At 43.8% G+C, this 71,804-nt stretch overlaps 6 protein-coding genes across 6 annotated transcripts; 2 read left to right on the top strand and 4 right to left on the bottom strand.

Moving 5' to 3' along the window:
- The first annotated feature begins 15,259 nt into the window (after positions 1–15,259).
- Positions 15,260–16,216, top strand: LOC132243777 (olfactory receptor 14A16-like). Its single transcript, XM_059714166.1, has one exon. The coding sequence runs from the start codon at positions 15,260–15,262 to the stop codon at positions 16,214–16,216; it is 957 nt and encodes a 318-aa protein (XP_059570149.1).
- An 11,439-nt stretch (positions 16,217–27,655) lies between these two features.
- Positions 27,656–28,588, bottom strand: LOC132243778 (olfactory receptor 13H1-like). Its single transcript, XM_059714168.1, has one exon. It carries the CDS (start codon positions 28,586–28,588, stop codon positions 27,656–27,658), a length of 933 nt encoding a protein of 310 aa, XP_059570151.1.
- Positions 28,589–37,526: 8,938 nt separating this feature from the next.
- LOC132243779 (olfactory receptor 13C9-like) lies at positions 37,527–38,459 on the top strand. The gene has a single exon (XM_059714169.1). The coding sequence runs from the start codon at positions 37,527–37,529 to the stop codon at positions 38,457–38,459; it is 933 nt and encodes a 310-aa protein (XP_059570152.1).
- A 6,517-nt stretch (positions 38,460–44,976) lies between these two features.
- LOC132243780 (olfactory receptor 13H1-like) lies at positions 44,977–45,927 on the bottom strand. The gene has a single exon (XM_059714170.1). The coding sequence runs from the start codon at positions 45,910–45,912 to the stop codon at positions 44,977–44,979; it is 936 nt and encodes a 311-aa protein (XP_059570153.1). The 5' UTR covers positions 45,913–45,927.
- A 17,041-nt stretch (positions 45,928–62,968) lies between these two features.
- On the bottom strand, positions 62,969–63,904 carry LOC132243919 (olfactory receptor 13H1-like). The gene has a single exon (XM_059714410.1). It carries the CDS (start codon positions 63,902–63,904, stop codon positions 62,969–62,971), a length of 936 nt encoding a protein of 311 aa, XP_059570393.1.
- A 1,695-nt stretch (positions 63,905–65,599) lies between these two features.
- Positions 65,600–66,529, bottom strand: LOC132243781 (olfactory receptor 6F1-like). Its single transcript, XM_059714171.1, has one exon. The coding sequence runs from the start codon at positions 66,527–66,529 to the stop codon at positions 65,600–65,602; it is 930 nt and encodes a 309-aa protein (XP_059570154.1).
- Between the last annotated feature and the right edge of the window lie 5,275 nt (positions 66,530–71,804).

Below are 71,804 nucleotides of genomic sequence, written 5' to 3' on the forward strand. Positions count from 1 at the left end.
TGAGACTTGCTTCGGGAGCTGTCATCAGGACGAGGAAGAGCCTGTATAGCACCATCTGGAGCTAGTCTCCTCACCAGGCATGAAGCTGTGCAGCTTCTGGACACAGGTGTCCCCAGGAGAAGAGGGAAAGGGAATGGGCAGCCTCAGCTGGTAGGCTGTTTGGGAGCTGCCAGGTCAGAACCCTGCAGGCATGGGTGACTGGTGCCACCTTAGTCAGGGGGGGCACATCCCCCCCCCCCCAGTGACTGCATGGGGTGGGGGTCCCCTTGCAGCCAATGTTGCTGACTGGGTGGGGGGTCCTCCCACAGTCGATGGCATTGATTGGGAAGCAGCTACAGCACTCCTGGAAGTGGCCATAGTGCTCCCAGAAGTAGCCACGGCACTTCATCCAGTGCCCCCACTCCCTGGCTGGCACTCGCAGGGTGGGCACTGGCGCTCCTGCCTGCCCATCATCTAAGTGGGGAGCACGCCCTGTCAGGGAGGTGACCCCCTGCGCATCACCACTGTCTGCAGGAGGGAGGCTGGTCTGAGCCTGGAGGGCTCGGGGCTGCATGAACAAAGGACCTGCCAGGGGAAGGGAACTTTTTTTAAGGTGCCAGGACCCTGGGGAAGGTGGGGGATCGAGCCTGTTTAATTCTGAGATTCGGCCAATTTTGCAGTGGTAAATTGTCTGAATCAGATTTGGCAGAACCAATTTGGGACGCTGATTCTAATCACTGAATAGAATCACTGCCCTCCGAATCGGCCGAATTCAAAGTGAATACTAGCGACTTCGCACAGGCCTAGTGCTGATGATACATATCCTGGGCCAGAAGTAGGAAACAATAGATAAAAGGTGATCAAAATAAAGAATCAAAACAAAACTTTTCTGATTTGAAATACAGAATCAGAAACAAGCCTTCCTGTATTCATGTGCTTCAGAGGTAAGCTGCGCTCTAGGGAACAAGTCCCAGAAGCTCTAACAAGAGAGATGTGGATAAATCAGCTTCCCCCACCATCAGTCCTTCCAAACCAGTGAAGTTCACTGCCATCTGCAGAGAGAAACTGGTTTGGATCTACTTCTGTCACTTCAGTCTTGGAGCGGAGAGAAAGCTCCTACTAAGATATTTTGATTTCTGAAAATTTGGTAGTGGCAGGAAAAGAGAAATTGGATAGATCAGAAGAGGGAAAATAAGCAAAGAATCTGTAGGATCTATCATAAGCTGAGTAAAAAGTCACAAAAAATGCTGCAGTAAGTTTTTAATTGCAATTAAATATGGTTGGTAGGCAAGAAGGGCGGTGTGCGGGGTATTTAAAAACCTGAAAATGACATTCAGCTGGAAAGCTCTCAGCAGTTTATTAGCAAGGTATTCACAGTTCTTTAGCTGGTCAAAGGAAAAAACAAAAGAACGAAAAGAAAACAGCTGTGTTTAGAAATCTGAACTTGCTACCAAGAACCCACACAATTCACTGTTTCGGCAACTTGAAATTTTTCAATCAAAAGCTTCTGGAGTCTTCCTATTTTAAACCAAATTATCCCTCCACCCCACTATTGATGGTTATTCTTCATAAACTGATGGTTTTGAAGAAAATCCATATATTATGAAAAAGTATATCTTTAGCAAAAGACATTTTTATAGGAAACATGTTTCTAGGCTTAAATTCTAAGCCCCACGGCTGAGATTCAGTCTTGCCCAGCAACACCAGGATTACAATCCCACCTCACTCATTGCATCCAGATTTTCTTGTTTTCCAGAAAAATGCCTGGAGGAGGGAGAACTCAGTAAGCCCCGCAGTTGATCCCCCTGAAAATGTTTTTTACTTATCCGAGTGCCTCTCAAATTAGGGTCAGGCGACCCAACGAAGTGTGATGAGCAAATACATAGTGAGAAGAGTCCCTTGCTTAAAAGAGCATAAAGTTCTTGTACCCAAATGACAAAGATCAATGACACAACGTGGAGGTGACAGAAGGATGGCATTGGCCTATCATGGCATAGAGATGAGCATCCAGCTGGGGATGGGGACCATATCAATCTGCTAATAACCATGTGGCAGGGAGAACTCAGTATAGATTCATTTCAGACCAGGTGACACTTAGGATGCTGTCTATGTCAATGCTGTATGTATGTACCAGGGAAGAGGAAAGGGGGGTGCTGGCATTTTATTGACCGGCATCTTATTTTAGTCACAAGTGCTGTGTCCAGTGTGCCTCATCTTGCTGTGGCCTTGATGTTTGCTGAGGTTCTTGCTTTTCTTGCTTGTTGTTGCTATTAAAAATCACATAAAAATACCACAATCTGGTCTGACAGCTTAATGAAGGGAGATGGTTTCATGGTGAGATCTGAAATGAGGAGAATGAGAGCATGAAGCAAATAAAAGGTAAAACCTCTGAGATTTTGCACAACCTAGATTCAGAGTTATAAACATTGTTTTGTTCTGAAATAGTGTCTCTTGGGTGGTTTTATTATATATATATATATATATATATATATATATATATATATATTTATGCACACAAATAAGTACTTTTGTGGAGTTTCTGTATACTTAAAAAAAGAATAATCCCAGCAATAATATTCCCAGCAATAATACCTTCCACGGACAATTTTACAGCATTTAAAGACAGACAGTACTGGCAGTTAGTTCACGAGCTGTTTCTGATATGAGATTCCCTCCTGTTATAGTTGTAACTCTGATCCTGGACACTTTCTTGTCCTTCCTTCACAGGCCTTGCACAACGCCCTGAAGAGGGAAATGTCCAACCAAACCATTGTGACCGAGCTCTTCCTCCTGGGCTTTTCTGATATTCGGGAGCTTCAGATCTTACACTTTGTTGTCTTTCTAGCAGCGTACTTGGCAGCCCTCGTGGGGAATCTCCTCCTCATCACAGTTGTAACTCTAAACTATGAACTTCATTCTCCCATGTTCTTTTTCTCGATTGATTTGTCCAACGTGGACCTTGGCTCCATCTCAGTGATGGTGCCCAAATCCATGTCTAATTCCCTATTGAACACCAGGTCCATTTCCTACTCTGGATGTGTTGTCCAAGTCTTTGGTCTGTTCTGTTTCTTGGCAGCAAATGTATCCCTTCTCACGGTTATGGCATATGACCGGTACATTGCCATCTGCAAGCCTCTGCATTATGGGATAATAATGAACAGGAGAGCTTGTGTCCAGATGGCTGCAGGTGCTTGGGCTGCTGGTGTTATCTACGCTGCAATGCACACTGGGAACACTTTTAGTCTCCCCTTCTGCCACTTCAATATCATCAACCAGTTCTTCTGTGAAGTGCCCCAGCTGCTGAAGCTCTATTGCTCCCAACCCTCCCCTCCCCATAGACTTGCATGCTGGCCAGGGGTGGGGCGGGGGATCTTCTATTCTTCAAGTCCAAAAGTGATCTCTGACCTAAAAAGGTTGGAGGCCAAAGCTGTACATAACTGGATTGATTAGTGGATCCAGAACAGAATAGAGAATGGCTTCTATGAGGTCAAGAGCTGATGGGGAGCTGGAGATACATTTCATATAGGGACAGCTACTCATGCTAGTAAGCAAGGAGACCAGAATGAGGTATGGAAGAAAGGTGAGAAGTCTTTGTCCTGTCCTTGCTCAGATGAGCACAGTGTTGAAGATCTGAATGTATGATACAATTAGGAAAACAAAACGGGTCTAAAGTTATGCAAACACCAACAATTATTTCAAGTTGTGTAAGGAAAAAGTCAGAGCAAGTGTGCTTGATTAGCTGAGGGATTTCACTGAAGAACTGGTTGATGATATTAGCTTCCTGGAAAGATACACTAAAGCTGTTACTAGTTTGAAAGGTAGCATATAGAAAACCACAGATCCATGCACTGGCTGCCATTTATCTCCAAGCTCTCCTGTTCATGATTGTCTTGTAGTGCAGTGTTGTGCAGATGACAGTGTACCAATCATATGCCATGATGGTGAGGAAAGGGAAGTCAGCTTCAAAGAAGAACAAAAACAAAAGGACTTGGACGACACATCCAGCATAGACCATGGATCTGGTGTTCAGCAGAGAATTGGCTAAGGATATTGAGATGGTGACAGAGATAATTCTGAGGTCTGGGATAGACAATTTATCAAGAAGAAGTGCATGGGGCTGTGAGGGTGGTGGTCAAGAATTATAATTGTGATATCAAGGAGATTCCCAATCAGGGATGCCATCAGAAAGTGATGGCTTCCACATTGGGAAGACAAAGTCATTTTTTTTCTTGAAGGTTGCAAGAAGGGCTCATGGGATATCAGTGTAACTCTACGTAATGAGCAAATCAATATGATAAGGCAGGAGATCACCAACTTTTTCCACTTTTAAGCCAGAATGGCCCAGTTGATGTGAAAACTAGGCTGATACCAAAACCAGGTGACTACTACCACTTTTCGTCAGTGCTGCTTCTTTTTGCTGCCCAGCTGCAGTACAGCACCGCACAGTCAGAGAAGGCCTCTGTTACCAAAAGACCTTCCTGTACAGGGTGGATTCAATGGCTTCATGGCCCTAGATTGTCAACTGATGTGATGAACTCCATACAAAACTGATAAGGTCAAAATGAAATATTTTGGGACTGTTTGGTTCATGAAAAAAATAAAAAAAAATCCCAATTTGGGGAAAGGGAAAGGTTGATATTTTTAAATTTCTCCCATGATGGGATCATTGTTTTTGGCCATGGGAACATCCATGAAGACAGCAAATTCCTAACACCATAAATCTTCTAGCTGCTGGACTCCAACCAACCACTTTCCCAAGTGGGAGCTCCCAGTACACTAAGTTAGCATGGAGGTTGAAGGAACGAGACACATGTTGTCATATCAGGCTCTGGCATCTGTCAGGTTCAGATCAAGAGAAATCAGGTCCATGAACGAGTCTCTGATCCCTTGATGCTCCTTGTGGAGCCTGCCTGGCATGGGTTGTACATGGCATGAGGCTGCACGGGGATGTATGCTTCATGTGGCACCTGTGCCAGGCGAGCCCTGTGTACTAGACTGGGGGTTTGCCTGGATTGGGCTCATTGACCCACCCTGCGTGTAGAATGCAGTGTGCGCAGTCAGTTACACGTCCGCCCCACTGAGCAGTTTTTACTGTGAAGTCATTTAGTACTTGCTTTAACAAGAACTAAATGAATGCGCAGTACCCACCAGGACTGTGCAGTGCCGAAGGTGCATGGGACAATTCAAACCCTACTGCGCAGTAGCAACGAAGTAATGCTCAGGAGGTCATTGCTACTGTACAGTAGTGGTGGCATCATGGTTAGTGCCCACCAATGCTACGTTGCCACAGGGATGAACGACATAGCCGTAGCTCATCGCTACAGCAACCTAGCATCTTGTATAGACACACCTAGCCTGGTGCAAATGTCACATGCCATGAATGTCACATGCCCCCTGGAAGCTGGGGGGGAACAGCAACTGCCTGCAGGTGGTGGTGGTGGCAGCGAATGGGGAGCTCCTGCAGGTAGCTGTGGTAGTGTCAGCGGTGGGGGCGGGAGGAGTGGCAAGTGGTGACTGGTGGCCGTCGACCACCCGCAGACAACACCAGCCACGTTGGCAGTGGCCAGAGGCAATCAGACACTGTCCACAGATACTGTCAACAGTATTGGCAGTCAGGGTGGTGGGGAAGGGGGCACTGGGAAGTGGCAACTGCCCATAGGCACCGACAGTGCTTCTTTCAGGGGGGGGCACCACCAATCTCAGGGGGTGCACATGCTCCCATGTACACCCCCTATGCATTGCCAATGCCACACGCAATACGCACCCCCAGTGACCTCTTGTGGGTAGCATGTGTTGTCAATGTGATGCCTTGCAATGGAGCTTGTTTGTCTGAGTTATGGAATATATTCATTATATTGAGAAAAAAAAATTTGCACCTTACAAATCTGACTTTTATTCTCATGTTATGTTCTCATGCAACACTACGTAGGAACTAACCGAATTGCAACTTGGTGCCTCCCTGCATCTTAAGGTGCCCAGTCTAGCTAACTGGGACAGCACAGCCAGATAGGGAAGCTCAGGGCCTTCTCGGAGATCCCATGACTTGTGTTGTGAGGGAGATTAAACCAGAGCACAGCTGTGCTGTTCTGCTAACATCTGTACAGCTCGGACTGTTTACATCTGGGCTTTTCCTTCTGAGCTGTGCAGGACTCCAGGGAACGAGTCCCAGGAGCCTTTGGAAGAAAACAACTGCAAAATTGCCGTCTTGCTTCACCCTTTTTCTACAAGGCAGGGTTGAGGTCAGATGCACACTCAGAAACCTGGTTGGACTCACTTCAGTCGTTCAGTGACAGAGGGAACAGAGAAAGACCTCTGAGTTAGCTGTGCTTCTGGGGACCTAGACTAGTGGTTGGTGCAGAGGAGAGCTGAGAGATCAACTGGACAAGAGCAAAGGATCTCGTCAGGGGAAGCCTGAATGTGACAGAAGATCAGGACATTTCCACAAAAACAATTCCAGTAAGTTTTCTGCATCAGTGAAGTTCCTGTCTTAGTAAGATGCAGAGGACAATTAAAAACATTAAAGTTGGAAAACCTGGCTACACAAATCATACTGCATTTTATGTATAATAGATTCAAAGCTACAAGAGTGAATGAAGACATCTTCAATGTTTTTGCTGTTAATTCAGATAAAGTTATACAGCTTATTGGGAGTGGGGTGGAAGGTGGGGTGGGAATAGGACCTCAAAGGAAGTCAAATGTTATAAATCTTTTATTTCGTATGTATTTGTTTCCAGCATACATTTTCTAGGTGAGATGAATAAATTATAGACTTTGGGATTTAAATAAATAAAAATAAAATAATTAAAATCCGGAGTTGTGGCAGGGATAACATTTTCTTCACTTTCTAAATGGAATATCAATATACTTTATTTTATGTAGGGTATTTATTGCCAGGGAAAAATAATTTATTAAAATCAAATTTTCCATGAGGCAAAAAATGGAATATTTTCATTCTTAGTATGAAATTTAGACACATTATTGATGGGAATATCAAAGCCACTAAGTTTATTACTCTCCTCCTTACCACTGCCCTTCTTCTATTATAGCCAGGACTTGCACGGTGCCCTGGGAGGAAAGATGCCCAGCTGGACCACTGTAACCCAGTTCCTCCTCCTGGGCTTCTCAGACACTCGGGAGCTGCAGATCTTGCACTTTGTCATCTTTCTGGCAGCGTACCTGGCAGCTCTGGTGGCGAACCTCCTTGTCATCACTGTTGTAACTACGGACCACCACCTCCACAGCCCCATGTACTACTTTTTGGCAAATTTGTCCATCCTTGATCTTGGATCCATCTCTGTCATTGTCCCCAAGTCCATGGCCAATTCTCTCTTAAACACCAGGACAATTTCCTATGCTGGATGTGTGTGCCAGGTCTTTCTTTTCTTGCTGTTTAGTACAGCTGATTTTTCATTCCTCACCATCATGGCATATGACCAGTATGTTTCCATCTGCAAGCCACTGCATTATGGGGTAGTAATGAACAGGAGAGCTTGCATCCAGATGTCTGCTGGTGCTTGGGCTGCTGGTGCCATCAACTCTGCACTGCACACTGGGAACACCTTTAGTCTCCCCTTCTGCCACTCAAATATCATCAACCAGTTCTTCTGTGAAATACCCCAGCTGCTTAAGCTCTCCAGCTCTGACACATACCGCAGGGAGCTGGCAGCTCTTGCCTTCACTGTGTTTCTAGCTTTAGGCTGTTTTGTTTTCATCGTTGTGTCGTATGTTCAGATCTTCACCGCGGTGTGGAGCATCCCCTCTGAGCAGGGCCGGCAAAAAGCCTTCTCCACCTGCATTCCTCACCTTTTCGTGGTCTCCCTGTTTTTTTCCAGTGCCGTCATTGCCTACACGAAGCCCATCTCTGACTCCCCGTCCCCTCTGGATCTCCTGGCGGCTGTTCTGTATTGTGTGGTGCCTCCATTGATGAATCTGGTTATCTACAGCATGAGGAACAAGGAGATCCAAGCTGCCCTGAGGAAACTGCTCCACAGGCTGATCCACTCCAACAACAATATCTCCATCTTTCTTTCATGACTTTCCTTCTCTCATATTTTTGTTTTCTAATTTACACATGACATGAGTTTTTTCATAGGATTGTGTGAATCCTCCATATTAAAAATGAAGGTGGTGGGTTAATTCTGTAACTTTGTAATGTCAAAGACTTGGCTTTTATGATTTTGTGTTGACACTGTTGAAGTGGGAAAGTAATGTTTCATGCATCAATTTTAGTGTCTTTGAACCATCTAAAATATATCCCATCAATTGCAAGGTAATGAAGAATTAAAGAGTTTTATTTACTAATTGGTGTAATCAATTTTTTGGATGAAAGAATATACAGGCAAATCTCCAGATGATGTGAAACTGGAATGAATTGCAAGTACTTTAGGGGATAGGAATACAGTTCAGATGGATGCGGATAGATTGGGGAGCTGGGCTTGAAAAAATAAGATGAAAGTCAAGGAAATGAATGCAACTTGCTGCACATAGGGGAGAAGAATCAAAAGCACAAATACAGCTTGTGTTATAAATGCCTGGGTGGTATCATGGTTGTAAAGGTGAGTCACAGTCTCATTATGAACCAGCAATTTGATGCAACTACAGAAACATTAATGCAATTTTGGGCTGCAACAACAGGAGTATTAGATGTAAAATGATCATATAGGTTGTAGCTGTGTTGGTCTAAGGACATAGGCAGACAAGGTACTTTGCATGAATCTGATACCTTTTATTAGACCAACTTAAATAGTTGGAACAATTTTCATAGCAAGCCTTTGGGTTTAAAAACCAGGAAGAGCACACACCAACTGCAGATGCTTCCCCAGCCTGATGAAGGGTTTTTAAACCCAAAAGCTTGCTAAGAAACATGTAAACAAGGGAGGTGATAGTACCACTTGACATGGTGCTAGTTAGGCTTCACCTAAACTACTGTGTGACTTTCTGGGCTTCACATTTTAAGAAGGAATATGAAGCAGTTAGAAAAGTTCAGAAATAGGTGACAAAAATGATAAATGGTTGGATGGCAAGCCATGTTAAGGAAAGATTGAGAGAACTAGGCATATTTAGCTTGCAGAAAAGGTAATTAAGAGGCAGCTCATTGCAGTCTTGAAATATCTGAAAAACTGCCATAAAGAAGAGGGTGAACCACAACTTTTCTCCCTTGTTGAATAGGGAAGGACATCAATCTTTAGATTACAGCAAAGTAGATTTAGATTTGATTTCATGGGAAAAGCACCCTTGTTTCTAGAGCAGTGGGGACGTGGAATACACTGCCCAGGGACGTTGTGGAGTTTCCTTCATTTCAGGTTTTCAGAAAGAGGATAGTCACTGGTCACAGCTGATTTAGGAGTAACAGTCTTGCATTTGTGCAGTGGGGTGGACCGCATGATCCTTGAGGCCCCTTCTAACTTTATGAGTTTATATTCGTGATGCTATTACAATGATGATAATAATGGAGCGGATAAAAACAGTCAACGGCAAGTGAATGGATACTGAGACAGGAGGATTACTGTATGTCTTATTATACAATCACTTTTTTTGCTTTTTCCTTTTGGACGGCAGCCAGACAGATGGGTACTAGTCCTCCTAATAGTTCATGCATGTGTGAACTGCTGGAACTCGAGTTGACATGACTAAGTTTTTGTGAAATTGTCCGGTTATACTAACACACCACTTTCCAAAAAAAAAAAAAGGGGGTTTTAAGGGATATTTCCTGATCAGATTAAACATTAAACTTTCTGGAAATAGCCCATGTCTTAACTACCATAAATAAGTTTTGAATACAGCAATATCCTATCTAAACCTCCGTATGGCAAAGTGCTCCCTCTTTCCATCTGAGAACATGCTTCCTTGCCCACATCTGCCCAAGTGCTCCTTCATCGGTTTTTTTCCCTGCAGGCTCTGAGTGCAAGGTTTCAGGGCAAGGATGAGAACTACAGACATTAGGAAGCTCAGTCAGTTTGGGCCCACAGTAAACCATGAAACCAGCCTCTTTTTCACCACAAGGAAGAGGATACACAAGGAGAACATTCATGTAGATTTGGTTATCATGGCATTTTTTATGTCTGATGCAGACAGAGGGGTTATTTTTCCAAATGGCAAAAGGAATGAATCAAGGCTGAGGAAGGCATACCACTGAAGAACAGATTCTCATTGATCTGCATGTTAGAGCACATCGTTTTCCATCAAAGCCTTGAGGTCCAATGTTCAGAGGGCTAGGACATTCAAAAGTGCTTAGGCATTGTTGGGTGCCTAACCACATTTGGCTGGTTTGGAAACAGCTGTCTCATTATCTCCAAGGCTTCATACTGTGTTTTGATTATAAGAAGGGAGAGTTACTCCATCACCGGGGGAAAAAAATCAGGGCCATAGATATCTGTTCACCACTGCTTAAACAAGTTGTTGTTTTTTTTAAGAAAACCCCCTAAAAAAAAGTTGAGTGCTTACTTTAAATGAGATTTAAGGTCTCAAACTCACTTGCTTGTTTCAAAATATTCATAGGATCTTAGGACTGGAAGGGAGAGTATCACTGCCTTCAATGATATATTTGGTCCTAATACAACAACGCTGTTCCCCGGGGCATCTGTTCATCAAATTAGCACAGCTGAATGAACCCCAGCACAGTTCTTGCAGGAGTTTATTGTTCCTGGGTGCAGAATTAGAGTAGATGGCATTAGATTAGCAATTTGCTCCCAGTCATCCTAGGCAGTGGGGGCCACAGAGGACAGGGGGTGGGTGGGGGGACCTGTCCATGGCTCCTGTGTGGAGACCAGGATCTCAGTCCAGCTGGATGGTGCTGGCTTGGGGTGATGCCTTGTGCCCAAGTGTGGGGGTGTGGGGGAGGGACAGTAAGCACTGCCAGGACCAGGGAGAGGGGAGACATGAGGGGAAGCAACAACAGGACTTTCCTGTAGGCTTTGTTGAAGATGCCATCAGCATGCCTAGGTGGGAATCAAAGATCACACGTATTGAAGAAATCAAAGGCCAGACCCGTGGAGGGATCACAGCCTCGTCCTCTTGAATGAGATCCCAAACCTGGCTGGTGGGTCTGAGCCTGGTTCCTCCTCTCCTCACAGCAGTGCTGGTCAATTCAAAGGGCTATAAGTACACGGTGTGCAGCCCCCAGCCATTCCCAGCCTGATTCAAGGGAAGGCTGATTTTCGTATCCCCTTGCAGCAGGGACGTGTGTACTTCTGGTGCTTTCAGATCTGCTCAGAAGAAAAGGCCTTGGCCTCAGCTCAGAGTCCTCTGGGAGCTGCCCCCCACTTCAGGACACTTTCCCCCCTCTCTCTGAAACCCAGGCTTGGCCCCTGTGCCCCCTGCCAGCCCAGGGCTGGCACTGGGGAAGCCTGGAGCTCCCCCTGGCTGCTGCAGGGAGGCAAAGCAGGGCAGGTGGGCAGGAACAGCCCTGCACTCAGCTGCTCCCACTGGGACCAGATTTGCTCCTGATGCAGGTGCACGGGAGCACACGTGAACAAGTGCAGTTTAGTGGGCTGATAGTTTTTACCATGCAACACTATTTTGCCATATTGTGTGGGATTACTACAAAACAGAAGTGTAAAAGCTGCACAGGAGGATCCTAGGACTGGAGAGGAGGATCAAATTCCAGCTTTGAGAGAGATGGGGGCAGAGGTGCTGACCTCCACTCTGCCACTGGAACGGGAACGGAGACTTGCTCCGGGAGCCAGCATCAGGACAAGGAAGAGCCTGTATAGCACATCAGAAAATAATCTGCTCACCAGGTGTGGAGCTGTGCAGCTTCCAGACACAGGTGTCCCCAGGAGAAGAGGGAAAGGGAATGGCCAGCCTGAGTTGGTAGGCTGTTTGGGAGCTGCCAGGTCAGAACCCTGCAGGCATGGGTGACTGTTGCCACCTTAGTCAGGGGGGGCATGTGCCCCGCCTGCGACTGGTCAGCGACTGTGTGTAGGGGGGTGTACTTTGCAGCCAACCTTGTCGACTGGGGGTGGCGTTCCCCCATGGCTGATTGCATCAACTGGGAACCAGCCACGGTGGCCCTGGAACTGGCCACAGCACTCCCAGAAGTGGCTGCAGCACTGATGAAGGGGTTCACAGCCTCAAGAATGACAGAAGCTGTGTCCACACCATCTAGTCGTGGATCCTAGAAATTCATGTGTTGCTATTTATTACAATGAGAGGGGAGGTTTAATTCTAAAAGGAATCTGGTGTGTTTTTTTTTTAATCAAAAGGATACGACCAGGCAAATGTAATTAGTGCCGGAGTCTGGTGTAAAGCAACAACCCCCTGTGTGAGAATTATTCACTTATAGTTACATTGCTAGATTGTATTCAAATGATTGGTTGTATTCTTCTCTATTGATAATATATATATGTGTATATGCCTTCTTTTTTATTACTTTCTTTCTCTTCCTATATATATATATATATATATATGTATGTATATATATATATATATATATATATATATATATGTATATATATATAAAATAAAGAAACCCATCTGTTCATTGGGCTTGGAGCAAATGCTTGGACAGTGAGGGTGAGGGCCACACCTCTCCCAGGGACACCCCAGTCAGCAGACCTACCTGAGGGAGATCCCAGGGCTACCGGCACCTTGAGGATCTGAAATCTGGCATATCACCCGGGCTAGTGCGCTGGCGCAGGTTACAGTAGTATTAAGCTACTTCAGAGTAGTGTCACATAAAAGGGGTTTGCTGGTGCTACTGTGTAGTAACTCTGGTTACTGCACATTTATTTAATACTTAACTTATACAAGTAATAAATAAATATGCAGTAACCACTGGGCAGTAGTGTCTTGTGTAGATGCACCCACTGGGCCATTTCTTAAGGCACAGTAACCCTGAGGTTAACTGATACTTAAACAAAAATAAAGGCCCTGCACTCATCGGCTGCTGCAACAGCTGTCGCAGCCTCTCAGGGCTCATGGCAGAGTACCCCAACACATGGCAGAGTATTGGGTGGCAGTGGGGATTACCCCCCTGACTGGCAGGAGCCATTGAGTGTGGGGCATTTTTTCTTTTTTATTGTATTTTATTTTATTTTTTTTAGGTGCAGGGATGCTGGGGCCAGGTGGGGCAGCCATTGATGGGGCTTGGAGATTGGGAGGGGGGATCCGACCTGTTCAATTTGAAGATTCGGCCAATTTGGTAGCAGCTGAATCTCCAACTCAGATTTGACTGAATTGATTCGGGACAGTGATTTGAATCACTGAATTGAATCACTATCGGCTGAATCCAAAGTGAATACTAGCCACTTTGTACACGCCTACCGCAGATGATACACAGCCTGCCCCAGAATTGGGAAACAATAGATAAAAATGATTAAACTAAAGAATCAAAACAAAACAGTTTGGCTTTAAAAAGGTATGAATCCAGGAAGGCTTGTCCATGGTTGTGTGCTTCAGAGGTAAGCTGGGTTCTAGGGAATAAGTCCCAGAAGCCCTAACAAGAGAGATGGGAATAAATCACCTTCCTGCAGCATCAGTTCTTCCAAACCAGTGAAGTTCACTATCGTCTGCAGAAAGAAACTGGTTTGGATCTACTTCTGCCAGGTCAGTCTTGGAGTGGAGAGAAAGCTCCTACTAAGATATTCTGACTTGTGAAGAGTTGGTAGTGGCAGGGAAAAGGGAAATCAGACAGATCGGTAGAAGGAAAATAAGCAAAGACTCCTGGCACTGGAGGATCAGATCACAAGCTGAGAAAAATTTCATATTGCTGTAAGATTATTACTCAAATTAACTGTGGGTATTTGGTAAGAAGAGGGACGTGTGTGGAAATTAGATAGATCAATAGAGGGAAAATAAGCAAGGAATCTGTAGGATCTATCATAAGCTGAGAAAAAAACTTCCCAATGTATGTTGCTTTAGGTTTTTAATTGCAATTAAATATGGTTGGCTGGCAAGAAGGGCGGTGTGTGGGGTATTGAAGAACCTGAAAATGACATTCAATTGGAAAGCTCTCAGCATTTTAATAGCAAGGTGCTCAAAAGTCTTTAGCTGGTTTAAGAAAAACAAGAAAAGAAAGAAAAGAAAACAGCTCCCTTTAGAAATCTGAACTTGCTACCAAGAACCTACATATTTCAGTGTTTTGGCAACTTGAGACTTTTCAATCAAAAGCTCCTGGAGGCTGCATATTTTAAACCAAATTATCCCTCCATCCCTGTATTGATAGTTCTTCATAAATTAATGTTTTTGAAGAAAATACATACATTATGAAAAAGTATGTGTTTAACAGAAGCCATATTTATAAGAAGCATTTTTCTAGGCTTAAATTCTAAGCCCCATGGCAGAGATTCAGTCTTGCCCAGCAACACCATTGTTACAATCCCACCTCAGTCATTGCATCCAGATGTTGTTGTTTTCCAGAAAAAAACCTGGAGGAGGGAGAAATCAGTAAGCCCCGCAGGTGACCCACCTGAAAATGTATTTTACATAGCCAAGTGCCTCTCAAATTAAGGTCAGGGGACCCAACAAAGTGTGATGAGCAAATGCACAGTGAGCGGCATCCCTTGCCCAAAAGAGCTTCTAATTCTTGTACCCAAATGACAGAGATCACTGACCCAATGTGGAGATAACAGAAGGAAGGTACTGGCCTATCATGGCATACAGATGACCGTCCAGGTCAGGATGGGGACCATATAAATTAGCTTATAACCATCGTATAGATTCATTTCAGACCAGATGACACTTAGGATGCTGTCTATGCGTATGCTGTATATACCAGGGAAGGGGAAAGTGGGGTGAGCTAGCAGTTTATTGACCAGCTTCTTATCGTAGTCACAAGTGCTGTGTTCAGTGTGCCTCATCTTGATGTTTGCTCAGCTTCTTGCTTTTCCTCTTGTTGCTATTAAAAATCAAATACAAAATGCCACACTCTGGTCTGCCAACTTGATGAAGGGAGATGGGTTCATAGTGAGATCTGAAATGAAGTGAATGAGAGCATGAAGCAATGAAAAGGCAAACCCTCTGAGATATTGCTCAACCTAGATTCATCATTATAAACACTGTTTTGTTCTGAAATAGTCTCTTTTAGGTTGTTTGGTTTTATATATACACACATGCTCACAGATAAGGACTTTTGTGGAATTTCTTTATACTCAAAAAAATGTATTCCCAGCAATAACACTTTCCACTGGCAATTTTACAGCTCTTAAAGACAGACAGTACTGGCAGTTAGTTCATGAGCTGTTTCTGACATGAGATTCCCTCCTGTTATATTTGTAACTCTGATCCTGGCCACTTTCTTGTCCTTCCTTCACAGGCCTTGCACAACGCCCTGAAGAGGGAAATGTCCAACCAAACCATTGTGACCGAGTTCCTTCTCCTGGGCTTTTCTGATATTCGGGAGCTCCAGATCTTACACTTCGTTATCTTTCTAGCAGCGTACTTGGCAGCCCTGATGGGGAATCTCCTCATCATCACAGTTGTAACTCTTAACTATGAACTTCATTCTCCCATGTTCTTTTTCTTGATTAATTTGTCCATCGTGGACCTTGGCTCCATCTCAGTGACCGTGCCCAAATCCATGTCTAATTCCCTTTTGAACACCAGGTCCATTTCCTACTCTGGATGTGTTGTCCAAGTGTTTTGTCTCTTTTGCTTCTTGGGAGCAAATTTATCACTTCTCACGGTTATGGCATATGATCGATATGTTGCCATCTGCAAGCCTCTGCATTATGGGATCATAATGAACAGGAGAGCTTGCATCCAGATGGCTGCCGGTGCTTGGGCTGCTGGTGCCATCAACTCAGCAATGCACACTGGGAACACCTTTAGTCTCCCCTTCTGCCACTCAAATACCATCAACCAGTTCTTCTGTGAAATACCCCAGCTGCTCAAGCTCTCCTGCTCTGGCAGATACCGCAGCGAGCTGGCAGCTCTTGCCTTCAGTGTGTTTTTATGTTTAGGCTGTTTTGTTTTCATCGTTGTGTCGTATGTTCAGATCTTCACCACAGTGTGGAGAATCCCCTCGGAGCAGGGTCATCAGAAAGCCTTCTCCACCTGCATTCCTCACCTTACTGTGGTCTCCCTGTTTCTTTCCACTGGCGGCATTGCCTACACGAAGCCCATCTCTGACTCCCCGTCCCCCTTGGATCTCCTGGCAGCTGTTCTGTATTGTATGGTGCCTCCATTGATGAATCCGATCATCTACAGCATGAGGAACAAGGAGATCCAAGCTGCCCTGAGGAAACTGCCGCAAAGGCAGATCCTCTCCAAGAACAACATGTCTATCTTTCTTTCATGACTTTGCTTTACTTATAATTTATGCATGAAATAAAAGAAAAAAAATGAGGTCTTTTTCGTAGTATTGTATGAACCCTACATATTAAAAACAGTGGTGGAGACTGGCCTGGCACACAACGCAGACAAGAAAGCCAGGCAGTGAAAATGGAAATAGAGGTGTCCGTGGGGGAGGGATAGGCTGGGGTGGAGGGTAGGGGGGGAAAGGGGATGTAGCAGCTCAGGTAACAGTGCAGAGGTACCTGGGGAGTCAGATATCTGGCAGGTTGCAATGTGCCCAAATTCGACTGTGTATATTGAATCCATGCGTTTCTGTACCTAGGGGACTGATGAAGCGTAGTTCATAGACCCAGCTCTGAGAAGTAGTTTGCACATTCAAACAGGCACCTAACCTCATCACCAGCACTGAAGCCAACTTCCTACAGCTCCAAACACAACATCTGCCAACTATCTCCAGTTTCCACGAACTGCACACCAGCATCTAGCCAAGACAACAATATCCAGCTACCTGCGGGGGTGCATTCCTCACCAAAAAAAAACACTCTGCCTCCAGTCTCTCAGGCCTGATCCTGAGAGGGAACAAATTACAAACCACTTTTCACACCCGGGCCTATAAACTGCACTTCATCAGTCTCCCAGGTACAGAAACTCATGGACTCAATGTAGATCAGACAGTGGGGTTTTGACACACTGCAAACTGCCAGACATCTGACTGCCCAGGTACCTCTGCACTGTACCTGTGCAGCTACTTCCCCTACCCCCCACACCCTCCACCCCAGCCTGTCCCTCACCCCCTGACACCTCCATTTCCATTTTCACTGACTGGCTTTCTTGCCTGCATTGCATGCCATGCTGGCCTCTGGCTTTTTTTTACTATTCCCTCCATCCAGGACCAGGAGACACATCAATTGCAGGTATTTCCTCAGCCTGACAAAGGGTTTTTCAACTTGAAAGCTGGCATCCTGGGCAGCTAAGCAGAGCACGCTGGGAGCCTCACAACTGCACTGCCACTAGCAAGCATCAGGCCTGTCAAAGATGTGAAAGGTCTGGCCGTTCCCCAGCGAGGACTGTGTATTTGCAGGGTTAGCTGGAGGTTATGGCATCTCCTACCTGTCTTTGACCAGGGGATCATTGGGCATGGCATTTACGGGGCTGCCATCCCACCAGGAGTCCCACCAGGTCTCCCTACCCTGGTAGGGGCCAGTTTTAGTGGTCATGCCCAGGACATGGGGCCTCCTCTTTCCCCATAGCCCCATCCCATACCTCCAAGTTCACCCTCTCACTGGGAACATTGGTCGGTGGACAGGACAGTTGTTCCCAGGCAACTGTGGGAGATCCAGCACCACCTGACTGCAGCTTGCCCAGTAGGCCAGGGGGTCACACAGCAATGGCTTCACATCCTTGGCAAGATATGCCACCACCAAGGAGTGAGCACCACCTGCCTGATGCTGGGGTCTAGTGGCTCTGGACCCCACCATAGAAGCCAGGCCCTTAGCCCATATTGGCAGCACCTGTGGTGGAGGACAAGACTGGTTCACGGATGGGGTGCTAGCATGAGATAGTGGATCCCCCTGTTCCATGTCCCCTGTCCCCACCATTCTGCCTCCCTGACTTTCTTTACCAGCACCTCTGTCCACTGATTCAGTGCTTGGCTGCCACATACGGTGCCCTTCACCCTTGGGTCATACATGGCGGCCAGCGCATGGACTGTACTGGACCGCAAGGGATCAAGCCACTTCCTGATGCCTTCCTTCAGCTGCCTCACCAGTGCCTGCATGTCTGGTGACAGTGGCCTGCCCCAGCCAGGAACATGGATCTGGAAGCTCTGCATTTGGCTCTCAAATTCCCTCACTATGGTGATCACCCAACTGAAGAGGGCAACAGCAATGCTGAGGCTCTTGGTGACCTTGGGGAAGGGCTTTAGGACCACCAAGATCTGGGAAATGGCCTTGATCAGGGATATTGGGGTCAGTGGCCCCTGAACAGAGCTGAGTGGAAAACCATCTCATGGATGCCCTTCTGTTGCTGCACCAGCCTCTCAAACCTCAGGTATGTGGCGTTCCACTGAGTCTCCACATCCTGCATGATTTTGTGCTGTGGGATGTTCAGCTCTTTATGTTTATCCCGCAGCATCTTGCGTGCCTTGATCCCCCAGGGCATGTAGCCTGCCACCTTCCTGCATTTTGAAATGAGCTTGCTGGTAGTGGCAGTGCCATGGCCGGCAGCCCTCTCCCCCTCCAAGGCATCCCTGACAACAAGGTGCAACTTGTCTGCCACACAGCGGATTCCAACAAAGTTGGCATCATGGACCCCCTTGACCAGATTGGCCCCATTGTCAGTGACCATGAACCCGTGGATGAGCTCGCCCTTCCCAGCAAGCCATGCCTGCAGGAAGTGGTTCATGGCCCCCATGATCTCTGTTGCCATGTGGGACTCATCCACTACCTTGGCTTGAAGGAGAACCCACCGACAGCCTGACTGGTCACACCAGTGCCCCGTGAAGGAGAGGTAGGCATGATCTCCACCCCGGCTGCTCCAGATGTCTGAGGTGAAGTGTAAGGTCACCTACGGACATGCCTCGCACAGGTCCTCCCTCAAGTACTCTGTGCATGCCTCACACAGGGATGGCAACACCATCCTACTGAAGGTGGTACACACGGGCACTTGGTATGATGGGACCACAAGCACCATGAGCCGCCTGAACCCTGGCCGCTCAACTAGGGAGAATAGCTGGCCATTGACAGCAAGCATCTCCCCAATGCTCTCAGTGAGCTCGCTTGCCTTTGGACTGTGCCCCCCTCTGTCTGTTTTTCCTCCACTGTCCCAGGGTGGCATGCCTCTGCTTTGGGGGGACGGGGGCTTTGGAGCGAGCGGTAGACTTCCCTTTTGGTTTCACTCCTGGTGGTGCCAGGGGGTGGTATCTGCAGAGATGCATGAGCATCCCTGTGATGCTCATATATTTTGTTCCCTTGCCCTAGCTGGTTTTGGGTTGGCAGTGCAGGCAGATAGTGTACGTGGGATCATGTGCCAGCTCAACATGATCCCAGACCACAGTACCTGCTCACTTCTGGGGTGTGGGTGCATCTGTGGATGCTGCTACACTTTCCCGCTCCTCAGCAGGCAGTCACTCAGCTGAGCCACTTGCCTCCACCTGTACATCAACCTCCACTCAGGAGATTCCCAGTGATTCCCCCTCCTTCTGCAGAATTACCCTTGCTAGGACACTGAGATCCAGCTCCAGCACCAGCTCTTCTTCTGGCACTGGAAGGCTCATCATGGGAAGTGAAATAGGGGTGGAGTGGAACTGGAACCTGGAACTGGCCACAGCACTCCCAGAAGTGGCTGCAGCACTGATGAAGGGGTTCAGAGCCTCAAGAATGACAGAAGCTGTGTCCACACCATCTAGTGGTGGATCCTAGAAATTAATGTGTTGCTATTTATTACAATGGGAGGGGAGATTTAATTTTAAAAGGAATCTGATGTTTTGCTTTTTTTTTTTCAATCAAAAGGATACGACCAGGCGAATGTAATTAGTGCCAGAGTCTGGTGTAAGGGAAAAACCCCCTGTGTGAGAATTATTCACTTATAGTTACATTGCTAGATTGTATTCAAATGATTGGTTGTATTATTCTCTATTGATAATATATATACATATATATACCTTCTTTTTTATTAATCTCTTTCTCTTCCTATATATAGTTATACATATATATATATATATATATATATATATATATATATATATAAAATAAAGAAACCCATCTGTTCATTGGGCTTGGACCAAGTGCTTGGATGGTGAGGGTGAGGGCCACAGCCCTCCCAGGGACACCCCAGTCAGCAGATCTGCCTGAGGGAGATCCCATGGCTACCGGCACTTTGAGGATCTGAAATCTGGCATATCACCCGGGCTAGAGCTCTGGCACAGGTTACAGTAGTATTAGGCTACTTCAGAGTAGTGTCACATAAAAGGGGTTTGCTGGTGATACTGTGTAGTAACTCTGGTTACTGTGCATTTATTTAATACTTAACTTATACAAGTACTAAATAAATATGCAGTAACCACTGGGCATTAGTGTCTTGTGTAGATGCACCCACTGGGCCATTCCTTAAGGCACAGTAACCCTGAGGTTAACTGATACTTAAACAAAAATAAAGGCCCTGCACTCATCGGCTGCTGCAAGAGCTGTTGCAGCCTCTCGGGGCTCATGACAGATCACCCAAACACATGGCAGAGTATCGGGTGGCAGTGGGGATTGCCCCCCTGACTGGCAGGAGCCATTGAGTGTGGGGCATTTTTTATTTTTTATTGTATTTTATCTATTTTTTTTTAGGTCCAGGGATGCTGGGGCCAGGTGAGCCAGCCATTAATGGGGCTGGGAGAGTGGGTGGGGGGATTGGACCTGTTCAATTTGAAGATTCGGCCAGTTTGGCAGCAGCTGAATCTCCAACTCAGATTTGACTGAATCAATTTGGGACAGTGATTTGAATCACTGAATTGAATCATTATCGGCTGAATCCAAAGTGAATACTCGCCACTTTGCACACACGTACCACAGATGATACATAGCCTGGCCCAGAATTGGGAAACAATAGATAAAAATGATTAAACTGAAGAATCAAAACAAAACAGTTTGGCTTTAAAAAGGCATGAATCCAGGAAGGCGTGAACATGGTTGTGTGCTTCAGAGGTAAACTGGGCTCTAGGGAACAAGTCCCAGAAGCCCTAACAAGAGAGATGGGAATAAATCAACGTCCTGCAGCATCAGTTCTTCCAAACCAGTGAAGTTTGCTATTGTCTGCAGAAAGAAACTGGTTTGGATCTACTTCTGCCAGGTCAGTCTTGGAGTGGAGAGAAAGCTCCTACTAAGATATTCTGACTTGTGAAGAGTTGGTAGTGGCAGGGAAAAGGGAAATCAGATAGATCAGTAGAAGGAAAATAAGCAAAGACTCCTGGCACTGGAGAATCAGATCACAAGCTGAGAAAAACTTCATATTGCTGTAAGTTTATTATTCAAATTGACTGTGGGTGGTTGGTAAGAAGAGGGATGTGTGTGGAAATTAGATAGATCAGTAGAGGAAAAATAAGCAAGGAATCTGTAGGATCTATCATAAGCTGAGAAAAACTTCCCAAAGAATGTTGCATTAGGTTTTTAATTGCAATTAAATACTGTTGGTTGGCAAGAAGGGCGATGTGTGGGGTATTGAAGAACCTGAAAATGACATTCAGCTGGAAAGCTCTCAGCATTTTAATAGCAAGGTGCTCAAAAGTCTTTAGCTGGTCAAAGAGAAACAAGAAAAGAAAGAAAAGAAAACAGCTCCTTTTAGAAATCTGAACTTGCTACCGAGAACCCACACATTTCAGTGTTTTGGCAACTTGAGACTTTTCAATCAAAAGCTCCTGAAGGCTGCATATTTTAAACCAAATTATCCCTCCATCCCTGTATTGATAGTTCTTCATAAATTAATGTTTTTGAAGAAACTACATACATTATGAAAAAGTATGTGTTTAGCAAAAGCCATATTTATAAGAAGCATTTTTCTAGGCTTAAATTCCAAGCCCCATGGCATAGATTCAGTCTTGCCCAGCAACCCCAGGATTACAATCCCACCTCAGTCATTGCATCCGGATTTTGTTTTTTTCCAGAAAAATGCCAGGAGGAGGGAGAAATCGGTAAGTCCCGCAGGTGATCCTCCTGAAAATGTATTTTACATAGCCAAGTGCCTCTCAAATTAAGGTCAGGGGACCCAACAAAGTGTGATGAGCAAATACACAGTGAGGAGCATCCCTTGCCCAAAAGAGCTTCTAGTTCTTCTACCCAAATGACACAGATCAATGACCCAATGTGGAGATAACAGAAGGAAGGTACTGGCCTACCATGGCATAGAGATGACCGTCCAGATCAGGATGGGGACCATATAAATTACCTTATAACCATCGTATAGATTCATTTCAGACCAGGTGACACTTAGGATGCTGTCTGTGCTTATGCTGTATATACCAGGGAAGGGGAAAGTGGCGTGTGCTAGCAGTTTATTGACCAGCATCTTATCATAGTCACAAGTGCTGTGTTCAGTGTGCCTCATCTTGATGTTTGCTCAGCTTCTTGCTTTTTCCCTTGTTGCTATTAAAAATCAAATACAAAATGCCACACTCTGGTCTGCCAACTTGATGAAGGGAGATGGGTTCATAGTGAGATCTGAAATGAGGTGAATGAGAGCATGAAGCAATGAAAAGGCAAACCCTCTGAGATATTGCACAACCTAGATTCATCATTATAAACATTGTTTTGTTCTTGAATAGTCTCTTTTAGCTTGTTTGGTTTTATATATATACACATGCTCACAGATAAGGACTTTTGTGGAATTTCTTTATACTCAAAAAAATGTATTCCCAGCAATAACACTTTCCACTGACAATTTTACAGCACTTAAAGAGAGACAGTACTGGCAGTTACTTCAGGAGCTGTTTCTGACATGAGATTCCCTCCTGTTATATTTGTAACTCTGATCCTGGCCACTTTCTTGTCCTTCCTTCACAGGCCTTGCACAATGCACTGAAGAGGGAAATGTCCAACCAAACCATTGTGACCGAGTTCCTGCTCCTGGGCTTTTCTGATATTCGGGAGCTTCAGATCTTACACTTTGTTGTCTTTCTAGCAGCGTACTTGGCAGCCCTGATGGGGAATCTCCTCATCATCACACTTGTAACTCTTAACTATGAACTTCATTCTCCCATGTTCTTTTTCTTGATTAATTTGTCCATTGTGGACCTTGGCTCCATCTCAGTGACCGTGCCCAAATCCATGTCTAATTCCCTATTGAACACCAGGTCCATTTCCTACTCTGGATGTGTTGTCCAAGTGTTTTGTCTCATCTGCTTCTTGGGAACAAATTTATCCCTTCTCACGCTTATGGCATATGATCGATATGTTGCCATCTGCAAGCCACTGCATTATGGGATAATAATGAACAGGAGAGCTTGCATCCAAATGGCTGCCTGTGCCTGGGTTGTTGGTGCCATCAGCTCTGCACTGCACACTGGGAACACCTTTAGTCTCCCCTTCTGCCACTCAAATACCATCAACCAGTTCTTCTGTGAAGTGCCCCATCTGCTCAAGCTTTCCTACTCTGGCAGATCCCGCAGGGAGCTGGCAGCTCTTGCCTTTAGTGTGTGTTTAGGTTTAGGCTTTTTTGCTTTCATCGTTGTGTCGTATGTTCAGATCTTCACCACAGTGTGGAGAATCCCCTCGGAGCAGGGCCATCAGAAAGCCTTCTCCACCTGCATTCCTCACCTTATCGTGGTCTCCCTGTTTCTTTCCACTGCCGTCATTGCCTACACGAAGCCCGTCTCTGACTCCCCGTCCCCCTTGGATATCCTGGCAGCTGTTCTGTATTGTGTGGTGCCTCCATTGATGAATCCGGTCATCTACAGCATGAGGAACAGGGAGATCCAAGCTGCCCTGAGGAAACCGCTGCAAAGACAGATCCTCTCCAAGAACAACATGTCTATCTTTCTTTCATGACTTTGCTTTACTTATAATTTATGCATGAAATAAAAGAAAAAAATGAGGTTTTTTCATAGTATTGTATAAATCGTACATATTAAAACCAGAGGTGGAGACTGGCCTGGCACACAACGCAGACAAGAAAGCCAGGCAGTGAAAATGGAAATGGAGGCGTCTGTGGGGGAGGGTTAGGCTGGGGTGGGGGGTAGGGGGAAAAGGGGATGTAGCAGCTCAGGTAACAGTGCAGAGGGACCTGGGGAGTCAGGTGTTCGGCAGGTTGCAATGTGCCCAAATTCGACTGTGTATATTGAATCCGTGAGTTTCTGTATATAGGGGGTTGATGAAGTGCAGTTCATAGGCCCAGCTCTGAAAAGTGGTTTGCACATTCAAACAGGCACCTAACCTCATCACCAGCACTGAAGCCAACTTCCTGCAGCTGCAAACACAACACCTGCCAACTATCTCCAGTTCCCACAAACTGCACACCAGCATCTATCCAAGTCAACGATACTCAACTACCTGCGGGGGTGCATTCCTCACCAAAAAAAAACACTCTGCCTCTAGTCTCTCAGGCCTGATTGTGAGAGGGAACAAATTACAAACCACTTTTCACAGCCAGGCCTATGAACTGCACTTCATCAGTCTCCCAGGTACAGAAACTCATGGACTCAATGTAGATTAGTCAGTGGAGTTCTGACACGCTGCAAACTGCCAGACATCTGACTGCCCAGGTACCTCTGCACTGTTACTTGTGCTGCTACATCCATGAGTGGAGAGAAAGCTCCTACTAAAATATTTTGATTTTGAAAGATTTGGCAGTGGCAGTGAAAAGGGAAATTAGATAGATCAGTAGCGGGAAAAGAAGCAAGGAATCCTGGCACCGGACGATTTATCATGAGCTGAGAAAAACATCACAAAGAACATTGCTCTAAGTCTGTTATTGCAATTATCTGTGGTTGGTTGGTAACAGGGGGACGTGTGCTTTATTGAAGCACCTAAAAAAGACACACACCTGGAAATCTATCAAAATTTGAATAGCAAGGTATTCAAAATGTCTTAGGTGGTCAAAGGACAAAAAGAAAGAAAAGAAAACAGTTCCCTTTAGAAAATCTGAACACGCTCCCAAAACCCCACAGATTTCAGTGTCTTTGGAACTAGAGATTTTCAATCAAAAGCTCCTGGAGACTGCAGATTTAAACCAAATAATCCTCCCTCCAATATATTTTATTTTTAGTTCTTCTACATAAACGTACGCTTTTGAAGAAATGTACATATTGCGAAGTTACAAAACAGAAGTGTAAAAGCTGCACAGGAGGATCCTAGGACTGGAGAGGAGGATCAAATTCCAGCTTTGAGAGAGATGGGGGCAGAGGTGCTGACCCCCACTCCACCACTGGAACGGGAACGGAGACTTGCTCCGGGAGCCAGCATCAGGACAAGGAAGAGCCTGTATAGCACCATCAGGAAATAATCTCCTCACCAGGTGTGGAACTGTGCAGCTTCTGGACACAGGTGTCCTCAGGAGAAGAAGGAAAGGGAATGGCCAGCCTGAGTTGGTAGGCTGTTTGGGAGCTGCCAGGTCAGAACCCTGCAGGCATGGGTGACTGGTGCCACCTTAGTCAGGGGGGGCATGTGCCCCGCCTGCGACTGGTCAGCGACTGTGTGTAGGGGGGTGTCCTTTGCAGCCAATCTTGTCGACTGGGGGTGGCGTTCCCCCATGGCTGATCGCATCAACCGGGAACCAGCCGCGGTGGCCCTGGAACTGGCCATAGCACTCCCAGAAGTGGCTACAGCACTGATGAAGGGGTTCAGAGCCTCAAGAATGGCAGAAGCTGTGTCCATACCATCTAGTGGTGGATCCTAGAAATTAATGTGTTGCTATTTATTACAATGGGAGGGGAGGTTTAATTCTAAAAGGAATCTGGTGTGCTGTATTTTTTTATCAAAAGGATATGACCAGGCGAATGTAATCAGTACCGGAGTCTGGTGTAAAGCAATAACCCCCTGTGTGAGAATTATTCACTTATAGTTACATTGCTAGATTGTATTCAAATGATTGGTTGTATTCTTCTCTATTGATAATATATATATGTGTATATGCCTTCTTTTTTATTACTCTCTTTCTCTTCCTATATATATATATATATATATATATATAAAATAAAGAAACCCATCTGTTCATTGGGCTTGGAGCAAATGCTTGGACAGTGAGGGTGAGGGCCACACCTCTCCCAGGGACACCCCAGTCAGCAGACCTACCTGAGGGAGATCCCAGGGCTACCGGCACCTTGAGGATCTGAAATCTGGCATATCACCCGGGCTAGCGCGCTGGCGCAGGTTACAGTAGCATTAAACTACTTCAGAGTAGTGTCACATAAAAGGGGACTGAGGGAAATGGGCTTGTTTAGTCTGGAGAAGAGGAGACTGAGGGGGATTTGATAGCAGTCTTCAGCGACCTGATTTGGGGTTGGATAGAAGAGGGAGCTAGACTGCTCTCAGCTGTGGCAGGTGACAGCACAAGGAGCAACGGGCTCAACATGCAGCAATGGAGGTTTAGATTAGATATTAGGAAGACTTTTCTCACCAGGAGGGTAGTAAAACACAAGAACAGGCTACCCAGAGATACGGTGGCAGCTTCATCCTTCATACTGCCCTGCCTCCTGGGGAAGTCTCCCCTGCACCCTTTCTTCCCTCCCCTCTCCTGCCTCAGCACCCATCCCAAACATGCACGTGCTCTTGTAAGCAACCACTTTCTGCAACTTTCTGCAAACTTTCTCACTCCGCCGTTGCAGGGATCCTGAGCCTGCTGCAAATCCGCACCAGGTACGCCTAGATTATTGCTGCCCAGAGCAAGGAGGGGTTGGACTCCATGAACCTCAGGGTCCCTTCCAGACCTAATTTCTATGATTTCTATGATCAGTGGTTGTCCAACCCCTTTTGAACACCTCTAGTGATGGAGAGTCCACAACTCCCCTAGGCAGCCTATCCCACTGCCTCCCTGTCCTAACCATGAGGAAGGTTTTCATGCTATGCCATCACAACCTACTTGGCTGAAGCATCAAGGCATTGGTCCATGTCCTACTCTCCACAGCAAGAGAGAAAAGGTGTTTTCCCTCTCCTTCATAACAGCCTTCATTTCTTTGAAGACTGTGTTCATGTTCCCCTTGAAGTGCCTTTTCTGCCAGCTGAACATGCCTGTTTCCTTCAGCCTCTCCTTGCATGACTTGCCTTGCAAGCCCTTTCCTCGTGTCTGTCACCCAAGTACATTGAATCCCTTGTGAAATAAAGGCTCATTTCCACTGGCCCTGCTGCTAGAGTGATCAAAACCCATTTCCAACATCACAAGTGGAAAATACATTTTTCTCACGGGTCATCTTTTCACTCAAATCCTGATATGAGGCTATGATAGGCACTAATAAGGGTATGCATTTAATAAGAACTCTGAGATCCAGCACGAATCTCCAAGAATTTCTTAATAATTCCCTGTTTTTTTCCCCAAATCCATTGTGATCTTCCCACCACTCCTGCTCCATGGACTGTCTCTCCATCCTCCCAACCTCGACCGCACACCCTGGCCCCCTCCGCTTCTGCCTGTGTGTCTATCTGCCAGTAAGGCTCCGGGTGGTGCATGCACAGTTGGCACAGAGCATTATGGGCAGATAGACACACAGCCAGAAGTGTTATATTACACAGCTGGGTATTATTATACTATATATTATATATTATATTATATATTACAATACTTGTCATTCATTAAATATTAATATACTGCATAAATAATATTATAGTATAAAAATTCACAACATTCTTGCTAAGGAAGAGCATTTTTCATTTTAATTCAGAAAAAAAGTTCAATCTGTTTTTAGAGATGTTATATAAATGTCTCAGTCAACACACCATGAACATATGAGAAGGAATACAAAAATATAAAATTCACTCTATGGCTCTCCTTTCCTGTGAAGCACTCTTCTTAGAGCCCCTTTCACCTCCTGGTTTCTCAGAGTATAGATTAGAGGGCTTAACATGGGAGTCACAATTCCATAAAACACGGAAGTAATTTTATCCTGCTCTTGAGAAGACTTGGACTGGGGAATGAGGTACATGAAAATGGCTGTGCCATAAAACATGATCACCACAGTCAGATAGGAGCTACAGGTGGAAAAGGCCTTGGACCTGCCACCCACTGAGTGGATCCACAAGATGGTTGTGATGATGCGCATGTAAGAGAAAATGATGAAGAAGAAAGGGGCAAGGATGGTAAATGATGCACTGGCAAACATGAAGATTTGATTCTTGAAGGTATCTGAGCAAACCAGCTTCATTACAGCAAGGACTTCACAAGTGAAATGGTCTATTTCATTCTCCCCACAGAACCGTAATGGCATGTAGAAAAATGGGATGACCGTCAGCAGGAAGGTGATTGCCCACGACCCCAAAGTCATGTGAATGGAGCATGTCTTACTCATGATGAGTGTATAACGCAGTGGGCTGGAGATGGGAACATAGCGGTCATAAGCCATGACTGCGAGCAGAAGGCATTCAGTAGATGCAAAGAAGAGTGTGCTTAACATCTGGCAGGAACACCGGGCATAGGAAATGATGGGTCTCTTAACTAAGAAGTTTTCTACTGCTTGTGGGATAGTGCTTGTTGAATAGCAGATGTCAAGAAGGGACAAATTACTGAGGAAGAAGTACATGGGGATGTGAAGGCGTGGATCACAAAAGGTTAGGAGGAAGATCAGGCCATTTCCGAACAAGGTTACCAAATAGACCACAAGGAAGAATCCAGTTAATACCATCCTTGTTATGGGGTGATTGGAGAAGCCAATGAAGATGAATTCAGCCACCATGGTGTCATTCTCTTCTCCCATGTCCTGGTCTAAGTATTATTTGCAAAAAGCAAAAGAATGGGAAAAAAAGACTCTGCATAAAGTCAAGAATAACATTTATACACTAGGTATCATGACTAGAACCATTGTTTCATATACAAAGATGGATAGATACTTGTAAAATCAAGAAATATAGGTAGATATGAAAATGGAAACCAGGACAACTGGAAAAACGTCTAAAATTGTTCTGTACAGAAGTTTTTAATTGAATCTCAAATCTTTATTTACAGTGGTATACTATTTATGAAAGGTGTCAAAATTAAAATGCTCTGAAGTGATCTATATATAGGTTGACAGATAGAGAAAAGATTTGGGGATAGAAATGTATAGGTAGGTAAAAAAGAAAGTAGAAATAGCTATGAATGGTAAAATACCCAAATGGTGTGGGGTTTTTTAAATTTCTATGTCAAATCTTTATTTACTATAGCTTATTGTATAAAAAACTCCCCAAACTGAAAATCCTTGCAAGTGGTCTATATATTATCAATGTAACAAAGATTGTTACATCCTTTTATATAGTTTATCTACCTTTCCTTTAAAATTCAGTGTTGTGTATTAGCTGCTACTTAGCTATCCAGAAATTTAAGAAAAACAAATCCCCCAAATCTAGTACTCCTCTCTAGTTATTGATAAATTGGCAATGGAACAGGGCATGTCTGCATGTGAGCATTTACTGCATAGTAACCAAAATGACCGAGCAGTACGGGTGCTGTGTACACATGCACACCCATACTGTGGAGTAAATATGTTGGCTTATGCCAACTTGTGCGTAAATTTGATACCTGCATCATGCAGGTATCAAATTTACTCCTGATTAGTTACTGTGCAGTAAAGCGCATGTAAATGTCTTACTGCACAGTAACACTGTTGTGTGGACTGACTTGGGACTAACTGGGGGGCCATTCACGCCGACCCAGAAGTAGCATTTGGTCTAAGTTGGCTCTAAGAGGCAATGCTGCCTGGAAGTGCTAGTGGCATGCCTGTAAGGGCCAGGGATGCACCTGGAGGTGCCAGCAGCACTTCTTCTGGTGCCCCCACTACCCAGCTGGTGCTCTCAGGGGGGACACCACCACTCCTCCCCCTTCCTGCTGCCTAAGCAGGGGATGCTGGCTGTGAGGGGGTGCACCAGTGCTCTCAGGGGGTGCACGTGCAACCCTGTGCACCCCCTACGCATCGCCACTGCACTGTGTTATATGTGATGATGCACCATACCCCTTTCCAAAGCCTAGATCCACCTTTATCTGGGGAAACGTTTGTTCACCAGAGCGCCCCAGGGGATGACGACTAGGTCGAATGGTCATAAACTACTACAAGACTGTTTCAGGCTGGACATAAGAAAGAATTTCTTTACTGTCCGAGCCCCCAAGGTCTGGAACAGCCTGCCACCGGAGGTGCTTCAAGCGCCTACATTGAACACCTTCAAGAGCAAACTGGATGCCTATCTTGCTGGGATCCTGTGACCCCAGCTGACTTCCTGCCCTTTGGGCAGGGGGCTGGACTCGATGATCTTCCAAGGTCCCTTCCAGCCCTAATGTCTATGAAATCTATGAAATCTTTCCCAGGAGGATCAATCCAGCCACAGCAAAATCATCTTCAACAGTCCAATACCACTGCTATGCTCATGCTGAAGGAGGCTTTTGCTTCCCTGGAAGCAAGATTTATTTCTGTATGCCCTTGCATCAAAAATGACGTGAAGAATTTATTCCTGTCTCTCAGCAGTTACCATTTGAAACCTACTTGAGTTCACTGACAACAGCGTGGTATAAAGCATGAGGCCAGGTAATCAGCTGGTGTTAATAAAAAATAAAGGTATGGTAGAAAAATGGGCCAGAAAAGGGTGAAAACTGGTTTTGGCATGCCTAGAGTCAATGGGCCACATTCCCAGAGTGTGAATTGGGGTCAGCTCCATGACATGTATGAAAGTCTCAGTATTCTTTGCCTCTCAGTTCATCCAGTTTTCAGCCAGCTCAAGTTAGCGTTCTATGATATAAATAATGATCTGTATGACTCCCAAAGGTAGCACCCATATATCAGAACAAGAGCTGTGATGATTAAAGAACTGACTTGCAAAAAAGTCCACACTTAGTAGGAGAGTGACTTGTGTAAGTGAAAGGTATATGATACAGGCTAGGAACAGGCATTGCATTTGTCCTGGGAAAAAGTTATGCTTGTGTTTGTCCCGGAACAGAAAAAATCCCTGGATTGGTATATATGCACATCACCCTTCCAGCTGGGGTTTAGGTAGTGACTGAATGCCCTGCCACTTTTCTGCCATTGTTTTCATGATCCAATCCCAGGACAACCATTCAGATGCACTTTGTGAAGTCCTGGTACAAACTGTTAGCATTTACTTCCTCTCTCATGAACATTTTTAGGATTTACCCTGGGGCAACAGACATGGATGTCTGGACAATTAAACTTTGTCCCAAAAGAAAATGACTCTCACAGGACAAATGTTATACCTGTAGCTAGCTTGACAAAGGGTATTTATACCCAAAAGCTTGCAAAGAAGAATTTTCCCAACTAGTTGTATTGGTCTAATAAAAGATATCAGATTTACCCAACAAACCTTGTCTGCCTATGACCTTAGACCAACACGGCTACAACCTGTATACTGTAGCTATACTGTCAATTAGGGGTTGCTTGTGGAATAACTGATTCTCTACTGTAATACTTCACTGTGTGCCAATAAATAAATAAGTTGAAACCATACGGCTCAAATGACAAGTGGAAATTGTTAAATCTATTCATAAATGTAATCTAATGGAGATTTTGTAAAGTAATAGTACCCTCCTTCTATTTCTCAGTCTCAGAAGTGATCAGCGGCAGATGCATAGGCAAAGCAGTATTAGATAAAATAGGGGTTATCAGATCTCATTCAAATATAAAAGCTTAAGCTACAAAAAGTTAGTATTAGGGGAAGGCAAAAGTAAATAATCATTTAGTTACGAAAGAAAGCATACAAACAAATGAGTAAATACTCACTTCTTTCCTTCCTTTAGGTGAAAAGTGAAGTTGCAAAAAAATACACGTCTTCCCGTATACACTAAGATCTGGAATCCAAATAAAGAATCTCACTAACTCTTCATTTGTAATAATATAGCATTATTAATGTTAGAAATTAGCCATTTCCTTAAAATATTTCAACAACTGTGGTTATGGAAATCCCCACCCTACCCCATCCAAAAGTGTAATAAAAAACACAAGAAGGAGTTAAGACGTGATGGTGGCCCTGTTAAAATACATATAAACAATATATAAAAATATATAGACGTTGGATTTATGACACATTATATCCTGCCTAACATCTGATTCCCTAAGTACCTCTCCACTATTTACCAGCTACGTTTTTCCCCTTCCCCCAACCTGTTTCTCACCCATTGACTCCTCAACTTACATTTTCACCAGCTGCCTTTCTTGCATGCATACCAGCCTCTGGCGTCTTTACGATTCATTCCATACAGGAAGAGCGCACACCACCTGAAGATGCTTCCTTAGCATGAAGAAGGGTATTTGTACCTGAAAGCTTGCAAAGGAGAATTTTTCCAGTTACTTGAATGGTATAATAAAGGATATCAGCTTTACCCAAAGAACCTTGTCTGCCTGTTAAAAATAATTCAGTGTTCAATTAAAAAAAAATCTTTCAGTGTAGATTTATGGACTATTGGGAAGAAAATGGTATAAATTTAAAAAAGAAATCCAAAATGTATATATATTCCTGGTATATACTATATTTAAGAATTAGGGCTTTCTTAAGAATGAACAAATTATTCTTAATTTCTTAAGACAAAGATTTAATTAGGGAAGACTAAGACAGAGATCAAGGAAAAAGACTCTTTCAAATTTGTTTTTTTTTCCCCCAAAACTATGTAAATTCTTAGATTATAAATATTTCTAACACTTGTACTATCATAGCCAAATCACTAAGATAAAAAATCTTATATATTCTGAAAATTTGTAAGAGGGCTTTGTTTCCTGATTATGAACAGTTTCTTACTTCTTTTTTTTTTCCCCTTAAAATAACTGTGCATATTCCTACAGGGAATTATGACCTAATCTATTTACTGGAATTAGACAACATGGCTGATTCTCCATTCCCTCATCCCAGTGTCAATCAGGAACAAATTCCCTAAGTGTCCAAGGGGCAGGTTTTTTACCCTAGTGGAAATCAGGAATTACTGGTTTGGAGTAAGCAAGTCTGATTCTTTTCTTTCTCGTCTTGGTGTCAATCAAGGTTAAGAACACTGGAATCCACTTACAACTACATTTTCATTTCTAGCATGGTTCTTACCCAGGGAGACCCATCCAAGTCTTTCTGGTAACTGAGACTTCCATCCCATGGGAAATTTCAGTAGTCTCAAAATTAATTTAATGTAGAATCAGAAAGAGAAATTCTATCATTTAGACATTTGCTGGTTGCAAATGGACATTTGAAAAAAAATTGGTATGATCAGCTAAATGTAAGGTCAGTTTTCACCTAAACATGTGGTCCATTCTCTTTTTGCAGACAAGGTTCTTTGGGTAAATTTGATATCTTTTATTAGACCAATTCAAATAGCTAGCTAAGAAGAATTTTTCCAACTATCAGGCACAAACGCCCTTCGTCAGGCTGAGGAAGCATCTGCAGATGGTCTGGGCTCTTCCTGGATGGAGTGGTAAAGCAGCCAGAGGCCAGTACATATGCAAGAAAGCCAATTTTTCTAACTATTTGAGCTGGTCTAATAAAAGATATCTGAATTACCCAAAGAACCTTGCCTGACTATGTCCTTAGACCAATGCGGCCACAATCTACACCCCATTCTCTTTTTTACTTTTAAACGTATATAAAAATGAAAAAAAAAAAACCAAAACCCTTAAAAATGTGAAATGAGTCACCAAGAATGTTTGTACTGATGAGTTCTTGTTTAGATAAACCTAAGCATGTGTTTCTGACTTTGACTTTATAAAATATTAATTAAGTAAAAATATATAAAATGGCAAAAGGTAAAGAAACATTCCTTATTTTGAGAAATGTCATCATGTTCATCCCCAATTTGAACTGAGGAAAAATAATGGAAAGAAAATATGTAAAAGGAAATAGATGTCAATGTAAATTCATTTTGAACAGAAGAATTAAAAAATATTACATTACATCACGTTAATGTATCTCAAGGCTTTTCATAGATGCATAGATTCATAGATTGTGGGGCTGGAAGGGACCTTGCAAGATCATCGGATCCACCCCCTGCACTAGGCAAGAAAGACAACTGGGGTCCCCAACAAGGTGACCATCCAGTCTCCTCTTGGAGATTTCCAGGGTGAGTGATTGCACCACCTTTGGGGGGAGTTTATGCCACAGTCTAGGCACCGTGACTTTTTCCTAGTTTTAGAAGTTTTAGAAGTTTTTCCTAGAGTTGAGCCTGAAGCTGTCTTCCGGGAATTTGTGGCCATTAATCTTGGTTTTCTCTGAGCTGTTGGTGTATTCCCCTGGTGAAGCAGTAAGCTGCTACCAAGTCCCCTCTTAGCCTTCTCTTTTTTAGGCTGAAGAGGCCCAAATCCCTCAGCCTCTTCTTGTATGTCCCTGATCATGGTCATTGGTGGCAGTTCCCCAGACCGGTGCTTGCTGCCCCAATGCAGCCCTAAGCACAGTGCCTAAACACTGTTCCGCTGCAATTGCTGCTGGTCCTACAGGTCTGGCCTGGGAAGAACTCTTGTGGTCTGGATCTGGCCAAGATCCTGGCAAGTTTGACACCTCTGATTTACACTGATTTAAACAAACCATTTAATTGCCTTCACCTGCTGTTTGTTGTGGCCTCTCTCCACTCTCCCTATGTTTAAGTTAATGCTAAATTTAAATGTTTAATTCTCATTTCCATCTGGCACAAGAAGACATTGATTTTTTGTCTTTCCCATATGGATCAGAGACGAGCTAAAATGTCCAGTTTTGAAAATTTCCCTTTAAATCCCCTGCAAAATTCCTTCTCTTGTTTGGTTGGATCTACTGATCAGATTTACTCTTTCTGGAAAAGAAGAACACTGGCATTGCAGGCTCAGACCATCTGAGTGAGGGGGAACATTGGCAACCCACAGGCAGTTACTTCTGATTTAGTCCAAGAAGCACCAACGAAGAATTTGGTGCATGGATTCCAGTGGAGCTACACTTAATTTACACTGTGGTCAAAGAAGAAAACCATCCAACTGTATGACTCCCGATTTACGCTGGGATGAATGTGAAAGGAGAGTCATCCGTGCTGATTCTTTTGAGTCAACAAAGCAGGTCAGAATTCCCAGTGGAGTTGCAACCAGCTATTTAATAAACAGAGTTTTCCTCGATTTTAATTAAAGGAGATGGATCTGTGTAATAAGTCCCCAGATCATAAAAGAAATCTTTTCTTGTTCAGGGAAGGAAACTACACATTTGTAAGGAAACAAGAATTAGACTGAGACCAATGATCTGAAATCACCGCTCTCGGTCTCGAAACAAGTTTTAATCTTTTTTTCCCGCTTGCTTTCTTATGTTTGTACTTTCATTCCTTCATTGTTTCTTGTTACATGTACTTTGGACTGTTTCCTTATAGAATTTGCTACAAAAAAGTGTGGACACTACGAAAAAAAGGAAATAATTCATTACTTAAATTTCTTGTTTTTATAGTGTGAGCATCAAGACTTTCTCATACCTTGGTTAAAACAATCTGGAAAGCTAAATTTCATAATTACACCTGTTGTAGTTCTTTAAGGAACTGACTTTTTATTTAAAGAGTTATATTGGATTCTTTCACGAGACTGTGAGCTTCTGACTATATGACTGGATAATCCCTGCATGTTGGGAAGAATGTGATATTCTTATTACTTTGCTTACTTCATAGGGAAGGATAGAAAGTGAGTATATATTTAACTCATGCCTGCATGTTACAATTGTACATTTCAGTAAAAGGAAACCTCACTATTAAGATAGTTGGATCTGTCTTTTGATCTGAGTCTCTCAAAGACAGATGGATGGATGGATGGATGGATGGGATAAAACGAAAAAATGCTTCAACAAAACACACAGGTGGAAAATTCATTTAACAAGTAGGTCAGCTTCATTTTTGCTCTGTGTAGTTCATTATGGGAACACAGAAAAATGCTGCAATACAGGGTCAAAGGGTCGTCCTGCCCTTGAGAGCACATGTGGCAAGCATGGTTAAGATACTGAGGGAATTGGTATGTTTAGCATCCTATCCAGTTGCCTTTGACATCGTAGCCCAAATGGTCAGGTTCCCTTTCATAATTTCATAATTGTTAGGGGCTGGAAGGGATGTTACAGATCATCTTACTGTTGAGTTAACTGTCCCAAAGACAAGGCTATGGGTAGACTCATACTAACACCTCTGGAGCTATGGCCATATAACAACTGCAGCACAGAAATTATTATTCCACAATCAACCCCTTACAAATGCTGTTTAATGGAGCTGTTGCTCAGTGACAAGCTGGTGCTGGTGCTGTAGACTTTCCTTGTAGCTATTTTGTCAAGTTATTGCTCTAGCATACTTAGATTGCACTTGTGACTGTCATGTTTCATTAGTCTTATTAGAGCATGTATATTAATGGCTTGGGCTAACTGACACATAAATAAACCAATACAAAAAATGAGGTTATAGTAGATACGTTAGGCCTCAGATGAATTTATACTTTCAGTAATGCCAATGGCAAAGTTATAGCAGTTGGAGTCTGGACTATTTGCTTAAGGTGATCCCGAGGCACTATACATGCTGGAAAGACCCAAGGCAATTTTTCTTGCTTTCAGGTGAACCAAAAAGATGCATTTTGAATGGGCTGGATTTGCTCTTTTGGATTATGCACTAATAGTGATTTAGTGAAAAATGGATAAGTATGCAAAAAATAAAATAAATGTCCTTAATCAAAAGGCAATTTATGTGTGGATTGAGAATATTTATACAACTGTAAGATTTAGAAATATGGCTTTGTTGATTAGCAAATAATAGGCTGTTACCAAAAAAAAACAAAAAACCAAACCCCCCCCCAAAAAAAAACCAACAAAAACATTAACTATAAGACTGACTAACTGAAATTATAATACAGATATGATAAATTATGTTATTCTGTAGTCAGACAGAAGGTAAGGCAGGGTAGCACCTTATAGACTAACTGACATGAGCTTTTGTAGATAACAACCTACTTCATCAGATACTATGGAAGGATTTACAGCTTTGGACAAAATAAATTGTTGCTTACAAAAAATCATGGGTCTCTTAACCAGCTAGTCTATAAAGTGCTGCCATGCTCTAGCTTTTGGTAAAATTATAGTAATTTTTCTACTCAAAATTGTTTATATTTCCACATAGATCTGTATCTGTCCATGCCCCCTTTCATCAGTCTATCCATTTCTGAAGATTTGGTTCCTATGCTGGTCCATGCTGCCCAATGTGTCTCTTCTTTATTTGAAGTTCATGAAAGATTTCTTTCTTGTAACAGCTTCAGTTCCACTCCTCTGTATTGATCTTTCATTTTTTGTTGACCTGTTCACTGGCATCTGCTTCTGTTTAGGCCCTATTATTTATGTCTTTCAAAACTACACTATGAACTTCAAGCTTGTCTTCCTTTCTTGCTTTTCCTTCAATCTTCAGCTCAATCATTATTGTCTTGAGAGTAATTTTAGGCTGCAGGAAATATTTTTTTAGAATATTGGTTTATTTGATTAGCAGCAAAATAGTGCATAACTGGCATTTTAGATGTATTGCAGTCATACAGATTTTTATTTCCGTATCTACCAATTTACTTCTGTCCTCAGTCCTCTGTCTGTTTGCTTCTCTCCCTGAGTATGTCTTCCTATATGAATCAATGACTGTTATCATCCTATCCAATGTGTTAATACCTTACTTGCAGGATATTCAGTCTCTATTTTTCCATTGTTTTGCTACTTGAATGCTTGAAGCAAGACATGGGAGAGGAGAATCAAACCATGGTGGCTGAATTCATATTCACTGGATTTTCCAATCAGCTCATAACAAGGATAATTTTAACTGGATTCTTCTTTTTGGTCTACTTGGTAACCCTGCTGGGAAATGGCCTCATCATCCTTCTCACCATATGTGATCCTCACCTTCACACCCCCATGTACTTCTTCCTTAACAATTTGTCCCTTCTGGACATCTGCTATTCATCAAGCATCATCCCACAAGCACTGGTAAATTTCTCAGTTGAGAGACCAACCATTTCCTTAGCCAGGTGTTTCTGTCAGATGCTAATCTCACTCTTTTTAGGATCCACAGAGTGCTTCCTGCTGGCAGTCATGGCTTATGACCGCTATGTTGCCATCTCCAACCCACTGCGCTATACAATTATAATGAGCAAGACACGTTGCATCCACCTGGCACTGGTGTCCTGGATAGTCACAATCCTGCTGACAGTTGTCCCTTTTTTTGTGATGCCATCGCAATTCTGTGGAAAGAATGAGATTGACCATTTCACATGTGAAGTCCTTGCTGTAATGAAGCTGGTTTGCTCAGACACCTCCAAGAACCAAATCTTTATGTTTGCCAGTGCATCACTTACCCTCTTTGCTCCTTTCTTCTTCATCCTGTTCTCTTACATGCGCATCATCATGACCGTCTTAAGGATTCACTCATTGGATGGCAGGTCCAAGGCTTTCTCCACCTGTGGCTCCCACCTGACTGTGGTGACCATATTCTATGGAACAGCCATGTTCATGTACCTCAAACCCCAGTCCAAGTCATCGCAAGAACAGGACAAGATAATAACTGTGTTTTATGGGATCGTGACACCCATGTTAAACCCTCTAATCTACACACTGAGAAACCAGGAAGTGAAAGCGGCCCTGCGGAGAGTCACTGGGAGGAAAAGAAATTCTTAGAGTGATTGCTGCATGGTCTTTCCCCTGACCCTTTAATCCTTTGATACTTTGTCTACTCTAAGGCACTTTCATGGGACAATCAAGAAAAGATACAGAACCTGTTTTTTTATGTGACAACTGATGTTTTTCTAAGTAAATATTTTAAACTTTTTTTTGGCATGACAGGAACATTTATTATTCGGTTTATTCATATTTAGTGATTGACTAACAAAAAAATGGTAATGTGATTCTCTAAGCACTAGCTGCTATGTATGTCTGGAGTATTGTGAGAGAGCTCCACCTTCACTTTAGTTCAACAGGAAAACTTCTTATCTTTCAAATGATGGCTTCCTAAGGGCTAAACACCCAATATGGTTATACAGGTCATTTATAGTTTAGTGGGCTTCATCCAAGTGCAGAGTAGGACTGGGGTATCAGATTTGGGGCCAGTTCAGGAGAAGTTATGGGCAAGAACTTATGGTTGAATAATTCTGCCAATTTTTCTGTACCTCAAGCAAGTGTTTGGATCATACTACAAATGCTCTTGTTTGCTCAATGTTTGCCCTGATTTATGCGACTGTATGGTTTTCATATATTCCCCTGGTGGAACAAATATGGTCAAAGAAAAAATCAGCATAGACTTGGGGTCTCAGAAGCAGAAGGAATATAACACTTGTGAGGTGTTAGGATTATACTCTTCTAGATTCAGATGAGTAAACACAAAACGTTTCCTAGTGTGTATATGATCATGTGAGTGGGGTTGTGCAAGAAAATATGCAGTAACAAACAGACATGCCCTACACCAACAGGGGCCAACCTTTTTGGTAGGCATGCCATACATTTGCTCCTAATGATCCCTATGTGCCACTCTGATTCCCTTCCCCTTCCCAGTTTGCTCCGTGTCCTGTGGTCCCTTCCTGATTTGCTGCTCTGCTTTCTTCTCACTGTCCTGTTTGATTCTGTATTGCCTGTCCCTTCCCCAATCTCTGTCATGCCAAATAGAGGCTGCCAATGCTGCTTGCAGCATTCATGCTGCAGCTTGGCCACCCCTGGCCTACACCAAAACTGTGACAGTATCAATATGATCCTTAGCAGGATCATGGAAAATAAAAATGTACGCACATTGACACAATCTTCTTTTGCTTGAGATTTTGTTCCCAATTATTTGTGAGAAATGTAATCTTAGAAGATGCTCCAACTGTTTCCAAAAGCCAATTACATGCAAGTGTGGGTTGCTAATAGAAGATAGGAGGAAGGATGAATGAACAGGGTTTGGGGAGAGAGGGCATGAAGAGAAGGAATTGTTGGTTACTTCTTGGTGCTGGGGGGGAGGTAATGTCATTAAAGGGGGGGGGGTGGTGGTAAAGTCAGGCTACTGCCTTGAACCTGGGTCTGGATTTGCCCCCATATTAGGGTGACATCCTCAGTGTCTTATGAGTGAACTGAAGTAGGACCACCAGGGGAGATAGTCATGGCCTGAGGGTTTCATAAACTCAAGTTGTGGCACTGATGCACTTTTAAGTCATAGAGGTGATGTAGAGTATGGCTTAGGGAATGACACAAACCAAATCCTCGAGCACGATGAACACAGAGACCTAGGGGTGACACACAATGAAGAAAGATGTAACACATGTTGTCCAGAGTAACTCTTGGAGGTGTTGCACAGGGTGGCCTAGGGGGTGATACACAAATTACCTCTTGAGGTTCTGTTGGGATTCACAGATGTTAGGGTCGGAAGGGACCTCAATAGATCATCAAGTCCGACCCCCTGCATAGGCAGGAAAGAGTGCTGGGTCTAGATAACCCCAGCTAGATACTCATCTAACCTCCTCTTGAAGACCCCCTTGGGAGCCCGTTCCAGACCTTGGCCACTCGAACTGTGAAGAAGTTCTTCCTAATGTCCAATCTAAATCTGCTCTCTGCTAGCTTGTGGCCATTATTTCTTGTAACCCCCGGGGGCACCTTGGTGAATAAATCCTCACCAATTCCCTTCTGTGCCCCCGTGATGAACTTATAGGCAGCCACAAGGTTGCCTCTCAACCTTCTCTTGAGGAGGCTGAAAAGGTCCAGTTTCTCTAGTCTCTCCTCGTAGGGCTTGGTCTGCAAGCCCTTAACCATACGAGTGGCCCTTCTCTGGACCCTCTTCAGGTTATCCGCATCCTTCTTGAAGTGTGGCGCCCAGAATTGCACGCAGTACTCCAACTGCGGTCTGACCAGCGCCCGATAGAGGGGAAGTATCACCTCCTTGGACCTATTCGTCATGCATCTGCTGATGCACGATAAAGTGCCATTGGCTTTTCTGATGCCTTCGTCACACTGCCGGCTCATGTTCATCTTGGAGTCCACTAGGACTCCAAGATCCCTTTCCACTTCCGTGCCACCCAGCAGATCATTTCCTAGGCTGTAGGTGTGCTGGACATTTTTCCTCCCTAGGTGCAGCACCTTGCATTTCTCCTTGTTGAACTGCATCCTGTTGTTTTCTGCCCACTTGTCTAACCTGTCCAGGTCTGCTTGCAGCTGTTCCCTGCCCTCCGGCATGTCCACATCTCCGCATAGCTTTGTGTCATCTGCAAACTTGGACAGAGTACATTTCACTCCCTCGTCCAAGTCACTGATGAAGACATTAAAGAGTATCGGTCCAAGGACTGAGCACTGTGGGACCCCACTGCCCACACCCTTCCAGGTTGTAACCGACCCATCTACCACGACTCTCTGGGTGCGACCCTCCAGACAATTCGCCACCCACCGGACTGTGTAGTCATCCAAGTCACAGCCTCTTAACTTGTTCACCAGTATGGGGTGGGATTCCGTATCGAAGGCCTTCCTGAAGTCCAAGTATACGACATCCACCCCTCCTCCTGTGTCCAGGTGTTTCGTAATCTGGTCATAAAAAGAGACTAGATTGGTCAGGCACGATCTGCCCGCCACAAACCCGTGCTGGTTTCCCCTCAGCATAATTTGTCCTGCTGGGCTCTCACAAATGTGAGCCTTGATAATTTTTTAAAGACTTTGCCAAGGATGGAGGTGAGACTGACTGGCCTATAGTTGCCCCGGTCCTCGTTCCTCCCCTTCTTGAAAATGCGGACCACATTGGCCCTTTTCCAGTCCTCTGGGACTTGGCCCGTGCGCCACGAGCGTTCAAATATTCCCACCAGTGGCTGTGCAATCATGTCGGCCAGTGCCTTCAGCACCCTCGGATGGAGCTCATCCGGGCCTGCCGACTTAAAGGCATCCAGTTCTTCCAAGTGACTCTGCACCATCTCAGGGTCTACGCATGGCAGTCTGGCGCCTTGCTGCTGCCTCTCTACAACCCCAGTGAGAGACTTGTCTTGCCCCTAGCTTTGTTACACGGAGGCAAAGAACTCATTGAGGAGTTCAGCCTTGTCCCCCCTGTCCATCACCAATTGTTTCTGCCCATTTAGCAGGGGTCCTATTCCTCCCTGGTCCTTCCTTTTACTCCCTATATATCTAAAAAACAATTTCTTGTTGTCTTTTACTTGGGTTGCCATCCTCAGCTCCATGGTAGCTTTGGCCCATCTAACTGCCTCCCTACAAGCATAGCAGAGGAAGTATATTCATCTTTGGTGATCTCTCCCTGTTTCTACTTTTTATGTGCTCCCCTTTTGGCCCTTAGGCTGCCCTGGATTTCTCTGGTCAGCCAGGGAAGCCTCCTGGCCCCTTTCCCTCTTTTACCTCGCTCGGGGATTGTCTTGCTTTGTGCCCGAAGGATAGTTTCCTTAAGGCACAGCCACCCTTCTTGGGCTCCCATCACTTCAAAACTCCTACTCTGCAGTGCGTCCTTGACTAATCGCCTGAGTTCATTGAGATCAGCTTTCCTAAAGTCTCGCACTTTCACCCTACTAGTTACCTTACCCACTCGACGTCTTATGGTGAATTCTATTATTAGGTGATCACTGTCCCCCAGATGGCTACCGATCTGGAGGTCCCCTACCATGTCATCCCCCGTTGCCAATACCAGATCCAGTATGGCATTCCCCCTAGTGGGACCGTGTACCTCCTGTGTCAGGTGGAGGTCCTGTACACAGGTTAGAAACCTGCGTGAGTGGTGGGACTTTGCTGTCTGTGACTCCCAGCAGATGTCTGGGTCATTTAGGTCCCCCATGACTACCGCCTCTCTAGCTTTTACAGTCTCTGAGAGTTGCCTCAGGAGCCCCGAATCTATTTCTTCCCCTTGATGTGGGGGACTGTAGCAGACCCCTACCACCAAATCCCTTTCTCCTTGCCCCCCATGTAGCCTAAACCACAATCCTTCTGCTTCCTCATCCTTGGATTCTGTCTTGATGAGGGTTGATGTATATTGCTCATTGACATAGAGTGCAACCCCTCCCCCTTTTTTCCCCACCCTGTCCTTTCTGTACAATCTGTAGCCCTCACTATGTACTGCCTAGTCGTGGGACGAATCCCACCAGGTCTCTGTTAGCCCCACTAAGTCATAGGTGTTTAGTGCAAGCAGGAGCGCTAGGTCATCCTGCTAGTTCATCCTGCAGGGATGTGCAGTGTGACTTCAGATGAATGCATGGGAAATACTGGTGTCATGGGTTTCTCAGGTCCTTCTTGATCCTCAAGTGACTTGTATCCCTGAAGGGATTTATTATGATCATTTATTATAAATAATAATATATTATTATTATTATTTATTATTTATTTATGAGCCCACAGCTCATATAGATGGCTCTTTCAGTCCCCAGGTTCCTACACCTGGTCCCTGTCAAATTCTAAGCCTTTACTGCTTTCTGAAGTCTGAATAAGTGAGACCCCTTACGTAAATCACTGTCTCACTAAAACAGCCTTGACTATAATTTAAGGATGTGTAAGAATTACATTTGTACTAATACCACAATGTATAGAAGCATAAAGACAATGACGTTACATACAGCTTGATGTTACTCTTACACTGACACTTCAGAGGCAAAATTAGTAAAATAAACTAAAGAAATAATGCAAGACACCCCATGAACCCCCAGTTTATAACAAACCGAGTCCCCATTTTTCTTCTACCAGGGAATGCCACATGCTCACAAGGTAGGGTACACATTGATTGAATAAGAGTTGCATGGATGGCATGGGCAAACCTTGGATTTTGAAAAGAGGGGTACAGATGGTGAGGGACATCATTACATATAAGACAATACACATTTTTCTTTAGTGAAAAAGAAACTGGAAGTTTTATTAGTATTCAGGGAGTCTTGGGCTATGTTGTTCAGTTTATGATCTAAGCAAAAACAAATACAACTTCCTTGGAATGTGCATTGTTTTTATAAATAATGCATACTATAGAAAATCAAAGTAAAGTAGACAAAAATAAATTAAAGCGTTTGCTTCTTTTGTCCTATAGCAAGGGGCAGATCCAGAATTTCTCAAAGGAGGTGCAGCAGCAGCTACCCCACTGCAGGGGTGGTTGCATCCCCTGCTCCCAGGATTTTCTTCCCTACCAGTGTGAGGAGACCACACTGTGGAACACTACAGGGAGTTTTTAAAACCCTAGAACAGGTGAAAATACCCCTTTCCTTCTCCTTCCTGCTCAGAAATGGCCCCCTTCCCTCCTCCTCCCCTCCCCATCCCCACCTGTCCCTGTTGCACTCTGCCTACAAGTACATCAGGCCAAGCACCAAGATCTAGGTGAGCAACTCTTCAGGAAGGCACCTCAAGGGAGGACAAGGACTAATGGGCACAAACTAATAGAGGGAAAATTTAGGCTGGACATAAGAAAAAACTTTTTTTCTGTAAGGGTTACCAGAATCTGGAACACACTCCCGGCAGAGATGGTGCAGTCACCATCCTTGGAGGTGTTTAAGATGAGGCTGGATAGGCACCTTGTTGGGTTCATTCAAGCCAAATAACTTCCTGCCCGTGGCAGGGGACCGGACTTGATGATCTTTTAGGTCCCTTCCAGTCCTTTGATTCTATGATTTTGTGAAGTTCTAGATCTAGCCAGGCTGAGCAGAGGTTGAGCTAAGCTGGGGACAGGACAGTGGCAATGGAGCCACTGGAGAGATCCTAGATTATTCCCTCCATTGTGCCCAGTCACAGTGTAGGGAAGGGGAACCCTTGTCCATCCCTGCTGCCCTTGTCCCCATCCCACAACAGGCAAGCTCTGGTCCTTCTCTGTCCTCAGGACAACAGGGAAAAGTAGATGGAGGAGGAAAAGGATGGGCAGAGAAGGGGTGGAGAAGAGGCATTTCTTTGATCAGGAAGGGGCAGGGAGAGAGTATTTTCACCCACTTTACAAATTTAAAAAAATCCCTGGAGGCTCCCACAGTGTCATCCAGTCCAAAGGTGGTGCTGTCTTTCAGCACACAAGTCTCATGCCCATGCAGAATAACTTCAACGTTTATTAAAAATATCTACAAGTCATGTTCATATTAAACTAAAATAAATTCATATAGAAAAAAAACAAAAAACACCATGTTGCATTGGACAAAAGTTCTGTTCCTGTTGTTGGGAAAGTCCTACACATTCCTCAGAGGGGGCACATCATCAATGGATGTGAAGGAATGCAAAAAATATATAATTAATTCTATAAATCTCCCTTCCTGCCAGTCATTTTCCTCAGGGCCCCTATGACTTCCTGATTTCTCAGTGTGTAGATTAGAGGATTTGACATTGGTGTCACTACTAAGTAGAAAACAGAAATAATTTTATCCTGCCTGTGGAATGACTTACCTTGGGGTTTGAGGTATTTGAATATTACTGTGCTATAGAAGACAGTTACCACAGTCAGGTGGGAGCCACAGGTGGAAAAGGCCTTGGACCGGCCAGCCACTGAGCGGATCTGCAAGATGGTTAGGATGATGTGCATGTAAGAGAAAAGGATGAAGGAGAAAGGGGTAAGGAGAGAGAGTGATCCAGTGATAAACATGACAATTTTACTCTTGGAAGTGTCAGAGCAAACCAGCTTCATTAGAGCTGAGAGTTCACATGCAAAATGGTCAATCTCATTCTTCCCACAGACAGAAGAGGGCATGAGGATAACAAGGACTATGGTCAGCAGGAAGGCAACTGTCCATGAACCCAATGCCAAGTTGGTGCGCTCTGTCTTGCTCATAATAAGTGTATAATGCAGTGGGTTGGCAATAGCAACATAGCAGTTGTATGCCATGACTGCTAGCAGGAGACACTCAGTGCATCCTAAGTAAAGTGAAGTCAATAACTGGCAGGAACACCGTGCATAGGAAGTGGTGGGTCTGTCAACTGAAAAATTTACTAATGCCTGCGGGATGGTAGTTGTAGAATAGCAGATATCCAGGAAGGACAAATTGCTGAGGAAGAAGTACATGGGGGTGTGAAGGTGTGTATCATACACAGTTAGGAGAATGATGAGTCCATTTCCAACTAGGGTTACCGGGTAGGCCACAAGGAAGAACCCAGTTAACATCATCCTTGTGGCTGGGTGATTGGAGAAGCCAGTGAAGATGAATTCAGCCACCATAGTTTGATTCTCCTCCTCTTCCATGTCATGCTCCAAGCATTGCCTGTAGGAATCAAAATAATGTAAAACAGATTTTGCATAAAGTGCAAGAGAGGTGTTGAAACACTGTGCATCATGACTGGAAGCACTGCTCCATTTATAGAGGGATGGATAGATAGATGTTCATGTTTAGAGATTTGTAATTAGAGGATAGAATCACATAAAAGTAGGGCTGGAAGAGACCTCTGGAGGTCATCTTGCCAAACTCCCTGCTTGGTATACGATCATTCCTACCCAATGGGTGTGTCTACACATGCAAAATGATGATGGATGGGTTTATTCCAGTAATTTACTCCGGAGTAAACCTACCCTGGGCAAGCATCTAAACATGCATGCATTTGGGAGATTTGGTCCCAATGGCTGCATCCAGATGCGTGTAGAAGTTTGTTTCCCCAGGGACAATTAATGCAAATGCACCTTATGCCACTGCTAGTTGTCCCTGGGGAACGCCTGTGCTACACACACTTCGGTACACAGCAAGTTATCCCGGGTGGGGTGGGGGAGAATGGGGCCAGCACTGGGCTGGCTCCAGCAGCCTTATCTGGGTTCCTGGGGGACTCCCAAGTAGTACACAGCAGTGGTGATTCTGCTGTGCAGAGCCTGTCTGCAGTGGAGCACAGCTCTGGACAGCCAGGGTCTGGCTTTGGGCAGCACACGTTGCTGCCAAATATGCCAGTCTCCTTTTTTTACTGTGGGTTTTTTGGACCTCTGGATAGCTAAGGGTCAAAAAACACCTCTGTGCATCTCTCTTGCAGTGTGGAGAACAGCTGAATGTGCGGTATGTGACGCTGCAGACATGTCTGTAGCACCACATACCACATGGCCATGCTCCACTGGACATGCCCAATGAGAGCAGCCAGGAGAGGGCTGCTCCCACCCCGCTCTGGCACTATGCAGTATCCGGGGTGAGCTCCAGGCTTCCCTGGGTGCTAGACCAGGGGCTGGCAGGGGGAGCTGGAAGATTGCTCTCTGCCCCTAGAAGCTGCCTGCTGCCAGGGTGGTTTCTAGTGGTGGGACCTGCCATTTCCCCACAGCTCTTTCCTAGCCCCCTGGCCTGATTGCTCAGTCAGGGCACAGGGCTGGGAAAGCTTCAAGGCCGGGACCTGCTCCAGACTGGGATAGTTCCCAGTCAGTTCCAGGCTACATGGGGAAGTTTGCATGTGCAGCCTGGAGCTGGCTGGGACCTGCCCAAAATGGGATTGTTCCCAGCCTACTCTGGGCTGCACGTGCACACTTCCCCACATAGCCTGGGGCTGGCTGGGAACTGTCCCAGTCTAGGGCAGGTCCCAGACACTGCTAGGCTGGGTGGGGAACTCTCCCCATGCAGGGAGCTCCCAGTTCCACAATTGGAGTGGGGGCTGGGAGATCGCTCCCTGCTGCCAGGGCAGCCTCCAGTGGTAATCTCTTTCTTACATTTTACAATGTCCACCTGTCCGGCATCAGGGAGCTCTCGGCCCCCACTCCATGATCATGTAGCAGGGGCTGGGAGCTCCTTGCTGCCAGGGCAGAGACATTGTCCCTGCCCAGGCTCCACCACTGGGGCCTGCCTTGGCAGCAGGGAGCAGTAATCTCCCATCCCCTGCTGCCTGGCTGACTGAGAGCAAATTTACTCCCCGTCATCCGTCTACATGTGACTTACCATGCAGTAACTACTCATCAGTTAATTTTCTACTTGCATTTGCAGTTAGCAAATTAATTGCTGAGTAGAGCAAATTACTGCACAGTAGGGGTCTGCATGTGTAGACAGTGATGCTCACTGCACAGTAATTTGCTCCACTATGCAGTAAAGCGTCTTGTGTAGATGCACCCAGTCTATTGCATACAAAATCCTTGTCTAGCCTGTTCCTAAAACTACACAATTGAGATTACTATGACTTGTATAATATCGCAATATTGTAGTATCTGTTGTTATTGTTACTCATATCAAATCTTAATTAAAATAGCATATTATTTTAGACAAAATATCTGTGGCATTTAAATTGCCTTCAGGTGACCTATAGATTGTAAGTGCAACGAATAATGGCAAGTTCCTACATTTCATTTTATTTAGCTTTCTTTCAACCTTTAGGATGGCATACTAGTTGCTAGTTAGCTATGCAGAAATGTCAGGATAAAAAAACTACTAAATCCATCCACAATACATGTCACCCAACACATTAGGACTTTGCTTATCCTGATGTCAATAGCGGCTTTTAATTCTGTGGAAGCAAGAAAAAGCAAGCATTGGAAAACTCTTGAGAGAAAGAAGTTTTCCTTTTAAGCAGTTCCCACTCACTAAACCCTTGTGTTTACTGACAAAAGCTAGATATAGAGCATGCACCTTATAGACTAATTAAAGTTACATAAATTTTTGTGAGCCTGAGCTTCCATGAGGTGAGATCTTTACTTGGTGCTAATCAGCCATAGAGGTATGGTAGAAACTCAACCAGACCTGTAGAGGTGACCTTGGCTTTCCTGGATGCAATGGAGTACAGTCCCAGAGAGTGTCATTGGGATGCTTCACGATAAGCTGATGCTCCATGACAGATATGAAAATCACAGTATTTTTGGTCTCTCAGTGTATCCAGTTTTTAGCCAACCCAAGTAATTTCATTCATATATAGAATGAGGCATATGATATAGGATATTCCTGACTGCAGTCCCAAAACACCAGAGCAACAGCAGTGCTGCTTAAAGAGCTGACTAGTAAGACATTTCTCCAGCAAATGTCTTGAATACAGGAAAGACAGATGATACAGAATCAGCAAGAGGATGGTTGTGGAATAGTTGTTTTTGTATAACAAAGCTTCCTTGTGTTCTGCTAAATGGGCAAATACGGATGAAGTAGACCAGTCACAAATATCACGTAGGGATGTTTGATACTTTCCATCACTGCCTTAACCAGCTCTTTCACACCCTTTTCCACTTCCTCTCTCACTCTTGTAACTGAATTACAGATGAGCAAATGGACAAATCAGTATCTCCTAACAACAACAGTCATAAGACCTCATTCAAATGTAAATGCTTAGAGTGTGAAACTTCAGTATTATTAAAGATGAATCATTCAATTAATTCATCACACATATAAATAAAAATACTTACTTCTTGATCATCCCCCAGAAGTACAGTGAGCTCCAAGATTACACTCCTTCCAAGATACCAGTGTTCCAATTCAGTGATCAATTTAAAAAAAATCACAACATATTTATGGGCTTTTGCTGAGAAAACTTGCTGGATTAAAAAAATAAAAAATCTGTATCAATTCTACCTTCATTAACTAAGAAATTAATTCAAAGGCAGGCAAGAATAGGAGAAAAGGTGAGAGGATACTTTTTTTTTTTCTCCCCCCAAAGATAATAAAACAATTTTAGATTACTAGTTTGTTTAACTTCTGTACCTTCATTGGAAGTGACTGCCTGTAGCTAAGATGAAAAACCATCTTATATATTCTACAGATTTATAATAGCACAGTGCTTCCTAGCTAAGGAAAGAGAAAGTCTGTTAAAAATAAAAAAAAAAAATAACCATGTGTGTTCCTACAGGGAATTACGAAATCACCTACTGCCTCGAAGTAGACAGTGGGGCTGATTCTCCTACTCATTCAAGTGTCAACCAGGAGCAAGATCCCTGGGAGTCACAGGAGCTGGTTCTTATCTTACTCAAATGGAAAGCAACAATTCTGACTCTCTCTCCTCTTGCTGGCAATCAGGGTTAAACACACCGGGGTTCTTGCAATGACCACGATAGTTTCTACCTAGGGAGATCAGAGCCCTTTTTCAAGAAAGGGTAAATGTTTTTCTTAGATCTAACCACAGACTGGGATTTTCATCTCCTGGGGAAATGTCAACAGTCTCAGAACTGGTTACATCGGAAATCTTTCTGAGAAAGACACGTTTTATTATTTTGAATTTTTTTGGCTGCAAATTAGAATGATTATTTTTTCTTATTTCCTAGAAAAAAAAAAAAGATGTAAATCAAAGGATTATGTTCTTGTGTTGTCAAATGTTTCATTGTCATTTTAGCTTGCTAAGAAGAATTTTTCCAACTATTGGAGTTGGTTTAATAAAAGATATCGGATTTACCCAAAGAACCCTGTTTGCTCGTGTCCTTAGACCAACATGGCTACAACCTATAGCCCTCATTCTCATTTTGACATTTGAATACATTTAAAAATGAAAAGGGTGACAATCTGCAACGAGTCACTGGAAATGTTTCTACTGATTAATTGTTGTTTGGATAATATCTAAATATTTTTTGACTTTCTAAACAACAAATTACTGTAGTAGAATATTTCACATGAAGACATATACCTTGTCTTAGCAAACTGGCTTTAACCACCACCCCCCCTTCACCCCCAAATAAGTATAAAAGAAAACATATTTAAAGATAAATTTATTCATGATAAATCCTGATCCATTATGTTCCAATATTGTAAGAAGGGTGTATATGTTGATATCCTCATAAGGCTTTGCTTCCATTTTTCTCTTAAATCATTCAAAAGCTCTGAAGATACTTGGCAATGGACAGTTCATGATGGTTTTTGCTTCAGCCAGAACACTGGCATGTATTCTTTTGTCCTTCCAATTTATATGGAAAATATTTCAAGGACATTACTATTTGTAATGTTCCAAAGCTTTCAGGTGTTTCTGATATGATGTCCAAGTTTCATACGTATACAACAGGGTGGGAATGACAACAGCCTGGTAGATAAGGACCCAAAACAAACTTCCTGTGTCATGATCATCAAATACTTGATTTCACAGGTGCCCAAAGGCAGTACTGGTAATTTTTTTTATTTGGTGTTCAAGGAGTCTATGCATACATTGGGAAAGATGGTAGGGGAAGTGCTCATCAGTCTCTAAAGACTGCCTTCTAATTTTAATGTGTGGAGGAGAAGCTGGTTGGTTTAGGGTGGCTTGGTAAAGGAACTTGGTTTTCACGAAGGTGACAGTGGGTGCCTATTAGGTGTGTGTGAAGCGGCTAGTATTCGCTTCAAATTTGGATTTGGCTGATTCGGGGGACAGTGATTCGATTAGGTGATTTGAATCACTGTCCCAAATCTATTTGGCCGAATCTCCGAATCAGCCAGGCCCATCCCCTGCCTGCTCTCCCAGCCCAGCAATGGCTGCCCCACCTGGCCCAGCTCCTGGCACTTTGGAAAAAAATGGCCCAGACTCATCAGGCACTGCTGGGCAAGGGGGGCGATCTCTGCTGCCCTCCACTGCATGGGGGGGCTCTACACAAGCCCCCCAACTCCCCCATCCCAGCCCCCACCCAATGGCTGCCCTGCCCACCGTGACTCTAGCCATTTAAGAAAAAAAAAACCACACAAGAAAAACCCCAAACTCACTGTTCCTGCCAGGCGGGGGTGATCCCCACTGTCCCCTGCTGCCCCATGCCACGTGGGGGGCTCTTCCACATGGGGAGCCCCCCAAAGCCCTGTGGCTGCTGTGGGAGTGCCGAGTCCCGGGGTTTTCTCAATTTTTTTTTCTTAAAAGGCCAGATCTGGAGCGGGTGGGGTAGCCATGCGGGGACTGGGGGAGCAAGCTTGGCAGAGAGCCCCATGCAGCATGGGTCAGTGAGGGCAGCAGGGATCAACCCCCCACCCAGCAGCACCCAGTGACTCAGGGCTTTTTTTTTTTTTTTCAAAGCACTGGGAGCTGGGGGAGGGGGGGGGGCAGCCATGGGGGCAGGGCTGGGGCAGCAGACAGGGGATGGTCCCCTTCCCCCTCCCCCAGCCTCCCCCCACCCTCTGCCCCTACTTACCAGCTCTTAGTCCAGCTGCAGCTGCCTGCTGCAGCCACCAGGGACTGTCCGAATCATCAAAACTCTCCAAATCTTTTCCAAAGATTCAGAGAGCTTTGAATCGATTCAGACCTTTTATTTGGTCCCCTGATTCAGTTTGGATTTGGAGATTCGGGCACTGAATTGGGCCGAATATTCTCTGAATCGAATCACCACCCAAAGCTTCGCACAGCCCTAGTGTCTATACATGTGCTCTGGGGTGGGCAGGGAAACACTTTAATTAGAGAGACTTTCAGACAACCACTCTAATTAAAACACCACAGTGTCATGTGTATTCAGTATCCCACATTTCAAAAGGGCTGCAGGGGCACTTTAACTAAAGCTTGTTTGACAAGGTATTAGTTAAAAGTATCCTTGCTGCCATGCTGAATGCACGTGATGGTGAGGCATGCTACAGCCTCCTAATTAGAAGGTTCCAGGAGACTTGATTAATGAAGTCTGCTCTGACATGGTCTAATCTGAACACATTGGAGTAGGTGTATAGGCCTGCAGTAAATCCAAACTTTTTTTATGGTTCAGAGAAGCAATCAAGAGTGACCTAGAGGTCTTCTATTGAGTGGGCATACATGCCAATCATCAGCATACAGAATATCAGTAATGGAAGAGTTGGTATCATGGAGTTGGAACTTAACCAGTTAAAGTTAAGGAGATTCCCTGTCAGCAATTGAGATGCAGAATAGTGATATAGATGGGGAAAAGTGCTGGTGCAATTACACATCCATGCTTGATGCCAGTTTTGATAATGAAGGTGTCTATTTCTGAGCCACCGCTTAGGATCATAGCCTCCTGGCCACTGAAAAAGCTGCTGTTTTTTAAGCAGCCAGCCACTCCCATGAAGTTAAGTGGGACCAACTAGGGGTAGTTAGACCATTGGCATCCAGGTCCATGTAGGTAACTAGGGGCATCGGAGGGCAATTTACCCTTCTTGCTGCTCTGATTGCTGACAATTCAGCTCAGAGCACACAAGTGGAAAAATTATAATTTAATTATTGGAGGGTTGTCTTTAATACATTCCCCCCACTGTTATGGGGGGCAGGTAGCATGGGGAGGTCAAGCAGCTTGCTCGCTGCTTGTGCCTGCCCTCTTAACACCTCTGCCCCCTACCAACCCCCCTCTTGAGTCCCCCCTTTTCCCTTCTGTTCCCCCTTGCCCCTGGTCCCCACCCCCTTCTCCCCAACCTCTACTTCCTCCTTTCTGTCTCCCCCTCTAGTCTCTCCTCCCCTCTTCCTCACCAGCCTCTGCTCCCTGCTTTTGCTTTTCCTTTCTCCTTGCCCACAGGCTCCATTCTCATGCTAGCCTGGGGCACTGAGCACAACTCCAACCTAGCCCCCATAGCACCTAGGAAGCAAGGGCAGGAAGCAGAAGCTGGTGAGGGAGAGGGGAGCAAAGACTAGACGGGGAAATGAAGAGGGGCAAGTAGAGGCTGCACACCAGTGCTATGGGGGAGATGAGGGGAAGAAGCTTCAGGGAAGAGATGGCAGGGTGCAAAAGTGTTGGATGGGGAGAAGCGGGGCAGGTAGTAGTTGTGAATATGGCCTGGACCCTGGGCAGTGTCTGGAGTCTTAGCTACAGCATCCACCTGTCCCCTCACTACCCTCATACTCTATTCTAAAACAGAGTATGATGGTATTATTTATTCCTCCATGTTAGGGGGAATAAAACTGTGTCTTAGCACCAAGTAAATACAGTATTCTTTGACAGAAGCTCATTGATATCCCCAAATGGCAGCTAGGAAAAATCCAGCAGTGAATATAATGTGTTAGAGGCCAAGAAGGATAGGGCCCTCCCATGACCCATTCTATCCCTGCCAGATCGTTTGATACTAATAATTTCCTGTGTATAGGCTTTAATTTTTTTAATTAAAACATGGAATACAATATTTGGATTTCAGGGGGAAAAATATTTTACTCAGAAGTTCATTTACCTTTCTTATATGTTTTTGAAGTGGTGGTTTTATTACTTGAAATTTGATTTCTTCAGAAAGTTGAAGTTGGAAATGAGAAGCTCAGATTTGACTAAACAACACTTAATCTAAATGAAGCACCTAAACAGTAACATAACATTCTTTATTTTTAATTGTATTTTATTTTTTAAGAAGTTCAAAGTTGAAACTAAACAGTTTCTATATCTCAAAGCAAACAATTGCAATTGAACCAAAATGGTTGGGTTTTTGTTCATCTGAGTTAATGCTAAGTTTAACTTTTAATTCTCATTTCGATCTGATACTAGAAGAAATTGCATGGTGGAATTTCCCATACTGACTGCGGATGGAGTAAAATGTTGAATTCTGAAAGTTTCCCTTTAGAAACCCTTCCATATTTATTCTCCTCCTCCTCTTAATTGGATCTACTGTTCAGATTCACGTTTTTCTGGAAAAAAGGATATTGACATTGCAGGGTTAGACTTCATCTGAATGAGTGAGGATATCATCATCCCATAGGTCCCACTTCAGTTAATTCTGATTTAGTCAAAAGGTTTCCAGAGAAGAATATGGTACATTGTCTGGAATGGTGTTATACCATATATATGCTAGGTTAAAGAAGAGAACACAATCAGATCCTATAATCCCTATTTTATACTAGTATAAGTGTGAGAAGAGAATCATCCATGATGATTATGTGGAATAAAAAAAAAAAAAAAAAAATAGGTTAGAATTCCCAGTGGAGTTGCAGTCAGCAATTTAATGAACAAAATTTTCTTGTCTTTTAATTAAATGGAAGAGGTCTTTATTAGAAGTCCTCAAACCACTGATCAAGTCGCTTTCACTTAAAGGAACAGGGCTGTCTGTGACAATACAGAAATTAGGCACAGCTAATTATTTCATCTCATCTCAAACAGTTTTGGAAAAAAAATAAAATTTTAAATTCTCTCTCTCTTCCTTTTGTTCATTCATTCACTCAGACTTTTTCACCACCATTTCATGTGGTGATATCTGTTTATATCCTAAGCATCTCATAGTCAATGGATAAAAACAATGAAAAAAAAAATTAAAATCACTTTATGAAGTTCCCTTCCTGCTGATCACTCTTTGTAAAGCCCCTATCACCTCCTGGTTTCACAGTGTGTAGATTAAAGGGTTTAACATGGGTGTCACAACTGTATAGAAGACAGAAATGATTTTGTCTTGCTCTTGGGATGACTTGGACTGGGGCTTGAGGTACATGAACATGGCCGCTCCATAGAAAAGAGTCACCACAGTCAGGTGGGAGCCACAGGTAGAGAAAGCCGAAGATCTGCTTGGTGAATGGCAGATCTAAAAGATGGCTTTGATGATATGCATGCAAGAGAAAAGGATGAAGGTGAATGGGGCAAGGAGAGTGAGTGACCCACTGGCAAACATAATAATTTGACTCTTGGAGGTCTCTGAGCAAACCAGCTTCAAGAGAGCTAGATCACAGGCAAAAGGATAGATTTGCTTCTTCCCACAGAGGCAAGAAGGCATGAGGATAATAGAGACTATGGACAACAGGAAGACAAGTGCCCATGAACCCAGTGTCAGGTGGATGCATCATGGTCTTGCTTATGATGAGTGTATACCGCAATGGGTTGGAGATGGCAATGTAGCGGTCATAAGCCATGACTGCCAACAGAAGGCATTCAGTGTAACCTAAGCAAAGTGATATTAGTAATTGGGAGGAACGCTGTGCATAGGAAATTGTGGCTCTCTCAACTAAGAAGTTTACTAGTGCTCATGGGTCAGTGCTTGTTGAATAGCAGATATCCAGGAGGGACAAATTGCTAAGGAAGAAACACATGGGGGTTTGAAGGTGCGGATCACCAAAGGTTAGGAGGATGATGAGGCCATTTCCAATCAGCATTACCAAATAGGCCACAAGAAAGAATCCTTAGTATTAGCTTTGTTGTGGGGTGGTTGGAGAAGCCAATGAAGATGAATTCAGCCATCCTAGCTTCATTTTCTTCTCCCATGCCTTACTCCAAGAATTGTCTGTAAGAAGCAAAATATTTGAGAATAGACTTCACATAGAGTGCAAAGGGAATATTAATACCCTGGACATCAGGATTGGAACTATGCAAAGATAGATCATTTTGGGGTACAAAGATGGATAAGTGGATCAATAAATAGAAATTATTCTGATGGGGGGGAGGGGGAGTCACTAAAATGGTATATATTAACCAGTGATGGATTTAAGTTCCATATCAAATCTTATTCACAATAGCATATTATTTCAGAAAAAAGTCCCTAGAATTTAAAATCCCCTGTGTTGACGTTTGTATTTTCAATTGAATAAATATCAGCGCAATACTTAATTTATCTTTACCCAGCTTTCCTTAAACTTTTAGTATGGCATAATAGTTGCTACTTATCTCTGCCAAAATTTAGAGAAAAAAAATATCCACTAAATTAAAAATCATTCCTAATGATCTATATACATTGTGAATGGAAAACTGACAGGTAAATTCTGGCTTATTTTTTACTACAATGAGAGATCAGAGGGATCAGTCCAACTGCAATGAAAGTCACCTTCAACAATCTCAGACCATACTCATCCAGATGTCAAAGAATCCCTTTAATTCCCATTCAGCCAAACCAAGTCTCTGTTTTACAACATAAAGAATGAGCTTTATGATATAGGATATTTCCAACTGTGTGCTGATAAGTGAACCCATATTGGTAGACAAGACTGACCACCCCTCACAAACATTTTCTATTTATCCTTCACTGAAGTAAACTTTTGATTATGAACCCCCTTCTCTAAATGATTATTCTCTTCTCTCTCTCTTGCTCTCTTTCCAAGTCAGCCCTGGACCCCAGCACAGGCACATCGTTGGAGATGAGCAAATAGATTGCTATAAACACAGAGATGTAAAATGTTAATGTTTGTGAAATCCCAAGCTAAACCATCAGCGAGTGCAGCAAGTAATTAAGCAAATAAATAAATACTCACTTCTTGCCCTTCTCCAGGTACTAAAGCGAAGTTGCAAGGAAATTACATTTCTGCCAAGTCACTGGGTTTCTGAATCTCAGAATCCAAGAAAAGAATCCCACTAGGTCTTTATCAGTAGTTGCAATAACCCAATACAATTATTTAGGTAATGGGTTGATTCAAAAAAAAAAAAAATCCAACAGCCATGACTGAGGAGCTTTCCCATCATGGACGTCTTGACAAAAATCATGGAGAAACAGAGTTGATGTAATGATAGCTGTCACGGCGGGGTCCTACAGGAGGGCCGTGATCTCCTTAAGGCCCTCTATCCGTGCCAATTTGGCCCAAGGGCACCCTCTATTCTCGCCCGCCATGTCTTTGATGCTCAGTAGGTTCGGGAGGCTGCCTTACACCTCCTTGGGCACAGCTAATTGGGACCTCCATCCCCGTGGCTCCTCGGACTGTCTGGGATCTCCCTGTATAATGGGTGCTTCCCCAGGCACCCTTACCTTATGGGCTACGCGTGGCTCCTACCAACCCCTAATACCATGCCCCAAGCCTCGCAGATGTATTGGATGTTGGTCTGTCAAAAATCAACGCGCCCGCTCTCCCAGGCCTTCTCTGTTGTACTGCCCTGTCCTGGGCTCTCTGAGCCCACTCGGGGCCTTCCCTGCAATGTTGCCCCCTTTCCAGGGGCCTTCCCTGCAATAACCTAGCCCGCTCCGGGACTTGCTATCGAGTCTCCAGTCCTCTAGGCCCACTGCACAGCTACCCTCTCTTATGCGGGCTCACCGCACTGCTATCCCCTTTTGCCGGGGACCACTGCAGCACCCTGCCCTTCTCCTGGGGTGCTGTACTGCTAACCCCTTTCATCAGGGTCCACCGCAGCACCCTACCCCCATCTGAGGTCTACCGCTGTGCTAGCCTTCAACCGGGCTCGCTACGCCCATCTTGGGCTTCTCAATAGTCTCCCTTCTCTGGGACTCCTAATAATGCCGCCCCCTTCCTGGGGTTCATCATGCATGCACTGGGCTCTCAAAACACCCTTCTCTGGGGCTGGGGTCTACGCCCCCGCAAGTTGCACCCTTACTGGCACCAGGGTCCCCTTGCCGCTGGGGTTGCCCCCGAGAATACTGCGCCTTCCTGGGCGCTAGGGCCCCACACCCTGTGGGCCCCTATGAGGCCTCCTCCAACCCCTGATAGCCTCACCCAAACCACCAGTTTAATACAAACACTAAAGCAAACACAAGCCTCCTGGCTATAACCAAAACCTAAGGCATTGGGCCATAACAGCATAAACCTCCTGGCTAGACTTCAACATCATTGCTCCAACCCCTAGAGCTTTCGCAAGCTATACTTGCAATCAGGGTTCTCCCTATATCCTGGCCTAGGGAACTCCTATCTCTCCAGCTGCTACCAGGAAACTGCTAGCCTGGCTTCAGCCCTGGGCTTTATAAGGGCCAGGCCCTGCCTCCTACAGGCAGCTGATTCTCATTAGTTGCCCCTGGCAAACCACAGCTGTACTCCCTTATCACCACTAGGGCTCCTTATGCACTGCCAGAGCTTTTCCTCTGGCAGTTTTCCCCTCTCTAGGAGCGGGGCAGCGAGGTGCCCCGCGACAATGGCATTGTTAAAACAAGCATTCTAATTCAATGATCAGTTAAAAACTCTTCTTTAGCTGTAGATTTAGAAATATGTTGCTCTGAAATTTTTCAAAAGTATATCAATTCTTGCTTGGTCAAACAAGACATTAGCTAAAAGGGAGGAAAGAATAAAAGAGAAAATGAGAAAAATACCTTAAGCCTTTTTTCCCCGCCCAAGTCTCTGTGAGAGGATTGTAGATTATTAGTCTCTCCCTCATTCTTGTTATCTTTATTTGAAAGGAGGTGCCTACAGCTCAGATGAAAAGTCATTGCATATATTCCAGAGATGTGGAAGAGTCATTTGTTTCCTGGTTAGAAAATAAAGAATGAAAGAAAAAGTCTGTACATAAAATAACCGCATTGTGTTCCTACGGGGAATTATGACCTAATCCACTGACTCAAAGTAGACAGTGAAGGTGATTTTCTTCTTGCTCATCATAGTGTCCATCACAAACCTAAAACTTCCCCTGGAGGGGCAGGTTGTTTTCTCCTTTACCCTAGTGGAAATCACAAGTAACAGTTAGAGGTCAACCCTCTGAGTTTTGTAGATTTATAGATTCATAGATGTTCGGGGCAGGAAGGGACCTCATGAGATCATTCGGTGCAGCCCCCCTGCACTCGGGCAGGAAATATTGCTAGGGTTAGGTGACCCCAGCAAGGTGCGCATCCAGTAATTTAAAAAAAATCTCCAGGGGAGGTGACTGTACCACTTCTGGGGGAAGTCTGTTCCAGATCCTTGGCACTTGAATCATAAAGACGATCTCCTTATGTCCAATCTGAAGCAATCTTCAAGCAGTTTGTGCCCATTGTTTATTGTCTTCCCCTGGGGTGCCTTGGTGAACAGATGCTCCCCCAGGCCCTGATGTACACCCCTAATATACTTATAGGCTGCCAGCAAGTCCCTTCTAAGTCTTCTTTTCCCCAGGCTGAACACTCCCATGTCTTTCAGCCTCTTCTCATATGACCTGCTCTCCAGACTTCTAATCATGCACGTGGTCCTCCTTTGGACTCTTTTTTTCCTCTTATTCTCCATGGGCGTGTCTGGATGATTGGGCACGTGAGGTTTGCGATGCAGCAAACTGCATGTGACGCATGTGCACTCATTCCCCACACTGCAAATTTGCAGTATGGTAGTTTTTTTGACACTAGGAAGTCCCTGTGTCAAAAAAAAAAAAAATGGTGGCAAAAAAGGTGGCACAGCACACATGGCAGGAGTGTGCACTGCCAAACCGGGAGCTTGGCCAGCCCCTGCTGCCAGGTTGCTGCTGCTGCTGCCTCAGGAGGCCCCCAGGGCCCCAAGTAAGGCTTCCCAGCCTCTTCTACGCCACCCAGACCATTTTTTCCCATGGCTAACCGCATGTGGAGGGATGTGTGCCAGGGCAGAAAGCAGCATCGTGAATTTGTGCAACTGCTTTATTCCCTGTGGCAACTGCATGCCTCTGCTTGTAGGGATGCAGCCCTTAGTGTCAATCAGGGTTAAACACTTTGCACGTGTTTTTTCAAGGAAGCATAAATGTTTTTCCTTGGATCTAACTATAGACTCAGACTTCCATCTCATGGGAAATTTCAGCAGTCTCAAAATCAGAACGGTAATTTTTATTATTTGGACTTTTGCTGGTTGAAAATTGGAATTTTCTTCTTGGTTCGCTATGGACTTAATTTTAAAATTGTTTGACACATCAAAAGCTTTCCTCTTGTTATAAGGAAATGTTTCATTCTCTTTTTTTTTTATTTTAAACAACTATAAACATGAAAAGCCTAAAAATATACAAAGTCACCAGAAATATTTGTGCTGTTGGTAAAGTGTTGTTTAGAAATATTTTCTTTTTTTTTTTGAAAGAACAAAATAATTTAGCAACAACGAAACAGAAGATTTTAGATAAGGAAAAATGCCTTGTTTTCAGAAAATCAGTTTTCAGTCCCACACTGAACTTAAAAAAAATAAACATAAGAGGAAACATTTTTAAAGAGAAATGTATTTATAGAAGAAGTACTGAAATATTACGTTCCAACATGGTCAGATGGGGGTAGGCTGACATTCTTATAAGGCTTTGCTACCTTTTGCCTCCAAACTCATCCAAACATTTTGATTACATTTGCTGATGGACTGTTACTCTGGTCAAAATGTCTTGCACCAGCTCTCCTTGAAAGACACCATGTTAGAGTCTGACCTCAGCTCCTCTAACACCATTATTACTCTAAAGTTGCCCCTTCAAGCTTTTGTAAACTGGCGTGTGTCAGGTTACTAAATCAGAATTAAGAGAGAAAATTGAAAGTGTGCTTTTGAGAAGGCATTTTTAAAAATGGGTTTTAATTAAAAATCCAATGTTGCAAAACAATCCGTTTTCAGTTAAAAATAGCTTTCTTTTGGTAAAATCTTTGGTCTTTCTTCCACATAGATGGTCTGCATTTCCTAAAAAGTTGTACATATTAATGGTACAATTACCATTTTGATTTGGAGATTGCTAAAATTTCCCATGGGATGGAAGTCCCAGTCTCTAGCTAGATCCAAGAAAAACATTTACCCTTTCTTGAAACAGCATCTACCCTTTCTCCAAATCAGAACAGTAATGGTCATCTTCTTTGCTGATGCTTTTTTTGTGTGACTTAGCTCATCACTAAGCTTAAAGGTGTTGACACCTTTAACCAGCTCAGCAGCCAGGAAGGAATACACTCATATGGCCAGGGCCTGCAGTTATGAGACATGGAAAGCTAAGGCAAGTTGAACTAGGAACTGGTATAAAGGACAACAACAAGTTCTTCTACAGATACATAGGGAGCAAAAAAAAATTGGGCTCCATTGTGGGACCTCTGCTGAATACCCAAGGGCAACCCACAGTCAACGAACGTGAAAAGGCAGAACTCCTGAATACATACTTTGCATCAGTAAAAGTACTGCTCATCTGACCAGAGGCCCAGGGAACAAGGGGAAGGTAACAACTTACATGAAATCAGCCCAGAACCTGTGAAGGATCTTTTACAATGCTTGCGTATCTTCCAGTCCACTGGACCAGATGACCTGCACCCAAGAGTCCTGAAATAACTGGCTGAACATATAGCAGTGTCATTGGCCAAGCTATTTGAAGAGTCGTTGAACTCAGGACTGGTCCCAGATGACTGAAAGAGGGCCAGTGGGGTTCCCATGTTTCGGAAAGGAAAGAGGGGTGACCCCACAAACTACAGACTAGTCAGTCTGACCTCGGTCCTGGGTAAAATCTTTGAAAGGTTGGTTAAGGAGGCCATCAACAAAAAGCTGGTAATGGATGGGGTGCTAAACAGCAATCAGCATGGCTTTGTCAAGGGCAGATCATGACTGATGAACCTTGTGTCCTTCACTAACCATCTGGACAAAGGACACAAGTTTGACACCATCTACTTAGATTACACTAAAGCCTTTGACTCTGTCTTCCATGGGATTCTCTCTAACAAACTGGAGAGTACTAGGATGGACCAGTTTACAGTGAGGTGGGTGGACAACTGGCTCAAAGGCTGCTCCCAGAGAGTGGTGATCGATAGGCCTCATCCTGGAGGGCCATCTCCAGTGGGCTTCCCCAGGGATCGGTGCTCAGAACTGTGCTATTTGGATGAAGGGGTAGAAAGTGCAATGATTACGTTTGCAGATGATACCACACTGTGAGGAAATGCAGACACACCAGAAGATAGGTCAAAGATCCAGGAGGATCTTGACAGACTGGACTTATGAGAGGAACAAAATCAGATGAAGTTTAAATGGGAAAAGTGCAAGGTCCTTCACCTGGGTAGGAAGAACCCTCACCACAATTATACAATGGGTGGTAGCCTACTGGCTGGCACAACATTTGAACAAGACCTGGGGGTCACAATTGACTGGAAGATGAATATGACCCAACAGTGTGATGAGGCTGCCAAAAGGGCAAATAAAACTTTGGCAGGCATCAGCCACTGTGTGGCCAATAGATTCAGGGAGGTACTCTTCCCTCTATTCAGCATTGGTGAGGCGTCAGCTGGAGTATTGTGCCCAGTTCTGGACACCACACTTCCAGAAGGATATGGATAAGCTCAAGAGTGTACAAAGAAGGACCATCTGTTTGATTAAGGGCATGAAGGGTAGACCCTATGAGGAGAAACTCCGGGAACTGGGCCTGTTCAGCTTGAGGAAAAGAAGGCTGAGAGGTGACTTGATAGCTTCCTACAAATACCTTGGGGGGGAGGGGAGGGAGCATCAAGAACTAGAAGAGAATATATTCAGGAGGTCACTTCAAGGGAAGACGAGGACCAGTGGGCATAAACTAATAGAGGGTAAATTCAGGTTGGATATAAGGACAAAATTCTCTGTAAGGTTCACCAGAATCTGGAACACCCTCCCAGCGGTGCAGTCACCCTCTTCGGCTGTGTCCAAGACAAGGGTGGACAGGCACCTTGCCAAGCTCCTCTGAGCCCAATACTTCCTGCTCACGGCACGGGACCAAACTTAATGATCGTACAGATCCATTCCGGTTCTATGATTCTGTAGTTCTTGCATGGCTCCTGTCTCAGAGTGCAGCAAGTCTATGGAGGTTAACCTCACCCCTTATTAAAACATCTACTAATCAAAGTTCCATTTTCACATGAACAGATACAAAATGTTGAAATAGGAAAAACAGTACTTTTAATTTGTAAAAACAGTGTTTGTTCCTGTTACTGGGGATGTCATATGCCTCAGGGTCAACACACCACCCCCGGATATGAAGGAGCCCCAAAATATAAAAGTCACTCTGAGTCTCCCTTCATGCCAGTCACTTTCCTCAGGGCTCCTTTCACCTCTTTGTTTCTCAGTGTGTAGATTAGAGGATTTATCATAGGAGTCACAACTGCATAGAACACAGAAATGATTTTGTCCTCCTGTTGGGATGACTTGGACTGTGGTTTAAGGTATATGAATATGGCTGTACCATAGAAGATGGTCACCACAGTGAGATGGGACCCACAGGTGGAGAAAGCTTTGGATTTGCCTTCTGTCGAGTGGATGCGCAAGATGGTCGTGGTGATACGCATGTAAGAGAAAAGGATGAAGGAGAAAGGGGCAAGGAGGTTGAATGTTCCACTGGCAAACATAAAGATTCGATTCTTGGAGGTATCTGAACAAACTAGCTTCATTACAGCAAGGATTTCATACATGAAATGGTCAATCTCATTCTTCCCACAGAGCCATGATGGCATGCAGAAAAACGGGACTATAGTTAGGAGGAAGGTGATGGACCAGGACCCCACTGCCAGGTGGATGCATCTTGTCTTGCTCATGATGAGTGTATAATGCAGGGGGTTGGTGATGGCAATGTAGCGGTCATAAGCCATGACTGCCAGCAAAAGGCACTCAGTAGATCCTAAGAAGAGCGTGCTTAACATCTGGGAAAAACATCTAGCGTAGGAAATAGTGGGTCTGTCAACTGAAAAATTTATTAGTGCTTGTGGGACGGTGCTTGATGAATAGCAGATGTCCAGGAAGGACAAATTACTGAGGAAAAAGTACATGGGGGTGTGAAGATGCAGATCACACAGGGTTAAGAGGATGATGAGGCCATTTCCAATTAGTGTTACTAAATACACCATAAGGAAGAATGTAATTAGCATCACCTGTGTCGTGGGGTGACTGGAGAAGCCAGTGAAAACAAATTCAGTCACCATGATTTGATTGTCCTCTTCCATGTCTGGTTTCTAGCACTTCCTGAAAGAAGCAAAATAATGGAAAATAGCATTGCATAATATGTATCTAGTGCATGGGCATATTAGATATCATAACCAGAACCATTGTTTCATAAACAAAGTTATGTGTGTGCAATGTAGGTAGAGAGAGAAAATATCTGGAGACAGAAATATATATGTAGGTAAGGAAATACAAATCACTAAGACTGGAAATATATTTATTTTGTATGTTCTTTTTTTTACTGGTGTTTCAAATATTTATTTACTATTGCATATTATTTAAGAAATTCTCACAGGTATTTTATAATTCATTTTTATAATGCCACATTGTCAGTGGAATAAAATAATGAATTCCTTTCATCAATGTATCTAGCATTCCCTAAACCTTTATCTTAAGATAGTACTTAGCAAGAATTTAAGGAAGAAAAATCCTCCAAATTTAATATTTCTCTATAATCTATACATTGTCAATGGAACAGTGCCTTCAACTTGTTATAGGACTACTTCTTGAGCTTTTGATTATTTTTTGCTTCTGCAGGAGACCCGAAGTCTTGACCTAGCTATAATTAAGATTACCTTCAACTCTCCTGGATGATGCTCATCCTCATATCAAAGGGAACTTTTAGCTCCGGAAAGTCAGAACTATTGCTATATGTCCCTTCATCAGAAAACTTGTAGAAAAACATTTTGATTTACAACAGTTGTGTTTACTGAGAACAGTTGGGTATAGAACATGAGGCCAAATCTGCAGCCATTATTAATCAACTACAGAGGCATAGTTAAAAGTAGAGGCAGGATAAAAATGATAAAAAATGTACCAGAACATGGTACAAGGGGTGAAAACTGGCTATGGAGTGAATTGACCAGATCCCCACAGAGTGGCCATGTCTACACAAGATGCTGACTGTGCAGCTGTTACTGCGTAGTCATTTAGTACTTGCATAACCAAGTGCTAAATGACTGTGCTGTAACCGGTGTTACTGTGCAGTATGGTTGCCTAATGATGCTTATTGTGCAGTAGCTCATTACTACTGTCCAGTAGCTCATTACTGCTGCTCAGTAGCATCACGTCATGGTTTATTCCCAGAAGCACTATACCTAGAATCCTGGCAGCCCTGGGTGACAACGTTTGCCTTTTCTGTGCAAATTTGAATTTTTTCATACTTCTGAAAATATTTCTATGACATCAAATGTTTATCTGTTAGAAAGCTATGATAAGTATTTTACTTGTCTTTACTGAGATTTTATATAATTTGAGGTGTATCCAGAAAATTGGATAGTATTACAAAGGTCACAAAACATTAGAAAAGAATGGAATCCTCTAAAAATAATTTCATTTTCCCCTGGTGCTAATAATTTTCCTATGATTGGGGTGCCTTTCTATTGTCTTTGAAAACATTTTGAAATGAGAATTTCAATAATAAAAATATTTGACATCATTCTGTTAGTATGGGGGAAAAACACTATTCCACTAAAACGACTGATAAGTGTTCATTATGTTTATAAAGTCATTAATATAACACAGACACGTGTCAAAGTGTATGTCTAAATCTTAGATATAGATGACATCTTCAAGTGGATTTCACATGAGCTGAGGACAGTGGTACAACGTCAACATATCATTAAGTTATCCATGTTGTATGTTTTCTATGTTTCTGCCACGAAAAAAAGCTCAGCACTGGATATTTGAAAATTAGTTTATGTTTCCCCCCTCAACATCTTTTTCAAGATTGCCTTGACCTCTGTGTCTCTCAGTGTGTAGATAAAAGGGGTTAGCAATAGAGTAACAGCAGTGTTCAAGATGGTGACTATTTTGGTTAGTTCCAGTGGGGACTCGATTGATGGCTTGACGTGCAAGAAAATGGTTGATCCATACCATATAATGACAACAGCGAGATAAGAAGAACAAGTGGAAAAAGCCCTTTGCCGACCTTTGGCTGATGGGATTCTTAAAATTGTGGATATGATATAAATGTAGGAGACCAAGGTTATCGCACAGGAGCCCAGGATGACAATGGCAAACATGATGAAACATACCATGTTAACAAGGTATGTGTCTGTGCAGGACAGAATTATCCAGGGGGATATGTCACAAAAGAAGTGATTAATAACATTAGGGCCACAGAAGGATAACCTGGAGATCAGAGATGCCGGCACAGAAATAACCAGAAAACCACCCACCCAAGAACCCATGGCCACCTGGATGGAAAGGGTGCTGTTCATGATAGTACTATAGCGCAGTGGGTAGCAAATAGCCAAATACCGGTCATAGGCCATGACAGCCAGGAGGAAATATTCTACGCAACCAAAAGAGAAGACAAAGTACATCTGCAGGAGGCATCCAGTGAAGGAGATGGATTTGCTTTGGGACATCAGGTTGGCCAGGGTCTTAGGAACACAGGCTGAGGTAAACCAGATCTCCAGAAGGGCAAAGTTGCAGAGGAAGTAGTACATGGGTGTTTGAAGGCGTGGGTGCGTTCTGACAAGGACAATGATGGCGACATTTCCCATGACTGTCAGGGAATACACAAAAAGGAAGAACACGAAGAGGGACACCTGTAAATACCAAGACCTTGGGAATCCCAGGAGGATGAACTCTTCCACACTTGTGTTTTCTTCCACTTTCATTGAGCCGAAGTGTTCTGCCTGCCAAAATACATAGATCAATTTAACAAAGACAATTAAACCCACAGCCCAATTTTGTAATACAGAGGTCATCACAGATTGGGACCTGTTTATCAGGTTTTGTTTCTTTTCTAACATATCCAAGTTGAAGGGTCAAGACGGTTTTTTGCTATTGGAAGTATTTTTTAAAAGGAGCCTACTTGAGTTTGGCAACCAACACCCACTGATGTGTGATGTGAGCTAATGTCTAAATACCTTAAATCTCAGAATCTGCAAACAGATGCTTTTCATAAACAAATTCACTTCGTGCCATAACCAACCTACAGTAATATCAAAGACTAAAGCAAAGCTTCATATTTAAACTAGTTACATTTTTTTAACTCCACTACTCGTATGGAGAGGCAGTTTGAGAAACCTTATTGCTGTGACAGTTTCTATCTTCCCTCTTAAATATCTTCACAAGCATTTTATATCCATTTGTTTTTATACAGCAATGCCCTAGAACTTAAATAGGTCTTCCCCACCTTGTCTTTATATCCTGAACGTGTATATAAACAGCAATTAGATTCTCTCCCCACACTTGTTTTGCTAAGTGGAGACAAGTCAAGCTCTTTTCATCTCTTCGAGTAGGTTTTACGTTCCTTTGGCCATCTAGTAGCCTATCTGTGTATCTGTTCTAGTTTGAATGTATCTCTTGAATCTAGACCACTATGGGCATGTATAGGTCACAGCTACTTGTCCCTGGGGAATCCGCATACCATGCACACTTTGATGTGTGGCAAATTACCCACAGGGGAGGCTGGGGCCAGCACTGGGGTGGCCCCAGCAGCCTTACCCGGGGTCCTGGGAGCCTCCTGAGGCTGCAGCAGCATCTACTCTGTCACATGGAGCCTGACTGGCAGCTGGAGCATGGTTCAGGGCAGCCCGGCTCTGCTTTTGAGTGGCGCATGCTGCCTGTGTGTGCACTGCTCCGCTTCTTTTTTCTCCATGGTGGGTTTTTTTTAACTTTGGATATCCAAGGGGTCTGGAGAAAAAAAGTGGAGCAACGCACACATGGACAGTGTGTCATTGCAGCGTGGAGGACATCTAAATGTGAGGTATGTGGCACTGCAGACATATTTGAGGCACCACATACGACACAGCCGTGCTCATCTGGACACGGCCTATGATTACAAACATAAAATATTACCAGTGTCTTGCACAATGGCATTAATACTTCCTTATCTCTAGTGAAAATACCTCACCTAATACCTTACTTAATTCTACTCTGTCTCACATATCTCTAATGACTTTAATCCTAAGGATCTCTAATACAGCCTTAGAATTAAATCTGCCTTTTTTCCCAGCAATGACCAAATGTTGCCTTTTCCTGTTGGTTGCTCCACTGTGAACAATTAGTAGACCTGATAGTTTTCCTTCAAAAGAGTTGTATGAATCTTGACTTTTCTCTATCCTGCTGAACAATACGCCTTCAGTTTTTTTGGAAGCTGTGTACTACACATATATATATACAGTGACTTTATTATATATATAGAGAGAGAGAGTGTATGTATGTATGTGTGTGTAGATAGATAGATATATATCTATACTCAAAAGGAGTTTAGATATATCTATCTACACACACACACACACACATAATAGTTTGCTTGCATTTAAAAAATAAGTATCCATGCATGAAATGGCATTTGAAGTGTTTGCAAAGACCCTCTTACAATTTCATATGTCCAGTTTCTTTTCAGCCAGTTGCTGCCTCAAATGTTTCAATTTGAAGGAAACTTTTTTGTCAGTTCATGCACTGACACTTCATTTTTTTTCCACCAAAAGATTTTTCTAGGTTTGCACCATGAATTAACTGCAGTAAGGATGAGAAGAAAACCTAGGTATGACCACACTTTTGGTCTACCACCTTTTCTCTAGGCCTTAGGAGAAAAGAAAAAAGCAACCCCTTTATCAGATTCATGAATAAAAATTATACACTGGTAACATATCCTCAGCAGATGTAAATCAGTCATAGCTCCACTTCATATAATAGGGCCAGAATCCCCAGCGGGTGTACCTCCATTGGTATCAAAGGGGATATTTCAGACAATGACCAGATTCCTGGCAGTGGTAAAGCAGTTGAGCTCTACCTAAGTCATTGGGACTATGCAGGTTCACATTAGCTGAAGATTAAACTTAATATCTTTACTACTTTTTTAATTAATGCTCACAGACACATCCAATGTATCAACTTATATATTCATTTTGAAATGCAGAATTGTTTTAACATCAATGGGAATTTAGTCAATGGATACATAGGTCTCTAATCTTCCCTCATATTTGCAAAGTTTCCATCAAAGTTAATTGCACTGACTAGCAAAATAAGCAAGGCTTTTCCAGGCTTGTTTTTTTTTCCCTTTGTGCTGGCACAAAAGCACTGAGATTCCAGTAAGACTGGGAAAACAAATAGCGTAGAAAAACATACTCACTCTGGTAAGGTTTTCAACTGTCCTGGGAACATTGGATTTGAAATAAAACATAAAACCTGCTCCTTTCTTTTGGTCAGAAAAAAAGGAGAGAACTTTCCTAGCAGCTTAAAATAAAACCTTCTGAAATGGGTTGAAAAGGCATTTATACTGATGGCATCGTCCATACAAGGTAACTGAAAGCATAGCCAATAAAATCATCAGGAGAAAAAAAAAGTATCTATCTATCTATCTATCTATCTATCTATCTATCTATCTATCTATCTATCTATCTATCTATCATGTTATTGGTTAGATTCTAGACTCCCTTGACTTTAACAAAACTAAATTATATTCTATTCTGTCTCAAAAGTCCATCTCTACAATATACCAGTTTTCAAATGAGGCAGGGATATTTCATCTGCTCTCACAGTGCCCTTGGGCTTTCATCTCCCTCAAGGGTTAGGGTCTTTCCCAATTATGGTGTCATCAAAACAATGGCACAAGAAGTAACCCAGGAGAGGCGGCTCATAATACAAATTAATTTGTACTCTCCTATAGAGGCAGAGATTTACCAGATCCTGTATTGATGTTCTTTCATTTCTTCTTTATGTAGCAAGTATATACAGAGGGTTGAAATGTGGAAAGACATTGTGAACTGGATGTACATCTCCCTTAGATCTCTTGGAAAATTGCAACACAAAGTGCCTACACTGAAATCATTCCATTGATTTTAGTGGGGTTTGGGTCATGCTCTAAATCCATGAGATCTCCTCCATTTTTGTATGGTCTTTCGTTCAGATCCTCAAAAATTCAGAAGCTCATGTAGCTCCATTAGGTGGACCTCTGCTGATTCACACCAGCTCAGAATCTAACTCTAAAACAGGGTCCTGTCAAACCCCATATTTTGTAGTGATATGGTTTCCTGTTGAACTCTAGGCAGGCACTGCAATATAATAGTTGTGAATCCGAAATGGCTGTCTGGCTTGGGTTAATAATGCCTAAAGTCAGAAACAAAAAAGCAACTAAAGGAGGAATTATACTTCCCGTTGTACATGTAAGTGGAAGTTTCCTGTCTATCTGCCTAGCTGTTTTTGACCCCAGCTTTATGCTTTAGGCACAGGGGAGCTCAACCCCTAATGTGGTCCTGTATGCTAGATTGGGCTTGCAGGGCAAACCAGGACATCATGGGGCCAGCATGGGGCCAATAAGGGTGGCATGGAGCTGCTTGGGATGGTGTCATGCTTATTGGGGCAGCATGGGACCTTTGCAGGAGGTGCAGGGCAATGTGGGGCTGGGTGCAATTGTGCGGTGCCTGATGCCGGTGTGTGAGACCCAGGTGATGCAGGCCCTGATCCTGGCATGTGGGGTGTAACATGGCCAGGGACCAGCCCCATGCCACTTTGGTGCTAAATGTATGAGTGCCACTGCTTTAGGCACATAAACCTGCATATTCACTGGCTGCCTGTATACATGTGCAAATTCTAGAAAAAGACATACTACAAAGGAAGAGACTCCTTCTGTGCTTTAGGCCCAATAGTTGAGTGGGTAGGGCCGTTGCCTAGGAGAGCAAAGAATGGGCTAGAAAGAGCATCTCTCTGATTTATGAGACAAATGTCAAAAGGAGTTTAGATACCTAGGATTAGTTGAACCAAGGGAGTTAGGTACCTTCGTTTTGAATGGGCCTGCACCAAAACTCAAGGTCCTGGAATTGAATCTTTACATTATGTTAGGTCCTGGGGCTTCCTACACAGTGTGTGTTGAGAGTTAGCCTTGGAATACAAAATGGACCAGCAGGCTGAGCGTGGAAGGAAGCCACTCAGAGCAAACACACAAGAAATGCTGAGGACAGGGATATCTCCAAATCCTGCCACTCTTCACGGATTAGAGGCATGACTCCAGGTCCCAGGGAAGCTCATCTGTCCATTCAGGATTATGGACTAAAATCCATTCCTGGAGAAAGACGTGAAAGCAGAAATCCAACCTTTTCTTTTAAGACTCAGATGGAAGAGATGCTCCCCTTCTCTTTATACAGTCGTCTAATAGTTAAATTGTTCCTGAAAGAGGGAGAGATGACTCATGTTCAGCTCCTTCCTCTACCTGAGGCATCTCTCTCCTAAAGTGCTGTAATCATCATACTATAAACCATTCTGGGACTCAGAGGGGTATGTGTGTGTGTGTGTGTGTGTGTGTGTGTGTGTGTGTGTGTGTGTGTGTGTGTGAAGGTTGGGAACTCTCTATACCTCCTCTTGAAGCTGGCCTACTTAATGGTAAAGGATTCCAGCTTAATCAGGACACAGAGTGAGAATATTAGACAGCCGGAGGCTGTCACCAAATAGTTTAGACATCTATTTTTGGGCAGGTGGAGGGAGTCCTGGGTTCTGGTTCCTGTTCCAAAAGTCATTTCTGGCATAAACTTTCAGCATTTCACATTAAGACACTAGATAACATTTTTAAATGGCCCCATCCCACTGAGTGCCAAAGCTACTAGGCTGGAGAGTCATGCTCACTCTTATATGCATTGACTTTCTCTACATGCTTCAAGGAATCTCATTTCTAGGCAGTACTAAAATGGAAAAAAAACAGTAGGAATAGTAGAAACAATGAATCATGGAATCATTTCATAACTAAGTATTTAGGTAAAATGAACATTTACATAAGAACAGCTTACAAACACAGAGGACCGGATCCAAATATAAAATGAATATCATTAGCTCTGCTTTATGGCAGCCTTCAAAAATGTTCTAGAGGGAATTTATAATAAATAAGAATGAGGCTTATGCAAACCAGTTTCCAAGCTCTGGGACAAATCTCACATTCCTTTTAAAGTTAGA

This window comes from Alligator mississippiensis, chromosome 11 (genome assembly GCF_030867095.1).
Source record: "Alligator mississippiensis isolate rAllMis1 chromosome 11, rAllMis1, whole genome shotgun sequence".
NCBI classification, from domain to species: Eukaryota; Metazoa; Chordata; order Crocodylia; family Alligatoridae; genus Alligator; species Alligator mississippiensis.

Excerpts from the sequence above, each read along its gene's own strand:
- LOC132243780 (XM_059714170.1), bottom strand. The coding sequence starts at position 45,912 with ATGGAAGAGGAGGAGAATCAAACTATGGTGGCTGAATTCATCTTCACT.
- LOC132243779 (XM_059714169.1), top strand. The coding sequence starts at position 37,527 with ATGGGAGAGGAGAATCAAACCATGGTGGCTGAATTCATATTCACTGGA.
- LOC132243778 (XM_059714168.1), bottom strand. The coding sequence starts at position 28,588 with ATGGGAGAAGAGAATGACACCATGGTGGCTGAATTCATCTTCATTGGC.
- LOC132243919 (XM_059714410.1), bottom strand. The coding sequence starts at position 63,904 with ATGGAAGAGGACAATCAAATCATGGTGACTGAATTTGTTTTCACTGGC.
- LOC132243781 (XM_059714171.1), bottom strand. The coding sequence starts at position 66,529 with ATGAAAGTGGAAGAAAACACAAGTGTGGAAGAGTTCATCCTCCTGGGA.
- LOC132243777 (XM_059714166.1), top strand. The coding sequence starts at position 15,260 with ATGTCCAACCAAACCATTGTGACCGAGTTCCTTCTCCTGGGCTTTTCT.